Source organism: Cryptomeria japonica, chromosome 10 (assembly GCF_030272615.1).
Source record: "Cryptomeria japonica chromosome 10, Sugi_1.0, whole genome shotgun sequence".
NCBI lineage: Eukaryota > Viridiplantae > Streptophyta > Pinopsida > Cupressales > Cupressaceae > Cryptomeria > Cryptomeria japonica.
This window is the reverse complement of record NC_081414.1, coordinates 799,710,550-799,782,638: the sequence shown is the minus strand read 5'-3', so window position 1 is coordinate 799,782,638 and position 72,089 is coordinate 799,710,550. Positions and strand designations below refer to the sequence as shown.

The 72,089-nt window shown below is 34.5% G+C and overlaps 1 protein-coding gene across 2 annotated transcripts; it reads left to right on the top strand.

Moving 5' to 3' along the window:
* The first annotated feature begins 14,250 nt into the window (after window positions 1-14,250).
* On the top strand, window positions 14,251-35,980 carry LOC131855815 (uncharacterized). Of its 2 annotated transcripts, XM_059212028.1 has the most exons (5): window positions 14,251-14,343; window positions 14,476-14,622; window positions 34,881-34,973; window positions 35,105-35,364; window positions 35,723-35,980. In XM_059212028.1, exons 1-5 carry the CDS (start codon window positions 14,251-14,253, stop codon window positions 35,829-35,831), a joined length of 702 nt encoding a protein of 233 aa, XP_059068011.1. In that variant the 3' UTR covers window positions 35,832-35,980. The 2 variants fall into 2 exon arrangements, with proteins under 2 accessions (XP_059068011.1, XP_059068012.1); XM_059212029.1 differs by lacking the exons at window positions 34,881-34,973; window positions 35,105-35,364; window positions 35,723-35,980 and adding an exon at window positions 15,098-15,206 and having other exon boundaries at window positions 14,476-14,735.
* Window positions 35,981-72,089: the final 36,109 nt, after the last annotated feature.

The following is a 72,089-nucleotide window of genomic DNA, read 5'->3' as shown; positions in this document are numbered from 1 at the left end:
TTCTTTTTATTAAGTTTTGAAATTCAACTAATTGTAATTTAGATATAGGTGTATGTTTGAACACATATCTTGTTCTATATATATCAAAATTCAATTTTCTTTTTTTTTGGTTAGAAAGAAAACATCAATACCTAGTGCATAGATATTTTTCACAATTTTTTTGAGTTAGTTTACTATTTTTCTGAATGGATTGAACAGAGAAGTTCCTGTTCAGTGAAAAATCTACATTCATAAGAAATAAAATAAAAATATATTAATCAAATTAAATATATTAAAAGTTATACTATTTAGAAAACTTATAATAAGGACTCAATACTTAAAAAAAAAAACTTTTAAATGAATTAATTTCACCCCCCAAATTCTTATGTAAAATTGGTTTTTTATTAGCATTTGATAGATGCAAAGGAGACTCTATTGCAAGTATGATTTAGAAGTACAGAGGTTCTATCCAAGAAATTTTGATCTAAGAGCCTTTAATTTAACTCTCTTCAATTGGTTACTTCAAATGGGACCTCTTAAAGCTTAAATCATTATATTTTCTAAAAAATGTACGACTTCAGCAAAATTAGGGTGTACCAAAAAGTGGGAACCAGCTTTGTGAGTTCAGCTGGTGATAGATATTTCATGCTAATCATTGATGACTATTCTAGAATTATGTGGGCTACTTTTCTAAAGGAAAAATTTGAGGCATTTGAAAAGTTTAAAATAATTAAGGCTAAAGTGGAAACTGGGACACGATTAAAGATTAAATGTTTGAGGTTAAATCATGGTGGAGAAATCACATCTGGTGAGTTTAACAACTTTTGTGAGAAGTATTGTACAAGAAGATAATTTTTTGCTCCTGAAACACCTCAGAAGAATGGAGTTGTAAAAGGGAAGAACAAAACTATCTTGGATGTTGCTAGAATGATGATGATGAAAGCTAGTATATCTCATATCTACTGGAAAGAATTAGTGAGCACAACGATTTATATATTCAACATAGTACATATCAAAGGAAAAACCGGTAAGACACCTTATGAATTATGGTTGGGAAATACACCTATAGTTAAGTAGCTCAAAATGTTTGGTAGTAAATGCTATATCAGGAGAGATGATATAATTGCCAAATTTGATCCTAGATGTGATGAAGGTATATTTCTTGGTTATTCTAATGAAAGCAAAGCATGTAGATGTTATAACAATAGATTGCAGAGAATTTGGGAGAGTGCCAATGTCAAAGTAGATGAGCTGGACATAAGTCAAATCAAAGTTTATGAAAAGGAACTAGCAGTGGAAATGATCATATCTGAACTGGTAGCACCTTTACTAGAACAAAGAGATGAACAAGTTACTCTAGTAGTATCTGAAAATTTAACAGTAACAGAAGAACCAGGAAGAGGAACAAAGAGTCAGAGGATTCCTAGGTATGTGAGATTGAATCATTCAAAAGATCAGATCATTGGGGATAAGAATAATGAAGTAATAAAAAGAAGAAGATTGGAAATTTATGAGGTATGTTTAATTTCACAAGTTGAACTAGTATTAGTAATTGTGGCATATAAAGATGAATATTGGTTGAAAGCTATGGAAGAAGAATTGGACCAGATTGAGAAAAATAGCACATGGACTTTGGGTCCTTGGCCTAAAAATAAGAATGTTATTGGAACTAAATGAGTTTTTAGGAATAAATTGAATGAGGATGGTCAAGTTATAAGAAATAAGGCTAGATTGGTTTGTAAAGGATATTCTCAAAAGCAATGAATTAATTATGGAGAGAATTTTGCACCGGTAGCTAGGATTGAAGTTGTAAGATTATTTCTTGCCTATGTTGCTTATAAGAACTACAAGGTTTATCAGATGGATGTTAAGTGTGCACTTTTAAATGAGGATCTTGATAAGGAAGTTTATATTGAGCAATCTGATGTTTTTTCACTATCAGATGATACACACATGGTTTGAAAGTTAAGGAAAGCTTTATATGGATTGAAACAAGCACCTAGAGCTTGATATGCAAGGTTGGATAAATATCTTCTAAAGCTTGGTTTACTAAGGATAGTGCTAATAGAAATTTATATTATAAGATCACTGATGATGATATAATGATTATTGAAATATTTGTTGATGACATTATTTTTAGAGGTGAAGATAAGTTATGCATAGAATTTTTTAAGAATATGGAGAAATAATTTGAGATGTCTATGATTGGTGAGATGAAAATTTTTCTTAGGTTTTTCAGATTACTTAGACTGACAAAGGTATTTTTATCTATCAAACTAAGTATGCTAAGGATTTGCTGAAGAAATTGTGTATGGGATATTCTAAACCGGTAAGTACTCCTATTGTTACTAGTAAGAAATTGACAAGAAAAGATGTTTCTGCACCAGTAAATCCTACAAGATATAAATATATAGTTGGAAGTATACTTTATTTGACTCAGACTAGGCCTGAGATAATGATTGTTGTTTGTATTGTTTCACGATTTTAGAATGATCTTAGAGAAAATCACGAGAGTGCGGTGAAAAGGATTTTTTGATACTTGCAATGTACATATGAATGTGGTTTGTGGTACCCTAAGGATGATAACTTCACTTTATGTGCATATACAGATGTTGATTGGGTTGGAGATGTTGATGACTGGAAAATTACTTCCGGTGGAGCTTTCTTTCTTGGAAAGAAGTTCCTTTCATGGATCAACAAGAAACAATCATGTACTTCTTTATCTATTGTTGAAGCTGGGTATGTTGTTGGTGCTACTAACTATACATAGGTTTTTTCGATGAAGCAAATATTGAAGGATATAAAGGTGGATTGCGATACACCAGTAGTTATTCATTGTGATAACTCTACTACTATTGATATATCAAAGAGTCTGGTATTTCATTCTAAGAGAAAGCACATATCTATTAAGTATAACTTTTTGAAGGAAAAGGTGGAAGCAAATGAAGTTAGTCTGGTTTATCTGAACACTAAAGAGTAGATTGTAGATATTTTCACTAAACCTTTTCCCAAGGAATCATTTGAGTACCTGAGAGATAGATTGGGATTTTCTGCTCTTCCGGTAGAGACTTGATTGATGTGGTTTGACATCAGTGCATCAGTCCGGTATGCATTATCAGAGATACTATTCATTTCAGTACTGATGTGGGGATACTACTATTTTGGGGGAGTAGTCAGTTTTGTGATTTAGTGGTTTATGTTTTTTGCTTTGATATTTTTGTTAGATTTTTGGCATTGACATCAAAGGGGGAGAGATATTGATGTGAAAAAGGAAAAGAAAAGGGGAGAGATATTGATAGGGGGAGAGATTTAGAGCTTTATAGAGATATTATTCATAGGGGAGTTTGGTCTGTGTTTCAGAACCTCATTGCTATATCTTTGAGTGACAGATTGTTGAACGGTGTCTTCCATTGGGGAGACTTGTTTGGCATTTCTTGGTACTTAAATGTTTTTCACATCTAGTGTTGCAATAAATTCCAAAGGGGGAGATTGTTGTCTATTTGGAGGAATTGATTATGTGTTTCATTGATGTTTTGTCATTGATACCAACACTAGTTGTTTGGATGCTTTACCGGCACCCTTTTGGTCTCGGTAGGTTGAATGGTTTCTGGTTGGTTTGGATCCAACATGATCCAATAGCCTCTAGTATAGTTTGGTTATGGAATTGTCTTATTCATGATACTCATGCTCATATTCAGTAAGTTATTTTTGGTCTGGTGATCGGATGCTATCCCATTTGCTTGGAAGCTTAGCTTCTAGTTCTGACAAGGTTTTCACCGGTAGAGCTTTTGATGAATATCTTTGATGAATTGCATAAGTGGTGTTGGTGGAGTTTCTGGTGAAGTTTCAGGATGTTGATGGTAATCATGTTCTAGACTTGGTGGATGGAGATCACTATTGTAGCATCTGGACCTATACTGGGTCCCGGTTGATCTAGGTTATGGATCGACTTTAATGAAGTGTGTGGATTGGACCTCTCGATGTGTTTCCGGGATGTCTTATGTGTTGGATATTATTTTTTTGGTCTAAGACTGACATGTTTTGTAATTATTTTATTGGTTTATTATCTGGTGGCCGACCTGATTGTTTGTGGCCGAGGGTTTGTATATATAGATGTAAGATCTCATTGTAGATCATCATGGTTATGGGAAAGGGAAGTAATGTGCAAATAATTTAATATCATTCAGGAATAGGATTTGGTTGATCATTGGAGATCGAATTGGGTTTGTGTATGAGGATTTAGTCCTATGGAATTGAGCTTAGCCGAAACTATACTTAGGCATAGGAGATGCTATCTTTTGCAGTTCAACACTTCTCTGGATTGCAGTCTTGATTTCTCTATAGTCAATGAGACTCCTTTTGTGGTGAGTAGTGCGCTCTAGGCTTTTGGCCTTCCTAAAAGTGCATGCCCCTCAATTATAATTCACATACTTACCGCAAAAGTATTATTTGACTGTGGGTAGTCTTCCCACCGTGGTTTTTCTCTTTACTGGGTTTTTCACATACAAATCTTGGTGTCATGTGGATGACATTGATTCTATGATTATTGTTTATGCTTAATTGGTTATACTATTATTCTAGTATTAATATTTTGGGTTCCGATGTTAAATTTTTAATTGCTAATGGTTATGGTAATATGTGACAACTGATTCACCCCCCCTCTCTCAGTTGTCTTTCGGGTATTTGAATTGTTTAACAACAATAACATGATAAATCATAAGAAAATACACAATGAAGATATAATTGAAGATTTCCTATTGTATATTGATGGTCCTTATGGTCAAATCTATTATTGAATATGAATGTTTGCTCTTGAATTGAGAAGACGAGATAATGAGATGAACTAAGAATTATGTCTTATAGAGAGCTCTTAATGTACTTTATATTTTTTGCCAACTTACAATCATCGTATCCCAATTTCAGTACTAGATTTGTTCATGTTAAGGCCAACATATTATTCATATTCTTGAGTTATGGCGTAATTCTATTAGGAAAATGATGTCTCAACCTTTCATATATGTAAGGTTATTATTTTTAGTAAGTTTTGATTTGAGCATGGATTGGTCTTAATTTTTTCCCAATTGTTTGATTTAGATAGATAAGCATGATAGTAAATTTTGAGGGTCTTAGAGGCATTGAAACAACTCAAAAGTGTCCATAGTTGGGATATGAAATTAAAGCTTAATAAAGCATTCCATGATCTTTTTAGTTTTCTAAATGGTTTGTCAATTGGGCACATGGTTCAAAAGTTATGACCTTTGAAAGTTGGGTCTCCCAAAATAGGAAATATAAAAAATGTATTTGAGACGTAAATGAGTTTTAAAAGGGAGTTACACATGTTGGTGTATGTATTGACACATCATATATCATATCGTATTGGAGATATGATGGGTGCCACTCTTGTGTGGTTTTTAGCCCATGGTTTTGTAATACTGTTTGATGGTTTCATGTATTGAATCTCTTACATGTTAGGTATGTGAGATGGAGGTTCTGTGTAAGAGTTTACTAGTCAGTGATTTGTGTGTAGTATATTTTAATTTGTTGTTAATTTCTGAATAATATATTCAGTGGATTTTAGAGTGTGGTGTTTTTCTCCCCAAAGGGAAATTTCCCCACATAAATCACTATATTGTGGTATATAATCTATCTATGCTTATTTTTGTTAATTTTTTGTAACTATTGTAAAAATGTGCAATATTTTCGCATTACCCTCCTCTCAATATTAGTGTAGGAAGTTGTTCCACTACTTAACTTTCTTACTAGTTAGAGGCAAGAAATGGTCCTAAAATGATTAAGGGAATGGAAAACTAAAATGAGTTCTGAAGAGAGTGTGAAATTGGACTCATAATTAAAGGGGTATAATTTACAACATGTTCTACAAAGGTATACAACAACTTATCCCAACACCATCAAGTCAAAGTTCCTCATTAAGGATTATAATGCCATTAGACATTCAAGGATAATAAAATAAAGTAAAAATACAATGAACATGAGAATTAAATAAATATTTATCAAGATAGAAGTTAGCATATCTTGAAGGAAGGTGATGTGAAGGATATGTGTCCAAAGAATCAATGTGAGGTTTAGAGTAATAATAATTGTGTATGATATCAACATGGCTACATATGATGTGGATTTATTGAAATAATTTTATCTTGACATCTTCAATATATATATAATTACTAAGTATAATGGTTTCATGCAAAGGAGACTCACATTATAAACCCTTGCATACTATATGCTCATCACTATTACGAGGCATATGATAATCATGGAATGTGTGAACAAAGGAACTTAGAAGCTTCTCTAATAGAATAGGATAGGCTCACTAATTGACTCAATTGGCAATGAATGATGAAATAGGTGAAATATGATGGAGCAAAATATCCATAGAGAAGACACTCACATCCGTAGTATAAAATTATTTTTATATATCAATAATAAATGTATCATATGATATGAGAGATATGAACATGCCAAATGAAAATTAGTGAGGGAAAATTCTCTAATAATTGCCATAATGGTAGGATATAAAGGATAAATCGACATGCATTCTCGAACCCTAAGGGAAAGATATAAGCATATAAAAAATAAAAACCAAGACATACTAAATATGAATGAAAAATTAGAATTATATTAGACTTGGAAATATTTATCAGAAAACTTAAATGTAAGATAAGGTTGTGTAGGATCAATTGAGTTCTTCAAATGTAAATAACAAAAATATTTCTGAATTTTAGTCTAGGCAAATCCAAATAAAATGAGTAGGCATAAACATAGTTAACCCAAACTAATAAATGATGCTACTAGGCAGGGTTGATAATATAATAATTAATCAATAGAAGTGAATGTAAGATAAGTGTACATATCTCTAATAAATGAATACATAGATATATGTTAGGATCTAAAATTATAGATTTGGCATTGATAGTTACCTTAGAATAAAACATATTTGTTGAAAATATGTAGTGACATGTTTACGGATTAGGGAAAAATCGATCATTATGGATCGATGTTGTACTTTCAAATTTGTAGTATGTAATATGTAGACCACTTTTCTTCACTTTGCAACATGTGTCTTGTCTTTGTATATGGTTAATATATATGAGTTGTGAATATTTATAAATACCTTGAGGGGATGTTGTTATATCCCAAGGGGACATATTCTCCTTGGTCAATATGTACAAATAATTAAAAATGCCAATCTCCAATCATACACATGCTCTTATGATGCTTGTGTAGAACAAAAATAATTTTTGTTTGCATATTAAAAGAGTGTGAATGCAAATAATAATAAAATAATGCTTGAGATGTAGACATGATTCAAATGAATGTATTGAATTTCTTTAAATACAAGGACATGGTAGTACATTGTTCAAATTTGTGTTTAACTCATAAAAAAATTCAAGGTGAAAGTTAACTAAATTTGAGTTTGGCTAGGACAATTTTGTTATTTTGACAATGTCCCAATGACCACATATTTATCATAAAACATAAAAAAAGCTAAATAACAATGAATAACTCTATAAAAATATATATAATAAATAGATCAAAAGTATTAAAAATCAGATAATTTGGACCTAATAAAACTTTACTCATACCAACATTAGGCATTGGAAAATTGATTGTTAGGCATTGGAAAATTGATTGTTAAAGTTGTTGGTGATGAAGGAAGGTAGAATGCGAAGGAAGCAAATTCTCCAGTGATCCCCCCCTGCACTTTCCCAGCGGTTGGTGACTCTCCCTGGTGGTCCTACACATTCGTTTGATGACAGCAACCCATCTTGCAACCCACAGAATGTCTCCAAGTGGTGTTGTGGAGGAGGTTTCCCTCCTCCACGAGGTTTGAATTTCGCTTCCCTCTACATTTATTACTTTTCATTTAAGTTTTTATTTTCACTCGTGTTCTTCTACCTCTCTGTTTGTACTCCCCTTTAGCTCTTAAAGGAGCATGAATCTAATGGCACATTTATGGCTCCCCTAGGGCCGATCTAACTGCCCCTAACAATGACCTCCCTAACCCTATTCTAGCCATTAAACTTTCGTTTAGAGACGTTGTGGCTATGGCTTCTCAGAGAACTATGGATCATGGCAGATTTGTGGCTTCCTATGGTGACAAAGGAGGCCATAGTGAAGGTAAGGATCCTGATTCCGATCCTGCTACTATGCGCATTTCTCCTAATACCTCCATGATTAATGAAATCATGTTGGACAAAAATAGGCTTAAAGAGACTGTGATCTTCTTTTGTTTTATTGATATTGAAAAATGTCGCCCAAGGAAATTTATGGATGATTGGTTTCATAATTACTAGAATTTAAAGTTAGGCTTTAAAATTTCTTTCTGTCAACAAATTCAGAAAGGCTTGTTTGTTATCTATTTTGCTAATTATGAGATGCAATCTGAAGTTTTAAAAAAACAATACTGGGGGGTTGGGAAAAAATCCTTCCGTGCCCTTAGATGGACCCTTGAAGCTATTTGTGAAGGAGTCTTAGCACTTTCGTGCCCTAGGTGGGTTTTGCTCAAAAACATTCCACCCTTCCTCCGGAGATTTATCCTGCAGCTTATGGATCCCATTGGAAAGATTATCCGAATCGATGAGACCTCCCGACTCATCCCCCACCTTGATTCCCGTATCTTGATCTCGCTTAAGCCTGGTATAGACATCCCTAAAGTGTTAGACCTCAATATTGAGGGTGACATTTTTTCATGCCCTCTCGAAATACTTGGGGGTTTGAATGCTTGTTTCCTCTACAAAAGGGAAGGGCACCTCAGGAATAGCTGCCCTATCATCAGGAGAAACTCCAAAGCTAAGAGGAATGACTCGGCTCCTGTCATCCCCCCACCTCCCTCTGCTTCATCTGTCCCCCATGAAGCCCCTCTACTGGCCTCTGTTGCTAATAAGTTTAACTGCTCCCCCAACCACCTTGTCCCTTCCTCTGTGAACCTTGACCTCAACCCCCACTTTGGCAATTTTAACACTACCCCTCCTCCCCATTCCTCGATTGTCCAAGCCTTGGAGCATCTTGAATGTGAGCAGGATGAATTCCAAACGCTTATCCACAAATCAAAAAAATGTAGAAGGAAAAGTGTGCTAAAAGGCAACGTGCTCAAAACACCTGAGCTTAACAAGAATAAAAAGAATGACACCATCGTCGATCATGCTATGGTCACTCAATCATCGGTGAACAAATCTGGATCTATCTCTATGGTCAAAACCATCATTCAAGCCTTTGAAAATTTGGAACTGATTACTACTAATTCCATCACTATGGAAGGTTCAGCTAGACCTTCGAGTTGATCTCCTCTCCTAACGGTTGTGGAATCACGCTCAGAGTTCTCCTTGACCCCTTCCCTAGTGATGTAATCAATATTACTCAAAGATTGAACCCTATTTGTAATAGCCTTATTGAAATTGAACACGACTCTGACATTTATATTATTCCAACCACAAAGGAAGACCCTTCTCTGCTCTACTCACAAGTTCCTTACACACTGAACAAAGACCTCTCCCTTCCACATGCTGAAGCACAGATGGATCTTATGTGCGGAGAATATGGAGAAGACCCCCCTGAGGTTCTGGCCAAAAAGCTTGGATGACCAAGTGGATCCAAGAATAAGGGGCATCCTGCCACTAAGTAAGCCCTCCCCCCCCCCCCCCCTTTTTGTTGATTATGATGAAATACGTATCATGGAACGTTAGAGGTCTAGAAGCCCCAGACAGGAAATATATCATCAAACATTCTCTCAGATCGATTAAGAATATTGATTTTCTTATGCTGCAAGAGCTTAAAATTGCTAGTTTTAATCTTGAGATTTGTCTAGACTAAATTTGGAAAGATTCACTTAAAATCTGCTTAGATCACCCCAAAGGTAGAGGGGGCATTGGTCTTCTTACCAATAATAAATGGGCAAACACACCTTACCTTAAGTGATTTCTCCCCCTGTAATAGGGTTGTTTGGGCAACCTTCGCTCTTAATAATTTCTCCTTTGGGGTATGCGTTATGTACGCCCCTAATGACTATAAAGACAAGAATTTCTCTGAGACTATCTTGCTACTATCAATGACATTCCCTAGATTCTTGGTGGTGATTTCAATATGATTGAACATCAAGATGAAAAGTCCGGTGGTAACTCCTTTGAGTGGAAACCATTTGAAAAACCTCAATGGGATAGATTGATTCAACACAAGGACCTACTTGACCCACTGCTTGGTAACAAATACAACCATGGCAGTGTTTAGTACGCTTGGTGTAACTATCAGAAGGGAGCCAATAGAATCTACTCCAGGCTCGACTGCTTCTATATTAACAAGAATTACTTCACCCTTGTTCCTGATGAGCATGGTGCTTCGATTTCTGTCTGACCTGCTACTATCTCTGATCACTATCCTTTTGCTACCCTTATTAAGATCTCCAATTCCTCCCTTGCCCCTACTTGCTTGAGTAGGAAGTTCCTCCTCAAATCCTCCCTTCTTCAGGATCCAATGGTCCTCATAGCTATCTCCATGGTCAGATTCTTTAACTCAAATGATCATCGACTCCTTTCCCCCACTGCTAGATGGATTGATAACCTTTCTGCATGGCAGAAAATTCTCCAAACCTTTGGACAAAAGAAGGCTATCGATTCCAGACGCCTTGAGAACGCCCTTTCCTGCAATCTTTTTCATCTTGAGGCAAAACTGCAACTTTCTGCTGAGAACGAGGAGCTCCTTTCTCAGCTAACTAAAGCAAGGGATGCCCTAAGGTAGCACCAACAGGTTAAAATTAGAGCGGCCATGGTTAGAGCCCGCCATCACTGGCTTAAATTTGGCGATAAGGGTTCAAAATTCTTCTTCAACCTCCTGAAACATAAGAACGTTAGGGAGAGAGTGGATAGATTGGTTGTGGACAATAAAAAACTTGTGGATACCCTTGACATTGCTACTGCTTTTTTTTCATTTTTACAGAATCTTTTCACCTCTGAAGACTCTGTGGATGCGATGAGACTGAGACTCAAATGTAAAGAGATCATCCGTACTAGGATTTCCCATAATGAATCCCTTCTCCTAAAACAATGAATCTCCATTGGTGAGATTGAGAGAGCTATCCGCTCTCTCAGCGATGGTAAGTCCCCTGGCCTGGATGGCCTTCCTATTGAGTTATATAAAGCCAACATTGACTGGATCAGTAAAGAACTACTGGAACTCTTTAATGAGGCCATCACTAATGGATCTCTTGGTAGAGACATTAATCAGGGCATCATTAAGCTCATTCCTAAAGAGGGGGACAAATCTCTCATCAAGAATTGGAGACCTATCACTCTCCTCAATGTTTCCTACAAGATTCTCGCCAAAGTTCTTGCCTTCAGACTTGAGACTATCCTCCCCAGATTCATATGTTCTACTCAAATTGGCTTCATTAAGGGTGGGTATATTCTTGAAAACCTGATTACTAGCTAGGAGGCTATGGAATGGGCTAAAACCTCTAGGCAAAACTCTGCCATGTTCCTCCTTGATTATGAAAAGGCCTATGATAGAGTGGAATGGGACTTTATCCTCATGATGCTTGATGCCTTTGGCTTCCCTAAAGATCTTTGTGATATTGTTAAAGTTATCCTTAAGGGTGCATGTGCCCTTATTGAAGTTAATGGCTCACTCTCCTCCCCTATCATGCTCACCCGATCCATCCAGCAAGGCTGCCCCCTTGCCTCTGCTTTGTTTGTGATTGCTTCGGGTGCCCTTTTTTATCTGGTGAGGGATGACCAAATCTCCCGTAGCATAAACGCTTGAGACTCCCTGATGACACTGAACTCTTAAATATTCAATTTACTGATCATACCTCTCTCTTTCTTGATCTTTCCAAACATAACTTTGAAGCTGATAGTCAAAAAATAAGGCTCTTTTGTGACATCTCGGGAGCCCGGATCTCCCAGAATAAATCCATCCTACTTGGGTGGCAGGAAGAGCCTCTCGATTGGGCCTTGCACCTTGGCTACCAATGGGGTGGCCCTAACAAAATTGTTAGATACCTCGATATACCCTTCTCCCTATCTCCCTCCATCAGAGATATGTGGCTTTGGATTAGGGGAAAGATCAACAAAAAACTGAATAAGTAGAACAATAAATTCCTCATTCCTCTCCCTCGCTAGTCAGGTACAAGTCTGCAAAAAAACCTTTCCTCATAGACTATCTACTACTCCTCGGTCTGGATGTTTAGCAATTATCAGATCTTTGAAATACAAAAGGTTATCAGACGCTTCCTTTGGTCAGATGGAAAGGGGGGGAAAAAAAAACCATGCTATTAACTGGAAATGGTGCTCACTTGATAAGAAACTGGGTGGTCTCGGGCTTAAAGACCTCAGATTGCAAGGGATCTCCCTTGCTGCTAAGTGGATATTTCATGCGCTCGATGGCCAGGCACCCTGGAAGATCTTGATTAGGAACAATATTGAGAGGGTTGTTCCTAAGCATGCCAAATCCTAGAAATATCTCCCCTTCGCTGACATTGTTGCTAGCAAATTCCCTATCTCTATCCAAGGCTCCTCAGTGTTCAAATCCATATGGAAAGCTTGGGAACTTGTTAGGGGCTCCTTGACAAACACTGAATTTTTCTCCAAAGACCTTGTTCATGGTGAAAGATCTATATGGTGGAACCTACTTCACTATTCCAAACCTCTTGCTCTCACCAGGGGTTGCTCGGCTAGGCTTTGGGCCCAAAAAGGTATCACTTGCTTCATGGATATATTGAAGGAGGATCGTCTTATCTCCTGGGAGGAAATTAGTTGCATGTTCAACCTCCCCCACTCTCAAAAAATGACCTATAGACTTCTCCAGATGGCCTGTGCCGCTGTTGAACTTCCCAAGCCTTGTATGGTTGATTCCCATAGCTTCCTCACCTTTACCTGGCATGGTGGAACCCCTCTTCATAAAGTTAAAGCCCAAGATATCTACACTATCCTCAATTATGATGATTCTATAGTACACCACCTTAATCGCCTCTGGTACTATGACTTGGATGCCTCCTTTTGGCAATCTGCTCTTAACAGACTCTGGAAAGCTCTGGTTGCTCCAAAAATTAAGTGCTTTAATTGGCTGCTTTTACTTGATAGGCTGCCCTTGAGAAACTATAACGATACTGTTGATCTCTGCTCGATTTGTAATGTTCTTGACTCTTCCAAGCATATTTTCTTTGATTGTATTATTGCTAGAGATATTTGGTCTATCTTTGGTTTCTTAATTCCTTACATTGTTTCTATCATAGAGATTGTTATTGGCTTTATTCATAGCATTAAAAAGGATGCCAACCTTCTTTGGTCTATTTTATCTGCTAACATTCTTTGGTATATCTGGAAGATTAGGAATGAGGACAGGTATCAGGATCGAATAAGGACCGTTATTGAGGCTTTTAGAAGACTCACCTTTCATAACATTCTTGTGCAGGTCTTTGCTGTCATGGACGTCGAAAGAGACAAGGTTTTGCGGTTCCTACAAGATGGCTCTTCTACCATGTTTGTCTATGAGATGAGATGCGGGTATGAATGGATGCGGCATGCTAAGAACATCTCCCTATTTAAACAAGCCCTCAACAAGCTCACTAAAGAAATCAAGGACAATAGGGGTCCTTCCTATCACCGGATGGAAATGTTGATCCAATTACAGGAAAGAAAAAAAGTTGTTTGGATGGAAGGCCCGGCTGGCTGGACCACTTGGATGGAGGATCACAACTCCATCCTTCAGTAACTTCTGATATTTTGCTGCCCCTTTTTGTTGCTGGCTATATGCCCTTTGTATCCTGACTTCTTACTTAGTGTTTGTCTTTTTATGCTATGTACCTATAGCTGCTCGATCTGACAATCTGAACCTGCCAGGCTGAGGTTTCTCCTCCCTGATCTGATTGTAATATTTTGTTCTCTCTCCCCTCGATTTTAATATAAAATAATAAAATAAGATAATTTACATAAAATTATATCATTTGTCAATATATAAACCCTAGATTCTAAAAATAAACATAAATGAGAAACCACGTGGACATACAAACTATTTGAATATTTTTATAGATTATTTCCTAGTGATATGCGGGCACAATAAATCAAATGCCGATATCCGTCATCTGCACTTTATATCTTACATAGAACCTTTCACAAGCTTCTATTCAGTTGTCAGAATTAGTTTGGTTGGTTACTATCATGATAGTTCTTTTTCTTTCTTTTATATATATATATATATATAGTTCCTCTCATCATATCTGATGAACATATCTAATTGAGGAGGTTTAGAGAAAAAAAAGTAAAGATGCAGATATTCGTGAAGACCCTGACAGGAAAAACAATCACTCTCGAGGTCGAGAGCAGTGATACCATCGACAATGTCAAGGCAAAAATTCAAGTGAGTGTTATTCCTTGTACACATTTTATCCGATTAAGTTTTCTCGATTTCCTATCTCTTATCGAAGATGGGTTTTTAATTATAGTAGTGGATTTTGTATGTTGAGTGCTGTAATTGATTGTGATGTTCCAGGACAAGGAGGGTATCCCACCAGATCAGCAGCGGTTGATATTTGCTGGGAAACAGTTGGAAGATGGACGAACTCTTGCGGATTATAATATCCAGAAGGAATCAACGCTGCATCTGGTGTTGAGGTTAAGGGGAGGCCTTTCCATCAAGGTGAAAACCCTTACTGGAAAAGAGGTAGAGATCGATATCGAACCCACTGATACCATCGAGCGGATCAAAGAGTTGGTCGAGCAAAGGGAAGGAATACCGCCCCTACAGCAAAAGTAAGTAGTTATTCACGTTGTTTTTTAGATTTTATTGTACCCCTAGTTCGTGATTTGCTTTGATGTGTTGGGATAAAGATCTGTGGTATTCGTAGGGTTGTTTGAAACCTAATTGTTCCAATATTTTTGTTGAACCATCCTTTTTCCCTATATATATTTTATTTTTTTCAACAAGAAAGATTCATAATTCCACAAATATAACGCTTATCCAACCTCAAAATCATAAAAGAGTTACCCATCCTGATAATTGCAGCTTCCTGTACTGAGAGAATGGAAAGACCTAAGCCATATATATGCCTGTGTCAAGGTGTTGAAACAACAAAATCCTTTTACTGATTTCCATGATTAATATTGTCCTGCAGGCTCATCTATGGGGGAAAACAACTGAACGATGAAAAAACGGTCAAAGATTATGGTTTAGAGGGAGGTTCTGTTCTCCATCTTGTGCTGGCATTGCGCGGTGGCTGTTAATACATTTGTTTAGAGCTAAGCAGCAGTGATAGTTGTCATTCTTCTGTATGCAGCTGTCATTCTTCTATATTCCTGTTACTTGTTGAAAGAGAGCAAATATGAATAAAGGCATCTATGCCATTTTGCTCCATGTTTTTTTCCTGTCAACAATCTTATATCTACAAATTTTCCTTCCCGATGTTTGATTTCCATATCTGCTTGGCAATGAAGAGAAATTAATGAATATAAATATAAACATTCATTTTGTTCTTTATGATATTTTATTGAGATAGTACTGCATTATTCAAATTGGAGTTTGATTGTCATGTTTTATATGGTAGAATAAATATTTGCGTGAGCAAGCTGGCTGCTTGTCATGCTGTTGCAGTATGCATATATAACAAATGAAGTGGGATGTGTATATCAACTATCTCAATCTCCATTTACACATTGAAGTAAAATCCTGCTGAGCAGTATTGTAGTTATGTACAATATGCTGTAATGTACTAATAGTTCTGTGTCATATGCATACTTTTAAAAATAAATATGTCAATATTGTTAAATGGGTAGGGTACTTTCTGTTGTAAATTTCGAATAGTGTCGATATTAGGATAGAAAAAAGCTCTATATAGCCATCTCAATGTCACATTGAATTGGACGTATGGATCATATAATCTCATGCCCAAATGAACCTAGACAAGTAATTGTTCCACTGATTTTTGTTTTACCCATTGCAAGGGTCCTTTTTTTCTAAACTTTGTTTTTATTTTAGCTCAACACCATAAGTCCACACGGAGATTGCTTATCCATCCCCGAAACCATAAAAGAGGTATCCATTATCCTATAAACCATAGAGGAGGCATCCATCATCCTTAGTTTATAGGAGCTGTCCCCTTATTTTCTTCCTCATGCACATCCTCAACGATAGTAATGAAGTCAACAATTTTTAATTTTTTTGAGTTAATGTTGATGCATCCAAATGCCAAATTTGAAAGATGAAGGTAATTTGAGTTTGGAGCAACTTTTTTTTAATTCACAAGTACACAAAATTTACCACACAACAAACACCTCTTGAATTTTGTGATCAGATTTGTAACAAAGTATTCCCCTAAAGCACCAACAATAAACATAAAGATCTATTCACCTTAAAAGCTAAGAACCATTTAGAAGAGTTCATGAGTAGTCATTTGGATTGAAAAATGAAATTAAGAAAAGATTATTCACGTAATGACTACCTCAAATTGAACTCGTAGTTTCTTATTTTGAAGCACTCATCTTATGCTAGGACTGTTATTGCAAAATCTCCCAACAAGTGAGTTCTTAAACCAAATAGTCAATTTAGCAATAATAGAATTAAGGATAAGAAATTATATTAGCCTCTCCACCTTGGCTTGAGTATAGACAACAACTATGAACTATCATCAGTGAGAAACTCCTCACATGAAGTGGAAGAGTAGGGCTCATTTATAATAGTAAGAATAGGCACACACACCTCAATAGAAATATTGGAGCATTCACCCTTGCCAACACTTCTGACAACCACACGATAGTTATAAGTTTTCTACAAACTAGGACCACTTTAGTAGTTCAACTTGTAAGCCTTCATCACAATAAGACAATATTCCTTTGAAACCCTAGGAGCCTTAGAAAGAGTAGCAATAGGGGTCAAAGGGATAGTTACCCCTATCGACATTATACAATTTTATGGAGAAAAGTATAAATCATTTCTTGAGGACTTGCCAAAGGTCACTTGATTGAGAATTAGATAAGTTTGTCAATTTCACAAACTTTTTATGGACTCTACACATGCTCTTTCTCTTGTGTTTGCCTCTCCATGATCCTTTGCTCACGATTTCAAATTTGGTGGTAATAAATGTTAATGGGTTTAAAAGCCACAAATCTACACTATCACACCACAAGATCTTCCCCTAAAAATTTGATGTAAGGAATCTCAATTGTTAATGTGGTAGAGGGTTGATAGCTCTTAGGCATAAAGATTCACTATCACACCATAGGGTCTCCCTTTTTAAAAAAAAATATTTTTTAGTATAAAATGAAAAGATTTTTGGTTGATTTTAATAAAAAAGGACTAGGAGATTCAAAATTGACATTTTGTGTCATGTAACTCCAAAATTTATAACCCACACTAGCAAGAATTAGTAATTTTCCTTTAATAAATTATGTCTAGACTTTTTGGGTAATATAGTAAATTCATATTGATCATACCTTAACCTAAAGGTTCAACCTTATAAATATTGTCATCTTTGATGCAATTTTGATGTTTTACCTTGATCTCAAGTCAATATTTGAGAACATGACTGCACCTCTAAGTTGATAAAATAAGTCTTCTATTTAGGACAACAAATATTTGTTCTTAATAGTGATTTTATTAAGATTTCAATAATCAATACACATTCTTGGTGCACCCCAAGAATACACACTATATATTATTAGACACTTTCACTCAATTCCTTGAAGTAAACTTTTAATTAATGTAGGTCAACCAAATTTGTCTTTTTAGTTCTATATCATGAAATGCTTTAGAAAATACATCCTTGTTTTCTTATAAAGGTGGGTGATCATTATTGATGGACATTTTTTGTAGCTTCAAATCTACACATTTCAAAATATCTTTTAATTCACTCAATTTGTCTAGTTTAGATTATTGAAAACAATTTATTTCCAACATAACATAATAAATCCCAAGGTCATTGCCAAAATATTAATGAGATCTAGACCTCAAAAATTTAAAATAATTTTTTCAAGTAATAAATTTCTCAATTATAATTATAATATTAATATTTATTAAAAATATACATGATAAATCATAATGAATGAAATGTTTTTTCTTGGAAACTTGAATTACCAAAATACAATTATAAAATAGTATAGTATATTTAGAATTAGGTGTTGTACACCTTATATAATGTTTATAATGTTTAATTTATTATTATGTTTGTGGTGCACCTAACATGACCTAGAAGTATTTGAATCACTAGGAGTTAATATTCTTGGGGAACAATGCTATTGCTAATCATTTAACTATCAATGCTTTAGACTCTCATTATGTTGACTTCTCTCTTGAGGATGATGTCTTCTCTTGGGAGGAATTTGTGCCCCTCACTACTGTTGAAGCTTTTATTGATCCTTCTATTGTGGTCTCCTTTGTTGTTCTGCATTAGCCTCTTGTTGGTCTATTGAAACACTCTATTGACACTACTGATTGTAACCCTGCATGGTCCCTCCCAATTGATCTCTCTTTTGATGGTCCTAATGACAATATCGCCTGGACAATGGTTTCTCATAGGTGGAAGGGGAAGTATTCTCCCCTCCCCCGAATCCCCCTTTGTTTAGGTTTGGGTGTCTCTTCGCTTCCTTGATTGGGGTTTTGGGTATTTTCTAGTTTGAAGAGGTTTTATTTGCTTTGTTTGACCATGTGTTTTTTCACTACCTTCAGGCTATTGTTTTTCAGGCCAACATCCAGTATTTTGGTGCTATTTGTGTGATCTTGATATTATTTGGCTATGTTAAGGGTTAATGCCTTGGCTAACACCACTTGACTAATCAGAAACATTCTTGGGGCTACATTATATGTTGTATGTAACATTGTGAAATATTTAATGTCCATGAACTATCACATGGGTTCACTTGGGAGAGAGATGAAGTAGGCAAAGAAGCTTTTGAACAAGCTTTGGTGGCCCTCATGAGGCAATTGGATTGTAGACAAATGCATATGGAGATCATCCATGAGGAGGCCGATCTGATCACGGAGCGCACTTCCCATCCTCATAAGAAATAATTACTTGATGGCCAGGTGGAAGTATGGCAGGAAGGAGCTATGGGCTCGGTGGAATGGCTCCCACCTATGGGCAACAAAACTCACCAGATGCTGAAATCTTATTTCCTTAGTTGTTGACTAATATGTTATAATGTCAATTTTGTTTATAAATATGTACAATAGTTGTAATCCCTATTTTTATGGAGGTGCACGTTAATTGTGTATTTTGTATATGCACCTTCTATTGGTGCCCTGATGACTGCTGAACTCAGCCTTTTTGCTGAAGCTATGTAATGCTTTTTTAATATTTAATGTGGGATCTCACATTGAGAAAATAAATTTAATTTAGATATTGGATAAATATTAATAAAGTGATACAATTATGGGGTCACTTATTTTTTAATCTCATAATATTAGTCACATGGTCATATATAAGACCACTTGGTAGTTTTGTGTGAGCTTGTTCTTATAAAAATAAATATAAGGGTAGTTATCTAAGGTTGGCTAGTTGGTGTTTTGAATCATTTTTGAAAGAGTGCAAATGTGAAGCATAATATGGGATGTGTGTAGTCATGGTTGGACACATGGGGGATGCACTCAAGAGGTTTGATGTTTCAAAAGTGTTCATGGAGGCTTTGAATATATATTATAATTTTTACTTTAAATAATATATTTGAAGTGGATAATTTTTAAAGTTGAGTTTTTTCCTGTATGAGGGTTTTCCCTAGGTATATTTTATTGGCATTTGACTGAACTGAAAAATGATTGATTGGTGAATGTGATGAAGAGACTGAGATTTATGTTTGATGACTAAGTTTTGTGTTGTCATTAATGGAAAACATGTTTTTGTAGTCATCTAAGTCTTGGAATCCAACCAGTAAGGCTTAACCAGTACAAAAGATAGTTTAACAGAGAACCAGTAATTAGGACTTCAACTAGTAAACAGTGGATAGAGTTGAATTCTGACAACTGGTACAAGTGATTCATGAAGATTTAGATGATGCGATTTAAAAAAAATTATGGATATATGCATTTGGATCTATTTTAATGATCGCATTGGCAGATTCAACTAGATAAGTGAGATTTGATGAACACAACAGGCATTTTGATGAACAATTAACCAGTAGTAATAAACACACTTTAATCGGTAAACTAGTACAGGTATTGTCTTATTTTTTATTTCTTATGTTGGTGGCCGAAATAAGTAAGGTGTGTAATGTAAGAATGAATAGATTCATTGAACCTAGGAAATTGTTCCAAGGTTGCAGCTGACTAAGAGATATTTGCAAAAAAGTGTGATGAGGTATAAAGTTGGTGTGCATTTGTAAGAGTGAGAGATCATTAGAAAAGGATGCAAATTTGATTGTGCGGTGATTATTGAAGCTTTGTATTAATGTTTTGTTGAATTTTTGGGGATCTGAAGTATATCTTATCAGACACAGAGGTGTTACATGAAGATCATTTAAGTGTTGTTTTCCTAACAGTTTGCACCAATAAAATCCCCTAACCGAGTAGGTCCTAACATGGCTTAATTTGTAAATCCCCTAAAAGGGTAGCTCTATATAAGAGTCTTAAATCCTCTTGAGAGGTTGATCCTAATAGGTCAAAGCTCCTAATAGGGCTAATCATTTAAATTACTTAACTAGGTGACTCCTAACTGAGTCTTCTCCTAACAGGGCATATTTGTAAGACCTTAACCGGTAAAGATTTATATTCCACAGATAGTTAATCTTGTGGGTATTAACTCCCATCGTGGTTTTTCTCTTCTGGGTTTCCACGTATAAATATCTTGTATTATGTGTAATTTTTATTGGGCATTTGGTTATGTGGTGATATTTATCTTATGTTTGTTAAGTTTTAAGTTGTTTAAGTTGGTGATCAAATTGATATTGTTTATGCTTGCACTGATTCACCCTTGGTATGCTATAAGAATCAGAGGACCACTTGACATGGACAAATTGAGCTCAACTGAGTTGATGGAGATTTCCACTTCCATGCAATCTCAGGCCAAGAAAAAGAGTATTAAAGAACAACAGAAGGAGGCAGAAACAATAACGAGTATAGTTGAAATTTTGTCAAGTCTCCTACCAGAGATTGATATAGATAATTTTCTTACCCCTATTGATAAGATTGGACTCGTTGTTGATATCGAAGGTGGAAATATTGTAGAGAGCCTATAAATAATTTGAAGCTATCCTTGCAACACCAGAGATGAGCACAATTGACATTGTGGAGGAGCCTGTTGGATAGACAAAGACACATGTGGAGATAACCGACACTATTTTGGAGACATGGCATAATGATTTGAAACAATTACATTCTCATTTTAGTGATGCTTTTTTGAAGATTGCATTGTAAAGACAATTAAAATCTTAGATCTATATATACTGTGCAATTTTGAGGCAAATGTTGATGTAACATGTATTTATATTTCATTTATTTAGTTCTTTGTTTGGAATTGTTGTCAAAGGGGGACTAATAGTTGAAGAGTCTGTCAAAATTTTGTATGTAAAAGTAAAGGGGGAGTAGTAGTATAAGTCTTTTGTAAGTCTTTTATTTTTGTAATAGCATGAAATTTCTAAGGGGGAGTATATGTCATGAAGTCAATTTTTGTATTGCACACTTAGTTAACAAATTTTTTCTTAAGTGTAGCCATCAATGCCAAAGGGGGAGAATGTTGACATTTGACTGAACCAAAAAATGATTGATTGGTGAATGTGATGAAGAGATTGAGATTCATATTTGACGAGTAATTTATGTGTTGTCAGTGATGAAAATAATTTTTTTGTAGTCATCTATGTCTTGGAAGCCAACTGGTAATGCTTAACTGGTACATAAGATAATTTAATAGAGAATCGATAATTAGAACTTCAATGGGTAAACAATGAACAAAGTTTCATTTCGACAACCGGTACAAGTGATTCATGAAGAGTTGGATGATATGGTTTTAAAGAAATGACAGAGATAGGTATTTTGAGCTATATTCATAAATGCATTAGCATATTCAATTAGACAAGTGAGATTTCATGAACAGAGCAGGAATTTTGATGAACACTTAACAGGTAGTGATAAAGACACTTAAATTGGTAAAATGGTACAGGTTTTGTCTTATTTTTTATTTCTTATGCCAATGGCCAACATAAGTAAGGCATGTAATGTAAGAATGACTAGATTCATTGAACCTATGAATTTGTTCCAAGGTTGTAGCCGACTAAGAGATGTTTATAAAAAGTGTGACGAGGTATCAAATCGGTGTGTGTATGTAAGAGTGAAAGAGCATTAGAAAAGGATACAAATTTGATATGTGGAATTTTCATGTATAAATATATTGTGTTATGTGAAATTTGTTTTATTGGGTACTAGATTATGAGATGGGATTCCTCTTATGTTTGTTAATTTTTAATTTGTTTAAGTTGGTGATCAGATTTATATTGTTTATGCTTGCACTTATTCACCCCCTCTTAGTGCCTTATAAGTTCATCATATTTTATTTCATCTTTGATGTAATGTTGTCTATTCAATTGCATGTAAATTTTGAATACTTGTTTACATAGATCTCTCTTTTCGGTAATGTACAAATTTTCATTACATGGTTGCAAGTTTCCTTTTAGTTTGGTATTAAAAAATTGCATGGAAATAGTATAGATATGAAAATATATGAGAGTTTTTTAAAGGCATTTTAATACATATCTGAGTGTTTTGGATATTTTGTTATAATTGGTTGGCTATAGATTTATGGGTTTGAAAAATATTTAGTCAAAAGGGATCTTGAATGTACTTTCTTATTAGGATTTTGTCAATAAAGGTTTTCAGATAACACTCTGGGACAAAATAGACCTTACTATTGGATAGAGGCTGACCAAGAGATGAAATGATATAATATTTAATTCATTTCTAAAAAGGTTAAAGAAAGAAAATAATTGTTTCGTTCCTAGCCCAAGTTGTATTTTCCAAACCAAAGGTAGTCATTTGAAAAATAAATAAAAAAATATTTATGGTAGTTTTAAAATATTTGCTATTTGAAATAATGAAAAATAAATAAAAACTCTATATAAGGGTATAGATCAATATCAAAAAGTGGTAGGTACTATTCGTTTCTACCACCGTATTTAATCTACATCATTTTTCACCATAGGTCCTATCGGTCAATGGGTTTTGTGATTCCAACTCATAGTCTGATGGGGTCCCCTATCCCCCAAATACTATTCAACTTCTTAAAACAAAAAATATAAAATGTAAAGAATCACTAATTTAAATAAAATAAAAATAATTTTTTTATCAAAAAAATAGTAGTACTTAGCTATTAGTTTTCCATTGGTGCATAAACACTTCCAATTGTTCTACTTGGGGTTTAATTTTGTACACTCTATATAGGAAAATTGGCAATTTATTAAAATAGATATAACTTTCATCCAATTTTAATATTTTTAATATCTTATAGTCAATATAAATATCTCTTTGAGTACTATATAGCAGTACAAGTTTGGTTCCGTAATTTTATTATTCCAATTGGTTTCTGGGGTCTCAAATCCAAATGTTCTTGGGTACATAATCTTGAGTATACATAACCATTTTTAAAATCTCAAATAGGTGTTGAAGATAATAAGTAGTATTATTCATAACTTGATGTTGTTAGTTTCTTAGTTTGATGAGTAGAGATAGCCAAGAACTTGTTTGATCAATTGTAGGTGCCTAAGATTGAGGGTGTGATTGTGTGAGCATCCAGGTGAGTCAAGAAAAAAAAAATGAGGGCTTACTTTTTTTCTCATGACATTCATGGAAGTTCAACTGATTCTTAAATTTGGTACTAGATAGTAATTTTTTACAGGTGTTTTTGAGTTGGACTTTAATGGTGATAGATATACAGGTTGTCGTTGATGTTGAAGATATTATTGGACATGGATTTAGGAATATATTCTCATACGGGTGATGGTTGTTAGAAATTACACTTTTTAATTGGCATGACATAATCAAGTTTGTCTTGGTTTGGTGGTGATTTGGTTTGATGTTAGGAGGTTGTTTCTTATCTCTTGAATTCTTTATTGGTTCCTTCATTGTGGTGCTTGGATGGGGAGAGCTATTTGGAAAATCAGATCTAAGGTTGATTTGGTGTTTATATCATGTGGTCTATATGATTATTCTCTTAAATAATCTCATTTTATAGGCTACTAATTTGATGATAAGTTTTCATGTATCCGTATTTTGATATATGAATTATGTAGCTATGTGAGTAGGCATGTTGGTACACAACTAAAACAAAACATGAAGTCGGGACACAATACCATGTTGCCATCAATGACAACATAGTGAAACCAACCAATTGAGTGTCAATTAAAAACAATCTCCCCCTTTGGCATTGATGACAACGCTCATGTGAAAAATGGTCAAGGTTTCATCTGTCGGTTTCATCTTGCCTGCTCCCCCTGAGTTGAATATTCATTAATGCAAAATAATCCATACTCCATATCTCCCCCTAATGTATTAAAAATTTTCTATTATTTTTCACATCTATATCACTCCCCCTTTGACATCAATGCCATAAAAAAGTCTAAAAAGAATGTCAATGATTCAAAAATTTATACAATGAATATCCCAAAAATATCTTATCGAAGCTTAACATATTTTAAAATTTTCGGATAAGCCTTTCCCAATATCTCAAGATAAGTATCCCAACTAGTTTTTAAAGTACCTTAAATAGATACAAGTCCATTTAATATATGTTCAAAAGATTCTTTCTCATTTATCTCTATCGGTGTGGGCTTTCCCACCATATCCACACATTCTTTCTTATGTACACTGAGTGAATCCAACTAGGGACTCACTAAGCCTCTTAGAATTCTGGCTCTTCTTATAATTTTGTCTTTTTCCTTCTCAAGAGAAGAAATTTGGTTTTCCAAATTCAAAATTTGACCATCAATGGATGTAGTCAATGATGTCAATCTATCAAAAGAATTAGCTATATTTGTAATTTTCTCCTGAAGTTCTTTTATTTTCTTGTCCACATTGACTATAAGAATATCAATAATACAACAAATGCTATAAATATTTGTACTCTTCTTTATAGAATTATCTATCAGTTTTAGTTTTTCATCAATTTTCTTCTCAGATTGAATCAGCTAATCAAATGCAACTATCTTACCCTGAGAGAACCTCTCTAGTGCTTGCCGGTTTGAAATCTATTGTAAGGATTGAAAATCCTTTGAAACATGCTCAGTAATTATTTTAACTTTTCCAAATGGGCTCGCTTCATTGTCAATCTTGCATTCCGAGACTAGTTTGTGTAAAACAGTGATTGATCGATCAATAATCCCTTTATCCATAGATCCCTCCTTCATTAGTTTTTGTGTTACCATCATCATCAATTCAACAGGATTCATCTTTGTTATGTTTTTCTTTTCAACCTATGAGGTGTCAATTGATAACAATGATGGACCAACTACCGCTTCCCTGCCAGATTCCCCTTTCTTCTCATTTGATGATTTATCCTTTATAGCTTCCTCACTTACACCGGTGGCTTCGCCACTTGGTGGAGTCTCCGTAACTGCTGGTTTTTTCTGTAGGAATCATAAACTCAACCTGTACATTTGTATCCATAGGACTGATATCTCAATATAAGTATCTTGTACATAATCAGCCTTTTCACTCTTTGTATTAGCCAGTATCTTAATATTTTTCTATATACTAGAATCTACGGGGGGCTTGATTTCCAAGTTAGCTTAATATTTTTCAAAACTAAGGGTGAATTACCCATAATCCCCTTTCCTTTTCCTTCAATTGGGGTGTCTATAGTGTATGTATTTGATTATGATAAAGTAAAAAATCCCGTATTCTCTTCAAAGAACTTAACCCATGCCTTTTGAGTCCTTTATTATTTCATTTACCCTTCCTAGCATCAGACTAGTTATTATATGTTTTCAATTAATTTTGTTTTTTATCTTCCACCTCAAGTGTCCTTCCCATTTCCTCTAGGGCAATAGTAACACAAACAAAAAGTAACTCTTGAATTTTAATATGCTTATCTTCTTTCACAGTTGAGAGTCTTCTAGCATCTAACATATTATACAATTCAGTCGGTATTTGGTTTTCAATTTCTATTAAAGATTTCTTATAAATATCCAAATATAATAAGACTACTTCCTCTACCTCTCTTTTCTCATCATCCTCTAATTTTTCATAATAAAACTGTACATTCTTTAATATGCCATCCTTAGTGATTTCATCTATTAATTTTGCACAAGGTTTAGGTGGAACATTACCAGATTGAATAGCTATATCAGTTTCATTCTTCTCCTTTCTCTTTGTAGTACCAGATGCAGTTGAAGGTGTTGCCTTTGGTTCTTGCTTCTGTGTTATTATTTTGAGTGTAACCTTACTAACTAGTTTCCTTTTAGCTTCTACTTTTGTTTCCTCTATTTTCTTCCTAATAACCCTCTTGAATGCCAAGGGTGTGTCATCCTCAGATTCAAACTCTGTAGTAACAGATTCAATGTATACTTTTGGATTCTTCCTCTTCCCACCTTTCTCCGGGACAACATCAATTAATGCTTTGATGTCCAGTGAGACCTTCTCAGCAAATTTGCTTGCTTGTCCTTCCCGTTTCTCTCTCTTCTTTCAGTTGAACTCTGTTTCAACCTCACATGTTTTCTGTTGTGCAGTTCCATAGGGTATCTTTGCCTCATCAATAGGTGCATCAATCAACATTTTCTCATAAGCATCAAGAATCAATGAATCCACTTCATAGCCCATTTATTTAATCTAAACCTTCTAGGGCTTAGCATATGTTAGTTGAATATTTTTCTAGAATACGCTTAGGAACCCTTACCCTAGACTTTATAGATTTCTAGAATTCTTTTAAATATCCCTATACCTTATCATCTCTCTGACGTCCTAAACCAATAATTGAATAATTCAATTGTCTCCCTACCGGGATGTCAAATTTCCATTGTCTTTTACCAAAACTAGGTGTATCATTCACGAAAAACAACAATAAATAGACTATCAAGTTTTCATACTGAAAAGTTCCCTTCTTTTCTCCCTTAATGTTTTGTAGGTTTATTAATAACACATCTAACATCCAACCGCATAGATCCAATTTCATAATTTCTCTCATCATTTTGTATGCAACCAAAATGCATGAACTGGAAACAAAATTCTATCAATTTGACTGAGTTACCTTATACCTGATGATCATGCTATCGAATTTGACGTCCATGTCAGTAATAGTGCATACTCTCATAGATCTCCTGTCTGATGTCACACCGGTAATTTTGTTCATGAAATCATTTGAAACCTTCTTATCTAGATGTTTCCCAAGAGATGGTAAACTAGTAATTGCCCTGATGACTTCCTTGGTGATCTTGTTAGGTGTATCTAACTAGATAAATTCCCCATGTACTCTACTCAAAATATACCTAATCATCTCATCTTCAATGTGTTTGTATGCCAGTTTGATCTTTCCAAATTCTCCAATCAGCTCACTCATGTACATGCCCTTAATTTCTTATGTTCTTAAGTCCTCAATGTGACAACGTATGTATGTCCTAACATCTTCAACATACACAAATCCCTCTGGAACAGGAGAAAATGCTCCAACTGAATCTACCAGGGTAGCCACATCTGCATACCACTTGAAAATTAGCTTCGGGCGGTCCTTGATCTCTACTATAGTTGGGTTTACAACAAAGATAGGAATAGAAGATGATCCCACTTCCATGTTTAAAGATAAATACCTATTGATCATTTTTTATAAAAACCCTTAACAAATTCTTCCAATCATCAGTGAAATCACTCAAGTAGAAATCTAATTTCTCTTAAATGCCTTTGAGTGCTCTTAATTGCTCTTGATCACTCTGAAATTTATTTGAATGCAAGGTGATCAATAATGAAGTGAGTTAGACCTTTTAACCTCCATGAAAAACCCTAATCTTCCATTGACATAAATGACCGTCGTTTAAAGACATCCAATTTCGAATAGAATATATCCATGCCGGATAAACATCTCTAATGTTTGGAACATCTTCCAAAACCTCTTCCCGGGGTATATACAGCATCTTCATGAATTTTCCCTACCCCTAAGATATCTGCCTCAATTACTGGATGAGATATCTTCCGTTGCATAGGCAACCTCCTCTGTCGAATAAGTAACTAGGATATTTCTATCTGATGGTTATTATTTTGTTTTCCTAACCCATCTCTGAGTATGATCTTGCCAGATTTCACTAACCTTCTCTTTCCCTTTCTCATTTGATCCTCCATTACTAACCGGTAGATTTCTGCTTCTACAAAATTTTAGCTATATGTCCAACCTCATTACATGCATAACATGCAACACTGTTGCTTTGAATTGCCTTGCTAAAATTGGTTAAATTGCTTGACCTGCACTGATTAGCCATATTTCCAAACTTTCCACATGCATAACATTTGACATTCATTCTACAATCTTCTGTCTTATGACCATACTTATTGCATTTAGATCATTTACCTGGAGCAGAATCAAAGTTTTGATTTGCTCTGTTTTTACATTATCTAGCCATGTGACCAAATCTATTGCAAACAAAACATCTACCATTTAATTTAGAAGCATTAAATTGCCTTACCAGTGCCTTATGGTTTTGATCTTCATTAAGAGTTCCAAAACTCTTTCTTTGCTCAAATCCAAGTCCATTGGAATCTCCAATCTACCTTTGTCTCTTCAACAAATCATCTAGCTATGCTGAACTAATCTTGAATTTTTCTTTATACTCACATGCAATAGTTAAATATTCTCTCAGAATTATCATTTGTCTCTGAAGCTCTTGTTCATTGCTCTAGGATTGTACTAAATCAGTTCTCAACATATTATTCTCACGAACCAACCTCCCACATTCTTCAAATTTGTTCTTCAGGGATACAACAAGATTTTCTTCCTTTTTCTTCTAGTCCTCAATCTCCTTTGACATCCTCATAGTTATAACTTGCATTTCAGTTTTCATAACCATGTTCTCCTAACTTAATTTCTGACATTGTTCCTTAAATGCATCTTTCTCTTCATCATCCCAACTTTGCAAAAGTTCCTTTCTCTTAGCCTAAACAAATGATAACCTCTCTTGTAGGACAATAATGAATTATTTAGCAGAATTCAATTTATCTTGTAGCTTTAAATTCTTCAACCTTTCAGCATCATAATCTTCAAGTGCCATCTCAAGTTGCTTCTCTAAGGTCATGTCCATGGATTTCAAATTCATGATATTCCTCAAGTTGTTAAACTTCCTCTGAGGCACAAGGCTCTGATACCAATTGTTGGAATCTAATAACACTGAGAGGGGGAGTGAATCAGTGTTATACCAAAATGATCAATTTTAGCCTTATTAAAATATGCATACACCAACCGGTATACCGGTACATACAGAATTGAAAGAAGTAAAGAAACCAATAAGACAATCATAACACACATAATTATACATGAAAAACCTCAAACGGGAAAAAATATGGTGGCATTTGTGACCCACAATATCAATTCACTAGCCATATGAAGATATATTAAAAAATATGAGGGGCCTGCACCTGCAAGAAGGCTTACAACCTAGAGAACATTGCTCAATCACAAAAAGGAGTCTCACTAATTATATATAAATCTAGACTACAATTTAGAGAAGTGATGAATTATTAAGATAACATCTTCTATGCCTGAATACAGTTCCGGTTTAAGCTCTATCTGTTCCGGTCTGAAACCCTAAACCATTTACTGGAATAACCCTTACATAAATATCCACACATACATATAATCTCTTTGATATATTTCACATCATATTACATTCGCATATCCATAATCTCCTATATAAAAAATGATCTAGTCCAACTGACCTATATACCTTATGCAATTTTCATGCCTTATGTCATCTTACATAGATAATTATAATATTAAATTACATGTGGGCTAGATAACTTAAATACATGAATATCAATATCAATTATCGATGTTGGATCCAAAAGATTTCGACCTCCAATACTGATAACCATATTGTAAACCATGTCGGCCTCCAATACCAATAACCAAAGAAATACTTATGTCCTACTAGTGCCAGTGTCGGTGCCAGTGTAGTATCCATGAAATGCCTACCAGTACACAATTGAACCAAAACATGAAACCAGAACACAATACCATGTTTCCATCAATGACAACATAGTGAAACCAACCAATTGAGTGTCAATTGCCAACATTAACCTCTTAATTTTGTAAATTTTGTTTACAAATTGAATAAGACAATTAGGAAATTGAATTTGATAAACAAAACACTTTTTAGATCTAAGATAGCCGCTACAAGCAATTTTTACAAATTACAAGTTCAATTTTAATTTTAAAAGCTAGGGTTTTGAATGATTTAACCACTAATTTTGTAGAAATTTAAACTTGCAAATGAAAAATATACAAATTTGTTCAAAGGAAAGCATGCAAGATGTCAGGTTCACCAAAATGTAATGTGGTGAAATGTGAATGAGAGATCAAGAGGAAAGCTACCCTTTCCCTCCAAGGACAGATGAGATTTTCACTATAGATTTCTCCTCAAACACTTTTCACCTAGTTACATTCAGAAGAGGAGAGGAGAATTCACTAGATTCAACCTTCAATGATAAAGATTGAATTCTGAATGAAATGAGAATGATGAGTTGATCCTCTCTTCCTTATTTGAAACATAAAGATTGATTCAATTATGTAGTGCAAAAGTGAAAAAGAATTGATTATAACTTAAGATCAGAATATGGGATGAAGTTGTGCACCTGGATCTGGCAATAATATGTTGAGACAAAGTTGTCTTGCGAATTTGAGGAAAAGTTTCTCGGATCATGGCGAGAATGTACACGGTCCTCCAAAAAATTTGTGAAACAAAAAGGGTTTTTCTGCTCTGCTAATGGAGCCCAAATCCAAAAGTATAGTTGCGCACATGGAACCTACACACAAAAAATAGATTAAAATGGGTTGGGATTGGGGGTTTACCTTTAGGTCAAACCCTAGTTTTGGAATTAACCAAGTAATTAAAGAAAGTACTTGCAAGTAGATGTAAATGAAATACTGAATTGTAAATCACCGCAAGGGAGATTGTAGTAGCAATGTTGATGGAAATGCTTGTCTGGAATTGAATATTGGAATCGATCTACTCTTCAATGGTTGAATCCTTGACTTGAATACCACACCTAGTCTTGAAGGGAGACTTGAGATGTTGAATGCTTGGAAGGAATGCTTGAATTCTTGAATGCTTGATTGCTTATGCCACTTGATTAATTATTGCAACTTTTTCCAACTTATTGAGCTTATACAAATGAGAGGACAAATGCCCCTTTAATACATATTAATGAATTTGATTTTCATCATAGGTCGATGTCGAGGGAGTTTTATTTATCATTACTTGCATAGCCCACAATGCATTCTCTAAAAATGTCCTTCTCCAAAATAGGGTGAGGATAGGGACATGGCCATGCCTTTCATAGGTGGGACAGGGGCACCATGCCCCTGTCTTACCCCTTTCTCCAGGGCACAATGTGGAAATGGTGATGTAGAGGCCAAGGGAGACGCTGATTCCGATGGTTGAGTAGTCTCTGGTCTTTGTTTAGGCTAGAGAATTCGATCTCCCATGCATTAGGATCCTAATGTAGTTAAAAATTGCTAGGGCCGTAATTTTATGACACTACAACTTCTTTGAAAGAGAAAGAGAAGGAAATAAAGAACTCAAGTCTTGTGATGAGTTGCAGTGTTGAGAAGAAGGATGCAAAAGTTATACTGGATGATGACATGAATTTGAAGAAGGATCCTTTGGATGGGTTTATTAACAAAATGGTATTAGTTGGCAGTGAATTTAGATTTTTGGTGGCAGATAAGATGAGTTCTAGTGGAAGGAATAGATTAGATATGTAGAAGAAAGATGGTGGTAGTAAGAGACAATGTGTAGGTATGAAGTAATGAAAAAGGGGAGAAGAGGAAAAGAAGTTGGGGAATTCAACTGAGTTATTGAAAGGGGTAAAGAGGAAGAAATTTGTAGACAAAGATGGCATTTGGATCAGAAATGCGGATGGGGTCTATATTCTAAATCCTTTTCAATGTTCATGAGTTGCCTCTCATGGAAAATATTTTTCCACCTGGGGTGTCTGATGCAGGAACATCCCTAGTCGTGGAGCAATCTTGCATCAACCAAAAATATTTTTTCTTTTCAGTTGTTCTTGTTTTGTGTTACTTCCTGAATTTGCTAGTAGTTCTTCATTTTTCATTGAAGATCGGATTCTTGGCTTCCAGATGTGTTCCTATTTCTTTTTGTATATTTACTATTCATTTGGACTCTTTTCCAGCAAGTTATTGCTTTCAGATTGGTTGTTTCCTGGTTCTAGAGTAGTTTTGAGTTTAACAACTTGTTGAAGATTTTTTCTCTTGCAGAGCAATTTCTTGACTTGCGGATCTAAGTGGCATTGTGCACGATGTTCATAGACCCTTGGCCAACCTTCCTTGGTGGTCTTCACTTCTTTATTATCTTTGGTAGAAGTGATCTTTATTCTTTGTGTCCGACCTCTTTTACACATTTCATTTTTTTATTTTTGGAGAATGTGATCTCTTGTGGTCGACCTAGATGTGTTCCAGATTCTATTTATATTGTTGTAACTGATCCTTAGAGGAGCAATGAAATATTGTATGAGAACGATTTATATATTATGTTGTTTGGATACCTCTTTGAGGTTCCAATATATTGAAATATGAATTGTAAGTTGTTCTAGGACTGTAAGTCTACATATATAACGGATGTTCTCGAACATTTTATGATGAAACTATAATGTTGCAGATATTTGAATCAAAAATTTTCTCTATGTTTTGTTTTTTCTTCTGTTGTGTTAAACTTACAATTTATAACATGGTCTAAAAAGGTATACAATACCTTATCCCAACACCATCAAGTCAAAGTTCCTCAATAAGGCTTATATTATTGTTAGGCATTGAAGGATAAGAAAATAAATTATAAATACAATGAACATGAGAATCAAAAAATTATTTACCAAGATGCGAGTTAGAAACTCTTGAAGGATGGTGATGTGAAGGATATGTGTCCAAAGACTCAACATGAGTTTTAGAACAACAATAATTCTGTATGATATCAACATGCCTACAAATCATCCAGATTTAAAGAAATAATATTATCTTGAAATCTTCAATATATGTACTATTACTATGTATGTTGGTTTCATGTAGAGGTGATTCACATTATAAATCTTTTCTTACTATATGCTCGTCATTGTTACAAGGCATATGATCATCATGGAATGTGTGAATAAAGGAACTTAGAATCATATCTAATAGCATAGGATAGACACTAATCAAGTCAATGAATGATGGAAGAGATGAAATATGGCGGAGTGAAATCTCCATAGAGAAGACACTCACATCCATAGTATAAAATTATATTTGTATATGAACAATAGATGTATCATATGATATGAGAGATATGCCAAAATTTAAAATAAATTAATGCAACTTAGGGAGGGAAAAATATCTAATAAGTTCCATAATGATGGGATATTAAAGATAAATCACTATGAATTTGCTAACCCTAAGGGAAATATATAAGCATATAAAAATAAAAAACCTAGACATATCTAGATATTAATGAAAAATAGAATTCTATTAGACTTAGAAATATTTATTAGAAATATTAAAGGTAAAATAAGGTTGTGGAGGATCAATTGAGTTCTCCAAATGTAAAGAACAAGAAAATTTTCTTAAGTTTTATTTAGGCAAATCCAAATAAATGAATAGACAGAAACATAGTTTACCCAAACTAATAAATGATGCTACTAGGCAAGGTTGATAATCTAATAATTAATCAATAGAATTGAATATTAAATAAGTATACTTATCTCTAACAAATGAATACATAGATATATGTTAGGATCTGAAAAAATAGATTTGACATCAATAGTTCCCTTGAAAATAAAAAATATTTGTTGAAAATATGTAGTGACAAGTTTATGGATTAGGGACAAATCCATGATTATGGATCTATATTGCACTTTCAAACTTGTAGTATATAATATGTAGACCATTTTTCTTCACTTTACATCATGTTTCTTGTCTTTGTGTATGGTTAATATATATGAATTGTCAATATTTATAAATACCTTACCTATCTCAAGGGGACATGTTCTCCTTGGTCAATATGTATAAATAATTGAAAAAACCAATCTCTAATCCTACATATGGTCTTATGATGCTTGTGTAGAACAAAAGTCATTTTTGTATGTATATTAAAAAAGTGAGAATCCAAATAATAATCAGATAATGCTTTAGATGTGGAGATGATTGAAATGAATGCATCAAATTTCTCTAAATACAAGGACATAGTAGTAGACTGTTCAAATTTATGTTTAATTTAAAAAAATATTCAAGTTGACAATTAATTAAATTTGAATTTGGCTGGACAAGTTTTTTATTTTGACAATGTTCCAATGCTTACAAATTTGTTTTAAAATAAAATAAAAGTTAAATAAGAATGAATAATTCTATAAAAATATATGTAAAAGATAGATTGATCGTATAAAGAATGAGATGATTTAAAAAAAATATATCATTTAGAATTAAATGAGAAACGACGTGGACATACAAATTTCACGTTACAACTATTTGAATATTTTTATAGATTATTTCCCAGTGATATGCGGGCACAATAAATCGAACGCCGATATCCCTTACTCTATATCTTAGATAGAACCATATACATGTTCCCCTGATTTTATCTATGCTACCACCTTTCACAAGATTCTATTCATTTGTAAGAATTAGTTTGGTTGGTTACTATCATAGCAGTTCTTTATCTTTTATAGAACCATATATATATGTAAATATGTTCCGCTGATCATATCTGATGAACGTATCTTATTGGGTAGCTTTAGAGAAGAAACTAAAGATGCAGATATTCGTGAAGACCCTGACAGGAAAAACAATCACCCTTGAGGTTGAGAGCAGCGATACCATCGACAATGTCAAGGCAAAAATTCAAGTAGGTGTTATTTTGCGTGCACATTTATCGAATTAGGTTTTCTCAATTTCCTATCTCTTATCGAAGATGGGTTTTTTATTATAGTAATGGAATTTTTATGTTGAGTGCTGTAATTGATTGTGATGTTCCAGGACAAGGAGGGTATCCCACCAGATCAGCAGCGGTTGATATTTGCTGGGAAACAGTTGGAAGATGGACGAACTCTTGCGGATTATAATATCCAGAAGGAATCAACGCTGCATCTGGTGTTGAGGTTAAGGGGAGGCCTTTCCATCAAGGTGAAAACCCTTACTGGAAAAGAGGTAGAGATCGATATCGAACCCACTGATACCATCGAGCGGATCAAAGAGTTGGTCGAGCAAAGGGAAGGAATACCGCCCCTACAGCAAAAGTAAGTAGTTATTCACGTTGTTTTTTAGATTTTATTGTACCCCTAGTTCGTGATTTGCTTTGATGTGTTCGGATAAAGATCTGTGGTATTCGTAGGGTTGTTTGAAACCTAATTGTTCCAATATTTTTATCGAACCATCCTTTTTCCCTATATTTTATTTTTTTCAACAAGAAAGATTCATAATTCCACAAATATAACGCTTATCCAACCTCAAAATCATAAAAGAGTTATCCATCCTGATAATTGCAGCTTCCTGTACTGAGAGAATAGAAAGACGTAAGCCATATATATGCCTGTGTCAAGGTGTTGAAACAACAAAATACTTTTACTGATTTCCATGATTAATATTGTCCTGCAGGCTCATCTATGGGGGAAAACAACTGAACGATGAAAAAACGGTCGAAGATTATGGTTTAGAGGGAGGTTCTGTTCTCCATCTTGTGCTGGCATTGCGCGGCGGCTGTTAATACATTTGTTTAGAGCTAAGCAGCAGTGATAGTTGTCATTCTTCTGTAAGCAGCTGTTATTCTTCTATACTCCTGTTACTTGTTGAAAGAGAGCAAATATGAATAAAGGCATCTATGCCATTTTGCTCCATGATTTTTTCCTGTCAACAATCTTATATCTACAAATTTTCCCTCCCGATGTTTGATTTCCATATCTGCTTGGCAATGAAGAAATTGATGAATATAAATACAAACATTCGTTTTGTTCTTTATGATGTTTTATTGAGATAGTACTGCATTATTGTAAATGGAGTTTGATTGTCATGGTTTATATTATTATATGGGTAGGGTAGTTTATGTTGTAAATTTCGAATGGTTTCGATATTAGTTAGCAGGGTTAACAGAATACTGTAATTTTTGTTGATATACTGTTGAAAAAGTTGTGTAGAGAGGCTTTAAAACTAATAATCAGAGACTGGAGTTGATTCTATGATGCAGGGTAAGCGGAATACTGTAAATTTTTGTTGATATACTGATGAAAATAATTGTAGAGTAGGGTTCAAAGCTGAAAATCAGACTGTAATTGTATCGGTTTTTTCTATAATAATAGAATCTGAAATATTTACCGATAAAAAAAGCTCTATAGCCATCTTAATTTCACGTTGAATTGAAGTGTGGATCATATAATCTCATGCCCAAATAAATCCAGACCAAGTATGGTATACACTGAATGGAGATGCACTTAATAGAAACACTTAATCTAGGTGCACTACTGTTTTGGCATTAGTATTTATTGATGAATGTCTTTTGCACAAAAACATTATTTTCTCTATCGTTAGTACATTTTTTTTTTAACATAGAATGACTGCAATGCATTGCACAAAATGTTATTCACATTTTAGAATCACGACACTTGAAAGTTTATTTATATCTAAATAGAGATATTTTAGTAGAGACAACAACTATGAACCACTTTCAATGAGAAACTCCTCACATGAAGTGCAAGAGTAGGGCTCTTTTCTAATAGTAGCAATAGGCACACACCTCAATAGAGTTCTTAGAGAATTCACCGTTGCCAACACTTCCAACAACCACAACATTGTTCTAAGTTTTCTACAAACTAGGACGACTTCAGTACTTCAACTTGTAAGCTTTCATCACAATAAGACAATATTCCTTTGAAACCCTAGGAGCCTTACAAAGAGTATCAATCAGGGTCAAAGGGATAGTTACCCCTCTCGACATCATACAATTTTAGGCAGAGAAAAGTAGAAAAGTAGAAATCATCTCTTGAGGACTTGCCCAAGGTCACCCGATTGAGAATCAGATAAGTTTGTCAATGACATTCCTCTACACCTCCATCCACAACTCGAAGAGGAAAATTTCACTTTTCCACAACTCCAAGAGGAAAATTCCTCTTTTCAAAAACTAAATGCTTTCCTCTACCCCTCCAGCCATAGTTCCATGAAGGAATCATCCTCATCATCCACATACGGGCTACTTCATCGATCAATGGATTCTCCATTGTAATTTTTCCATATCCTTCATTCGTTGTATTCTCCCTCCCACTATATAGAAATTTCACAAACTTTTTATTGACTCTATACATGCTCTCTCTTGTGTTTGCCTCTCCATGATCCTCTGCTCACCGATTCAAATTTGGGGGTAATAAATTTCAAATTTTTACATCGTAGAGGGAACTCTTGAGGTTCTAACACACGTTGATAGCTCTTTGGCATAAAGCATCACTATTACACCATAGGGTCTCCTCTTTGTCTTTTTTCTGTTTCTGGTTTTGTATATTTTGTTTTTATTATTAAATGAAAATAATTTATATTGATTTTTATAAAAAGTCTAAGAGATTCAGCTTAGAATTCTACTCTAGATGTCCCTATTCAGAATTGAACTTGGGTCTTCATAATGAGAACCCAGTGTTTTAACCAGTTAAGCTCAACCCTTTGGACGTGATTTTCCTACTATTAAATTAGAGGGGTACTTGAAGAGATTTGAATAGGTAGGGGTGAAATTGATAGGCCTAAAATTGTCAAATGAAATGAATGGGAATTAGACAACATATTTAATGCAAAGCTTAACCATATATCTAAAATGTTCATATTTATCAATATGAAAATTAATGTCTTGTTCATCATCTAGATGATTGGCCAATTTCTTGTGTATCTACTAAATATATAATGTAAAATATAATATTCCTACATTTACAATTATATACATTTTTTTAATATGAAGCTCTAGCATTTGAAGGATAGTTTATTTTCTTTTGTAGTTTTTTTTATATTGCCAATCATTTAGAGACATAGACTTGGTAAATTGATAGAGTTTTTTTTCTCATATTGATATAGGTTTCCATGGTTCTTAATCACCATTTTAAGAGAATACTATATGTGAAAAATTTTCCACAATTTTTGTGTATTGATTAAAAATTCATTACTTTTGAGTAATGAATTTTTTAGAAGAAAGTAATTCAAATTTAATATTTGTTATTTTTTTGAGTTGAAATTGGAGAACCTATATTAGTTGATTTGATTTAGGAGTAACCCTAAAATCCATTCAATCATATGCTAAATGATTTGACATTTATCTAAGTTAAAAATGTTAATCAGTTATCCATAATTCTTTTAAGTGAAAATGCTCCTACGGTAAGAAAAATTTGTATTGAAATAAAGGCACATGATAATATTTGTTGCATGCATATTCATCAAAAACTAAAATAAAGTGCACTCTCTTTATTGAAAAGGTTATATCAAAATCATCTTCGATCAAACTTTCTTTAATAGAACCTCTCTACTCTTTAATCATGCCAGTAATGTAGTCCCACACCTATCAAAATGTTGGAAAAACCAAATTTATATTATGCTTTAGGGAGTCAAATGAATTCATTTATAATTTTTGTTTTATAAGTATGTAGTCCTTAGTATAAGATCAAATGTAGGTTTTTTATTGAACATTAAGGTCTTTTTTTCCCACATGTGGAAAAAATGGGAAAATAGAGGTATTGATCTATCCTCATTTCAACAAATAAAGGATAAGTTAATTCAAATACATGCAAAAAAATTTATGCATGTAATTATACACCTCTTCAAAATTATAATTACTTTAACTTAAATTAACTAAAAACATATATGCAACAAAAAATCATGAAAAAGTATCCATACACTTACTACTATATAGTACACTTCAAATTCTCTCTATAGATTATTCCAAGTTATAATCTTGCATAACTACAATACTACTATATAGTACACTTCAAATTATCTCTAACAATTATTCAAAGTTAAAAAAATGGTTCTATAAGAAAAAAATATGTGAATCAAACCTGTACTTTTACATATTGCTCAGAACTAGCTTTATAGCTAATTTAGCCTCTCTGAAGTTCAGGGGAACCCCACTTCAATTTCAAATGAATTAATTTTAATTAAAGAACTAGCATGAACTAGATTTATAATTAATTTACTCTAGTGAACCCCACTTCAATTTCAAATGGATTAATTTTAATTAAAGGTTTTCTAAAAAATTGGTACATATAATGATGGATGAAGACGATAGCAATTTCATTTTAATTGAAGTTTCATTTATTAAAGTTTAAGCTAGGCATTAAAAAAGTTTAAAGGTTTTTATTATATTACATTTCAAAGCACGCCTTCAAAACATACTTTTTGTGATTCCTTAAAAATAATTATTAGAAGTGGATTTATTAATATGTATGTTAGTGTAGGTACAATAGTTTTTTCACACATGCATGGAAGTACACGGTCGTGGGGGGTCTGTACACCACCCCACAAAAAGTCATTTTAAATTATTTTTAAATATTCAACAATCCATCTCTACACAATCATTTCTCTCTTTGTTTTCTAATAACATTTTGTAGAATCAATTTTTTAAAAGTGATGGGTGTGTTTTTTTTTTTTATTGTGAATGGTTGTATGGCTAGTCAAGGGCTAATTTTTTTTGCTTTTTTTTTTCAATTTCAGTCAAATATGATAAATTTTATGTCAAAATTTATCTCTCAGCCAACCTAAATCCAATGTTGAGGTTCATTTCATCTCAAGAGGTCATATAAAAAATTTCCCTTGTAAAATTCTCACATGAAAGCCCATTATAATTGACTTTTTTAATCCATTATTCTAGAAACAAAATCTAAAACAAGCCATCATATAAAAAAACCCAAAATCCTTAGATGTATTAAGATAAGTTACAAATATGTTTCGTACAGCCCAAGTTGGCCTAGTGGTGGAGAACTTGTGCTCTTGAAAGAGAGGTCACAAGTTCAAATCCCAATGGGGGTAGGGTATGTACACCTTATCGGCTTCGACCCTTTACCAATAAAAAAAAAACTTACAAGTATGTTCCATACCTTACAATGCCATAAATATTTCATGCATAGTCTTGGCTTCAACTTTGTACCTTGTCCATTCATGACATGGTTATAAATCAAAGTCCAACCATGAAAACATTGATACCAACCCACAAGATATACCATAGAAAACCCCTCATTAGGGAAACACCTACCCTCCAAAATCATCCATACTTCATCTATTTTTCAACAAATAAACAGTACATGTACTTACAGAGTTACAATAGATAATTTTGAAACATCAAGCATTTCAGTGAATTCTTCATGTGTCCAAGTATGAATCCACACATCCCATTCCATGCTTAATATATGCACCCCTCATAAAGACTCAATAATGATAGCCTAAACACCCAAAAAATCTAAACTACTAAACATATTTTTTCTTATATAAACTCAAGATCACACAAATAAAACCACATGGTAAAGTAAAACCATGTGATTCAAAATCATGAGTTAACAAAATTATTGAACCCACTCTAATATTCGATACTAAGTTTTCACTTCATTGAAATTATTCAAATATTAAATGAAATACATTTCCCCAACGTGAGAACCACATTAAATATATTTACCAATGTTATATACAACACATAAATTAGCCCCAAAAATGTTAACTCCTAGTGATGCACATCCATATAGGTCCTCCTAGGTACACCACACACATTAATAAAATAAATATTATAAATACTATGCAAGGTTGTGATATACAGAAATGAGCTTCACTAGTTTAAACATGCAAACTAGGAATCAAACCCAATTGCATCAATTACACTAGAGAACAACCAATAGGCCCAACTTCAAAACCTTGAGAGAGATGGACATGATTATTGATTGATTGTTCTCTTTTTTATTTTATTTTTCTTGGATAATGATTAAGATGGTAGAAAGAAAGAGCTAGGATAAATAGTGGAAAAGTGGCCATAATTAACATAAATAGACATATGCAAAACTGAAAGACAGTTGAAATATACAAATTTTGAGAAAAGATAGAAGAATTTATGTCTCGAATTTAATATCAAATTGATTGGACATTGTAGTTAGGTGCCCTAGTTCTAATAAAAAATTTCTATAGAACATGATTCAAATTGGTCTCAAAAATCTCCAAATTGGATTTCAATCAATTTTAAGGTCAAAACCCTAGGACTATGTTGGCATAAAACTAGGGAAATAGGGCACTAGGTACTATAGACCTACAGGACTAGGGCACCAATCATCATAGACCTAGATAACTAGGATACTAGACACCATAGACCCTACCCTTTCTACTAAAATTTGTCTCATTGCCTCTGTTTTAGTCTAATGATGCAATTCTCTTATGAGAATTCCTCTAGGTTTTGATGCAATAACATCATAAATCATAAGAAAATCCATCATGAAGATATAATTTAATATTGCTTATGTATTATTGATTCTCCTTGTACTCAAATATGTTATTGAAGATGAATATTTGCTTTTGAATTGAAAAGATGAGATAATGAGATGAATTAAGAATTATATCTTACATAGAGTTCTCAATGTATTTTACAGTTTTGGCCAACTTACAATGGTAATTTTACTGCAAACCAGTGTTGCCCTTTAAACAACAAACCGATTAATACACAAACAAGCCAAATAGAAAATAAAGCATTCACCCATAATAACACAATCACCATAACACAAGAGATTTTGACATGGAAACCCAAATGGGAAAAACCATGGTGAGTAAAACTCACAAGTCTACTATTTGCAGAATAGCAAACAGACCAGTTAAGGCCTTATAATGTTCTTCACTAGAACATATCTTGTTTGGAATCTAGATCTCTGTTAGGAGATAAGTCCTGTTAAAGACTACCCTATTAAAGGATTTAGGAGATAAGTCCTATTAAAGGCTACCCTGTTAAAGTATTTCAGATCCACAACTATGAACCACCTTGTTAGAGGATTTAGAATAGGCTTAACTGAGCCTACCTGGTTAAGGGTGTCTGAGTGGTCAAAGAGATTAGTAATCAACAAGTAAATGATCTACAAAGTAGCACAAAATGCTTCTTTATATCCTTGATTGCTCTCTATTAATGCACTGAAGCATTACTTTAGTCTTCTATCCTTCACTCGTTGAATCTTTGTCACAAGATACTTTTTGCAAAGACCTAATCTTACACAACAACTCACACTCAAAACCCTAGAAATGATACATCCTCATATAGGAATCTGATTTCATGTCGGTCCAATGAGATTAGATTATAATTTCCTAGGTACAATGCATCTAGACACAATTGTAACACAACATAGAATCACCGCATCGGTGTCGGTGGATGCTAACTCATCACACTTTACAAGTTTTCCAATTAACAAAAGAAAGTATACCGATTACTGGTTTACAAACAAAGACTAGTAAACTGGAACATAGTATTCCAATCTTAAAAAGATTGGCTACCACTTGGGGTCGTCGTATCGCTTGAGGTCCTTGGTCATGATTTGACCGGTAAGATCCTTTAGCAATCACCGACAGTCTTCTACAAACAAAGACTATGCATACATTGGCATATAATACCAGTTTAAACAATACATCACATACTACCAGTTGAGAATAACTCATATAGAAAATAGGTGTGTGTCCATCAATGACAATCACAACTAAGTACAAATATCATCAAAATGCCAACAATCTCCCCCTTTGGCATTGATGGCAACACTTAGGAAAATTTTATATCTAAGTGCTTACAAAACAAAAATGATGCCATAATCAAAATTACTCCCCCTAAGCATATACACTACTCCCTTTTCCAAAATTACAAGCATGTACTACTTCCATTTGCATAAAAGTTTCAATCAATACCACTCCCCCTTTGCTAATAATGACAAAGTAACACAAACATGCCGCAAAGAGTTACCAAAATTGTATTGCATAACATGAAAATAGAATATATGTTTATGAAAATAATGAGTAAAACTTATCAAAAATGGATTGAAAGTCTTTCAGAAAGTCCTTCATGTCTGTAGACCAAGTGTCTAGGAGTTAGGCAGAAATTTCACTCTGAGTATTCATCTGGAATGCTAACTCCTCCATGGCATCCACAATGCTCATTTCTTGAGTGACAATAATAGCTTCCATGTTCAGAAAGAACTTCTGAAGAATCTACAACTTAGGTAACAAAAGCAATTGAAGTTCCTACAGATCTCTGAATCAATCTTGGCAATCTATTGTCTGTGAGTCTGTACAGTCTACCCATACACTATGAAGGAATCATATGGCACTTTGGAGGTCTCCATGTACTGCTTTAATTTCAATTGGAGTTAAACTTTCTTCTTCATAGCATCATCACAAAATAGAATACATAAAGGACCGACATGAAGTAAGTATGAAGGAAAAAAACCTTTTAAATGTTTTGCATATCATAAGATTGGTCATTTTGCATCTAGATGTCCTAAAAGGAATGAAATATTTGAGGAAAGAGTTAAGAAATAATTCAAGGCTAATCAAAACAGATATAGATTCAAGAGAAACAAACAATGTTACATAGTGGATGAGGAAGGAGTAACTGATGACTCTGAGGATGAACCGCCAGAAGAATCTTCTAGTGGATTCGACAATGGAAAGGAATAGACATTCTATGCAGTAAAATAAGATGAATTGGAACCGGCTATTAAGAATGAAGAAAAGGCTCTTGCAACAAAATTTGAAGATAAAGATGAACAGGGAATTGATAGTGGATGCTTACATCATATGACTAGAAATAAAATAAAATTTTTGTCCCTGCATTAATACAATGATGGTCAAGTAAGATTTGGAGATGACAAAGCATGCATGATCAGAGGTAGAGGTACTATTTACTCTAGATGGTAAGCATAATACTGACAATGTCTATTATGTAGAAGGTTTAAATAATAATCCTTTTAGTGTTGGTCAATTGGTGGACAAGGGATTCCAACTTCAATTCAAGGATAAAAAATGCAAAATCATTAACAAGACTGGTTTGGAGATTTCTACCAGTACTCAGACTGGAGGCAATATCTTTCATCTAAACACTTGTAATAAGACATGTTTGATTTCTCATATTGATGAGAGTTGGTTATGTCATAAAATGTCATGTCATGTTAATTTTGATTGAATTGTCAAGATCAGTTCAACAAAAGAAGTTAGAGATATACCTAAGATTACGAAGCCTCATAATCTGGTATGTAAGGAATGTCAATTGGGAAAGCAAGTTAGAACTAATTTTAAGAGCATACAAGATAATCTAATGATTTTCTTGATTTGATTCATACTGACTTATGTAGACTAGCAAGGACTAGAAGCTCTCAAGGTGATAGGTACTTCATGATGATAATTGATGATTATTCTAGAATGATCTGGGTGACTTTTCTTAGGGAGAAGTCTGAAGCTTTTGAGAAATTCAAGATCTTTAAAGGAAAAGTAGAAACTAAAACTAGAGTAAAAATAAAATGTCTAAGATCAGATCAAGGCGGTGAGTTCACTTCAAATGAATTTAACAGTTATTGTGAGACAAATGGAATTAGGAGACAATTATCTTCTCCTCGGTCTCCTCATAAGAATGAAGTGGTGGAAAGAAAGAACATAACCATTTTGGATGCAGAAAGAACCATGATGATGGAAGCCCAATTACCTCACATCGACTAGAGAGAAGTAGTGAGTACAACAGTCTACACATTCAATAGAGTTCATATCAAAGGTGAAACTGGTAAGACTCCTTATGAATTATGGTTTGCACATACACCTACTGTTAAATATTTCATAATTTTTGGATGTAAACGTTATATCAAAAGGGATGATTCAATTGGGAAGTTTTATCCTAGATGTGATGAAGGAATATTTCTTGGTTATTCTAATCAAAACAAAGCATATAGATTCTATAACAAAAGTTTGCATAAAGTTGTGGAAAGTACAAATGTGAAAGTGGACGAGTAGTACAAAAATCATTCCATATCATATGATAGGGAACCGACAATGAAAAAGATCATAACTGAACTGATAATGCCTCAAACGGCACAAGACACTGAGACTGTTACATTAGTAAATTCAGAAAATTCAACTGTGACTGATGATCAGATCACTGAACCTGAAGTTTAGAAGACTCCAAGGTATGTAAGATTAAACTACTCTGAAGATCAAATCATTGGAGATAGGAACAAGGGAGTTATGACTAGAAGAAGACTGGAAAATGAAGAGGTATGTTTTATTTCTCAAGTTAAATCGACATCTATTATTAAAGCTTGTAAAGATAAACATTGGTCAAAGGCTATGGAAGATGAATTAGATCAGATAGAAAAGAATGAGACTTGGACTTTAGTTCCCCAACCTAAAAATAAGAATGTTATTGGAACTAAATGGGTTTTTAAAAGTAAACTAAATGAGAATGGTCAAGTTATAAGAAACAAGGCTAGATTGGTTTGTAAAAGATACTCTCAAAAAGAAGGAATTGATTATGGTGAGACTTTTGCACCTGTAGATAGAATTGAAGCTGTTAGACTATTTCTTGCTTATGCAACATATAAGAACTACAAGGTTTATCAAATGGATGTTAAATGTGCATTTTTGAATGGTGAAATTGAAGAAGAGGTATACATTGAGCAACCTGATGGTTTTTCACTGACAGATGATAAGGATATGGTTTGTAGGTTAAAGAAAGCATTGTATGGATTGAAACAAGCTCCCAGAGCTTGATATGTAAGGTTGGATAAATATCTTTTGAAGTTTGGTTTTACTAAAGGAAGTGTTGATACTAATTTATATAAAAGATCATTGATGATGATATTCTGATTATTGAAGTATTTGTTGATGATATCATTTTTGGAGGAGAAGATAAAATGAGCATGGAATTTGCTAACAATATGAAGAATGAATTTGAAATGTCCATGATTGGTGAAATGAAATTTTTCTTAGGTTTGGAGATTACTCAAACTAACAAAGGCATCTTTATCTGTCAAACAAAGTATCCAAGGGAATTGTTGAAGAAGTTTGGTATGGATAATTCCAAACTGGTAAGTACCCCTATGGTGACAAGTGAGAAATTATCTATCAAAGATACATTTGCACCGGTAAATTCAACAAGGTATAAGTCTATGATTAGTGGCTTCTTATATCAAACTTAGACTAGACCAAATATTATGAATATTGTGAGCATTGTTTCAAGATATCAAAGTAATCCTAAGGAAAATAATGAATGTAAAGTAAAGAGGATATTTTGGTATCTATAAGGAACAACTAAATATGGCATGCATTATCAAAGATACTATTCATTCCGACACTGATGAGTGGTGCTACTACTCAGGGAGAGTAGTCAGCTTTGAGATTCACAATATTTTGATATCTATGTCATATCTTTGGCATTGATGTCAAAGGGGGAGAGATATTGATGTGAAAAAGAAAACTCAAGAGCTATACAAAGATATTATTCAAAGGGAGAGACTTGTTTGGCATTTCTTGGTACTTACATGTTTTTCACATTTAGTGTTTCCATCAATGCCAAAGGGGGATATTGTTGGAAAAATGGAAGGATTGATTATGTGTTGCATTGATATTTTGTCATTGATGTCAACACTAGTTCTTATGACAGGTTACTGATAGACAGGTTTTGGTTACCGATAGAAGATCTAGTGTTACCGACAGTAGTGACTATCGTTTGGTTATATGTGGTACATGCTTCTGAAGAATGTCTTGGTCAGATAATATTGACTTGGTAATTGGATGCTACCATACACTATAGTAAACCCTTACTGACATAGGTTTAAGGTTTTACCAATAGAGCTTTTTATGAGAATCCTTGACAAGATACATAAGTCATTCTGGTGTGGTTTCTAGGATGCAGAAGATGTTCTCTGATCATGATTCAACCAAGTGGAGATATCTCTTTGGCATGGTGGACCGAGAATAGGTCTGGTCCCTATCTAGGTTGTGGACTAGTATCATGTTATCGTGTTCTCTACACGTTACCGAGATAATTTATGGATTGTTTAATGTTATTTTGGTTTAAAGATGACATGGCATATCATTGTAATATGGATTTATGTAATAAACTTATTGTAATATCTTTAGGTGGTTAACCTAATTGGTTTAGGCCTTAGGGTTGGTATAAATCAATGTAAGATCTCATTGTAGATCATATATATATGTGTGTGTGTGTGTCGAGATGAAAAAGGAAATGTACTATGTGAATATTGTAATATCATTTAGGCAGATGATTAGATCAACCATTTAAGATCAAATTGGGTTTATGTAAGAGGTCAAAGGCCTCCGACATTGAGCTTAACTAGGACTGTAATCAGGCATGGTAGATGCTATCTCTGATAGTTCATTCTACTAGATTGTTGTCCAAATATCTTGAGGTGGTTTTAACCTCTCTGTAGTCAATGAGACTCTTTTGTAATGGGCAGTGTGCCTTCCTACATGCGTAGGCCCCTCATTGTATCGCATAGTTTCTATAGAAGTATCATCTGACTGTTGGTAGGCTTCCCATTGTGGTTTTTCCCTTTATCAGTTTTTCCACGTACAAATCATGGTGTTATGTGGTATGGTTGCATTGTGTTGATTATCTATTTATTTGTTGAGCTGCATTGTTTATTGATATCTGTTTCTACCGATATCTATTTCTTCTATTTAGGTATTTAATGTTTAGGTACTCCGGTTTAAGTTTATATAGTGGACTAATTGTTATAATCTATTAACAAATGATTCACACCCCTCTCTTCGTTGTTCACCTGTTATACTAACAATTTCTAGCCCATTCCTTGGTGAGGAATTTGAAAAGGGCCCTGTAGTCATTGTCTTCCTTGCTTTTTCCTTTGGTAGAACGTTCCTACAGAAGACACAAAGTGGTTGCTGAGAAATGCATCATGTTCAATGCAAACCTAGAGACATCTTGCATCTTTATTTCCATGGCCTCCATTCTGCTGGTAATTTCCTGCAGATTATCAAATAAACTCTCCACTTTCTTACCCAAATCCACTAGGTTGTTGTCTTCTTCCTCCTTTATGCTGCTCACTTCCTGCACCACCATCATATTCTCAAATTTGAGAGTTGGGGAAGGATAATTTGTCTGGGATTTGGGGCCGGCCTCTGGACTCATAGAATTTTTAGGGATTTTCGAGGTATGGGTGGAGCTAACAGAGTGTGGGGTTAAGGTAGACTTAAACAGGGCCACATTATCAAAGGGGATGGAATTCCCAGTTCCATGGGAAGAGGAGGGGTCTCTTAGATATTTTTCAAGGGGTTTGGAGGCCGGGTTCTAACATCCTCAGGAGAGTGCTTTTTTTATTACTATAGGAGCCAATTTCAGGTAGCCAAGGAGGGCTTGTATCCAGTTTATCGGTAGCAATAGCTAGGGGACAGTTTTTAGCCACATTCTAGATGAAGATAGTGCGGTGTGGGCAAAGGGCTAGGTGGAAGTTGTAAAGGCGAAGGATGAGGCCTTCATGCAGAATGGGGAAGTCTTTTCCTTTTTTATTGGCCTCAACATTATCCTTAACATTTGAATCCAGGGAATCAAGCAAGAAAATCAGAATGGAGATGTAATCCGTATTTCTAAGGTGGTTAAGGAATGGGAGGTGGTAATAGTAAAAGATTCCATACCTTCCTTTTAGAGTGAAATATTTGATAATGATATAGAAGACCTCATCCCATGGTGGTGAAAGCTGCTCCCGATTGAAGCCGCCCACACTCTTCACTGAGTTCTCACCATCACAAAAAAATCGGTTCAAGCTGGTGGTATTCAAAATGCGGCTTGGTTTATTCCATTTCCTCCCCTCCATAGACAGTCCAGTCGCTTGGGCAATTACTTCTTCATTTATTTCAAAGGAGATACCCCCATGCTAACCCTTCTATCCTCCTAGGAAGCCATAAACTTATTAGATAATCTCTCGTCGTTCCCTTTCATGCTTTCCATAATTTGTCAATTCCACCTTCCGAACAGACAAACCACAACTTACCTTTTAAATCGTCAGTTTTGGTGGGTTCCAGTCTTAGCCTGTCACGCTCCATGGTTTTTTCTTCTAGCTTAGCAGAGAAGAGGAGAAATAGGGTAGCAAAAACACGAAGCCAAACCAGAGCAAAAGCAAAGTTGTGATAAAAACTTAGCCAATCTTGAGATAAAATCACGCAATAAATGGTGTGATTATTGTAAATTGTGCCTAAGTAGATATCATATTCATGAAATATACTATACTCATGCGAGCTCTCCATCCAACCAATTTGATTTGAAATATCCTAATTGTCACCTTTATTGCCACCAATTAACTTCGTCTAGGTGATAATTAGGAAATTACCATTCCTGATATGAGTACTATCATGATTATTGAACCCCTTTTGAATGTGATGACAAGGCCGTCCGTAGCTACGTGATAAATAAAAATGTTGATTGTGATGATTGAGTCAGTTTTGAAGAATAATTAACTTAATTATATAATTAAAAAATTATTTAATTAATTAGATGAATAATTGGTACATGATTAATGAGACATTTTTAGGCATCTACACTATTAATAAAAGCCATTTCTAATAAATATTTTTAAAGGAATCACTAAAAGTATGTTTGCAAGGTGTGCTTTAAAATTTAATATAATTAAAACCTTTAAACTAATTTAATGCCTAGATTAAACTTTTATAAATGAAAATTAAATAGAAATAAATTGCTATCGAGTTCATCCATCATTATATCTGCTAATTTTTTAGAAAAACTTTAAAATTAAAAATTAATTGATTTGAAATTGAAGTGGGGTTCACCTGAACTTGTTTAGGTAGGCTAAATTGGTTATTTTTTGAATGAGTATGTAACTTTTTTGGACCATATATATATTTATTTTTTTATACTCGTTGATGTAAAAGTACAAATTTGGTTCCCTAAATTTACCATTTTGACAAATTTTAGAAATCAGGCATTCGTATAGAATCATAATTTTTAGTTTGAATAGTCATTAGAGAGAATTTGAATTGTAGTATATAGTAATATTGTAATTATGCAAGAATCTATTGAGGAAATGAGATCTGATTATAATACCTTACTTTATTTGATGTATGGACTCCTTGATTCAATACTGATTCAGATTTACTCTAGTATGAATAAGTAAGTTTGATTTGAAATAATGAAGGATTGAAGAACTTGTAATGGAGAGATGACTGCACCTATAGTGTTACTAGTTTTTGTACGTTTTGTGTATTCCAAATGCATATTGAAAGAAATATAAATAGGTGAACGGAGAGGCATGTCCATATAGGGACATGTCTCTACTTGGACTAAGTCCATGTAGACTCATGCCTCTACATGAGACATGTCCATTCACTAATAACCACGATGGTATACCACTAATAACAATGATAATGTAACATTAGCAATGTTTGATTTAATCATGGTGATTAATATCGATTCCTTTAATCGACAATGATTATCGGGTTAATAAAGGTTTCAATGCATGGTTAATTAAACGTAATGATTTTTATTTTAATCCGATAGAAGCTATAACATTAACACTCCCTCTTAGCTAGGGAGGATTGTGGTATGATCAGTAAACTGTACTCTCAAGTTATGACAGAGGAAATGATCATCTTAATATTATAACGTAAAAATAAAGGATTGCAATATCTATTCATCATTTAAATGTTACTTTATGGTATCATTAAAGTATGATACATTTAAGAATATCAACCATAGGATATTCACCATATTTATATCTTCCTTGAATGTGCACTAGCATCAAGTCTCATGATGCCTCTCAAGGAGGATATCTGCACATGATGTCTCCATTGATACTAAATCTCATAGTATCCATCATACCATATCTTAGTAACTTAGATATGTACACTGTTATGATGTCCATAGACATTATTCATGTATAATATCCATCATGACAATAGGCTAAACTATTTATAAGATCATCATCTTACAATAGTAACCATAATTAGACATCAATGAAAGATCGTCACCTTCCATGATGTCTCTACAGAATCATGTAGTAACTCACATGAAAAAATAACATACATATCTTTTAACATTAAGACATTATTGATACTCAAACTCAGAAAATATAATTACATTTTTACCATACCAAGCTTACCTCTGAAGTGATTCACTTTTAATTTGGAGAGAGTCTTGGTTAAAATGTTTGTAGTTTGTAACATTTCTTTCCACCATATCCCTGATGTAATGGTAGGGGATCTCAATATGTTTTGATCTATTTTGAAATACTAGATTCACATAAAGCTTAATACAACTTTTATTATCACACCATATAATAGTAGGGGGCATGGATTGTCTAAACAATCATACAAGTAGTTTCCTCAACCATATTTCTTCTTGAGCTCCCATTGATGTGGCAATATACTCAGCTTCCGTGGAGCACTGAGCAACTGAAGGTTGCTTTCTGCTGAACCAGGATATCATGGTAGATCCTAAGCTAAAAAAACATCATGAAGAACTTTTACGATCAACAACACTACCAACCCAATTTGAGTCAGAATATCCATGAAGACATATTTCTACATTATCATATTTTAGTCCCAGTCTAATAGTTCCACCTAGGTACCTCATGATGTGTTTTCTTGCTACAAGGTGTATTTTATCGGGTTCACACATGAATTGACTGAGAGCGTTTGTTGCATAAAAATGTTTGGCCAGGTATTTACCAAGTACATCAATGATTGAATTATCTATCGATAGAGAGTAGGATCGACTAATTATGACTTAGAGGTTGCATCTTTTACTTTATGTAGATTTGTTTCAATGGGTGTTGACATGGGTTGCTGCCCATCATTCCAAATTTGTTTAGAATATCAATAGTGTATTTACCTTGATTTAGTATGATATAATTGTGTTCTTGCCATACTTCTAGTCCTAGAAAGTAATGTAGGAGACCCAAGTCTTTCATAACAAATTCATAAGCCAGATCTTGTTTGCAGTTTATGATTAGATGATCTCTACCTGTGATTAATAAATCACCAACATAAAGGACAAGAATTAAAATTTTACCATTTGTTAATTTGAAGTAGAGGTTAGGATCTGCTTCATTCTTGGAGAATCCTAACTTGTTGAGGTAATTATCTATTCTTTCATACCAGGCTCTAGGGGCTTGTTTGAGCCCATAGAGAGCCTTATTCAATTTCCAAACATGAGAAGCACTATTTATGAATAATGAAACCTTCAAGTTTCTCTAGGTATACTTCTTCTATGATACCATTCATAAATGCAATCTTTACATCCATCTGGTGTATTTTCCATCCTTTTGAGGTGGCAATAGCAATTATGGTCCTTACTGAAGTGTATTGAGCGACTAGAGTATATGTTTCTTCATATTCAATTCTGGCCTTTTGAGAGAACCCTCTAGCAACAAATATAGCTTTTTATTTTTTAATACTTCCATCTGCCACATGTTTGATTTTAAATAGCCATTTGGATGTAACAACTAATTTTCCTTTAGGTCTAGGCACAATTCAATCGTGGCATCCTTCCAAGCTTGATTTTTTAAGGCTTCTTTAACATTTTAAGGTTCGGATTTAATGAGTTCACTCATAAGAGAAACATTGTTTAAATAACCTCTTGGTTTCTTGCTTTCTCTAAATGTCCCCTTGGGTGCAACGTAGATCTCTACTTCTTCAATTGTTTTCCTTTCCCAGAGTGGTCTTTTTCTGTTAGTAGTAGGTTCAAGAGGTTTAGGAGTATAATTCATTAGTTCATTATCTGCTACAAGTATCTCCCTTTGAATCTCAGTGCCAAGATCCTTGGTCATATCTTGAGAAGACTCATCATCTGCTTCATTAGTTTTTTTAGAAATTTTGAGCAATGTCTTTTTCAAAAGTTACATCTCTGCTAAGCTCAATTATATTCTGATCAAGAACATATATCCTGTAGACTTTGGATTTTTTACTATAACCAACAAATATCCCTTTCTTTCCTCATGGCTCTAGTTTGGATCTTTTCTCCTTAGGAATGTGGATGTACACTGGACAACCAAATATTCTTAAGTGACTTAAGTTAGGCTTATCTCCTATGAATGCTTCTTCAAGAGTTATATTATCAAGAATAGAGTGAGGATATCCATTTTGTATATAAACAATGATGTTAGAGGCTTCAACCCAAAATGCGGTGTGAAGGTTTTATCATGCATCATAGCCTTGGATGCATCATAGGTTTTGATCATGCTTCATAGCCTTTTTTATGTTTTAGTTCTTAGGCCAGGTTAGAACCTTTCCATCCAAGAAGGTGATTTGATACCCTTTGTCTTCAAGGGCTGAGATAGAAACCATATTTGTTTTGATCCCTGGTACAAATAGTACTCCTGTTAGTTGAAGAGAAATTCTAGATTTTAGATGAACTATATAGGTCCCGATTCCTTTCACAGGGTATGTGGAGTTATCTCCTATGGTAACTTCCTCATTTGAGTTTTCTTTAAAACTATCTTGTTGTTCTATGAATCTCGTTATATGACGGGATGCTCCACTGTCAATGACTCAAGTATTCCTACTAGCTGTTAATTCACTTGATAAAGCTAAGAAGAATATCATTTTCTCTATATCTTTGTCTTTACTGATTTCAGCTAATGAGGCTTGATTCTTGAGTCTTTTTTGGCACTTCACGACAAGGTGTCCATATTGGTCACATGTATAGCATTTAACCTTAGACATGTCCTTCCTTCTTTTGAATGCATGCTTGTTGTTGTCTGTTCCCCTTTTCTATTTAAAGTTTCCTTTCTTCCCTTTCTTGTGAGAATTTGTGTTTAGTACTTGAATCTCTCCATTGGTATTGTTTAGCCCAATACCTCTAGTTGTTAGTCTAGACTCTTCCTGAATGTAGTCAATTTTTAGTCGATCAAACTTTGGAAGTTTGGATTGTGCGCTTATCCCTTGAATAAAAGCTTCCCAAGATGTAGGAAGTTCGTTGAGTGCCAACATTGTTAATTCTTTGTCATCAATTATATGTCCAATGTAGATAATTGATCCCTTAACTCACTTATTCTTATGAAATAAGATGTAATGGGTTGACCCTTGTTCATTTTTACATGATGTAATCATTGTTTTAGTGAGAGAGCTTGGTTGGTGTTGTTAATCTCATACATGTCTCCTAGGAAGGTAAACATGGCATGTGTAGTGTCCAACTTTGATATAGCAGGAACTATATGATCTTTTACTGCTTCTACTATGACCTTCATGGCTTTGTTGTTGCTCCTTTTCCATTAGATTTTATCATCTTCATCATCTAGTACAGATATGGTATTTTCCACAAAAGTATCTAATTCTTGTTCTCTAAGTGTCATCATTAATCTGAGTTTCCATGAGACAAAATTTGTGGCACCCTCGAGTCTGTCTTCAAATTCAACGTGGCTCTGATACCATGTTAAGGAAATGAGATTTGATTATAATACCTTACTTTATTTGATGTATGGACTCCTTGATTCTATACTGATTCAGATTTACTCTAGTATGAAGAAGTAAGTTTGATTTGAAATAATGAAGGATTGAAACACTTGTAAAAGAGAGATGACTGCACATGTAGTGGCACTAGTTTTTGTACGATCTATTTCCATTCGCTAATAACCATGATGGTATACCACCGATAACAACGATAATGTAACATTAGCAATGTTTGATTTAATTGCAGTGATTTTTATTTTAATCCGACACAAGCTATAACATTAACACTCCCTCTTAGCTAGAGAGGATTGTGGTATGATCCATCTCAATATTATAATGTAAAAATAAAGGATAGCAATATCTATTGATCATTTAAATGTTACCTTACATTATCATTAAAGTATGGTACATTTAAGAATATCAACAATAGGATATTCACCATACTTATATCTTCCTTGACATGTGCACTAGCATCAAGTCTCATGATGTCCATCAAGGAGGATATCTGCACATGATGTCTCCATTGATACTAAATCTCATAGTATCCTTCATGCCATATCTTAGTAACTCGGATATGTACACTATCATGATCTCCATAGACATTATTAATATATAATATCCATCATCCATTGATACTAAATCTCATAGTATCCATCATGCCATATCTTAGTGACTTGGATATGTACACTATCATGATCTCCATAGACATTATTAATATATAATATCCATCATGACAACAGGTTAAACTATTTATAAGATCGTCATCTTACAATAGTAACCATAATCATGTAGTAACTCACATGATTAGACAACATAGATATCTTTTAACATTAAGACATTATTAATACTCAACCTTAGAAAGTACAATTACATTTTTACCATACCAAGCTTACCTCTGAAGTGATTCACTTTTAATTTGGAGGGAGGGTTGGTTAATATTTCTATAGTTTGTTACATTTGGCCAAACTTGACCTAAAATCAAAATTGCGTTTTTTTATAAATGGTGATTAAGAACCATGGACACCTAAATCAATATGAGAAAAAAACCTATAGCATTTTACTAAGTCAATATCTCTAAATGATTGGCAATATAAAAAAATCTACAAAAGATAATAAACTATCCTTCAAATGCTAAAGCTTTATATTAAAAAAATGTATATAATTGTAAAGATAGTAAAATTATATTTTATATTTTGCATTTGCAAGATACACTAGAAATTGACCAGTCATCTAGAAGATGAACAAGACATTCATTTTCATATTGATAAATATAAACATTTTAGATATATGGTTAAGCTTTGTCTAATTCCTAGTCATTCCATTTGAAAATTTGTAGATATAAGATTGTTGACAGGAAAAAATCATGGAGCAAAATGGCATTGATGCGTTTATTCATATTTGCTCTCTTTCAACAAGTAACAGGAATATAGAAGAATGACAGTTGCATATAGAAGAATGACAAATATCACTGCTGCTTAGCTCTAAACAAATGTATTAACAGCCACCGCGCAATGCCAACACAAGATGGAGAACAGAACCTCCCTCTAAACCATAATCTTTGACCGTTTTTTCATCATTCAGTTGTTTTCCCCCATAGATGAGCCTGCAGGACAACATTAATCATGGAAATCAGGAATACTATTTTGTTGTTTCAACACCTTGCCACATGTAGTTGGCCGATATTTGCACGTGCATATATATGCTTTACCTCTTTCCATTCTCTAAATACAGGAAGCTGCAATTATCAGGATGGATAACTCTTTTATGATTTTGAGGTTGGATAAGCGTTATATTTGTGGAATTGTGAATTTTTCTTGTTGAAAAAAATAAAATATAGGGAAAAAGGATGGTTCAACAAAAATTATTGGAGACTTATCTTATATGTCTTGTTAAGCAGATTTGAGAGATCACATAGAATGGTGTCACACCTCATAATCTGACATTTGGAAATCCTCCTCTAGAAAACCTGGATAAGGAGCTTGAGAATGATTGTAGAGAAAGAGATGTCCTCTTGTGTGCACTTTCTAATCAACAAATAATGAGATTAACCGATAAATCATCTGGAAAGACTATATGGGATAAGTTGGAGACTCTTAATAAAGGTGACCTTATAGTGAGGATTGCTAAACTTGATGGCTACCAGTGAGATATGAAAACCTTAATATGGAAGAAGATGAAAAGATTACTGCATTCATGGAAAGGGTAAATGAGATTTTTATGTGAATTCAATGTTGTGGTGGAACTCTGAGTGAAGATAAAATTATTTTTAAAGTTTTAAGAGCCCTACCATGGGCTTCCAAGATGAAGTCTACTGTTATTAATGAGTTGAGAACAATGGCTAACATATCTGTCAACAAAGATACCTTGGTTGGGAAATTATCTGCTTTTGAGCTTGAAGAATTTGGACCTTCTGGAGCTGTGAAGACTGAACCTCCATCGTATGCATCTACATCTACAATCGGTAAGAAAGATTGAAAATTTTTATATGCAAAGGAATTGGAAGATATGAAGAGAGAATATGATGAGTTTGTGAAACTTGAAGCACTATTTGCTAGAAGAGTACCTAGAGGACTGGTAGGAAGTAAGTATGAAGGAATAGCACCTTTTAAATGTTTTGCATGTAATAAGATTGGTCTTTTTGCATCTAGATGTCTTGAAAGGAATTCAAGATTTGAAGAAAGAGTTTTAAAATATCATCTAAGCCTAACACTGGATATTAGAACAAGTATAAGCATAGGAAAAATAGAGACAAATATGCTACATAGCGGATGAGGAAGACATTACAGATTTTGATGATGAACTGACAGAAGAATCTGCTAGTGGTCTCGACAATGAGAAGGAATGGGGATTCCTGGTCATCAAGGAAGATGTTCTGACACTAGAAGAGAAAGTCCCTGAAGAGAAGGCACTTGCTGCTAAAATTGAGGACAAAGATGAATGGGTAATTGACAGTGGTGTTTCAAATCATTTGACTGGAGATAAAGGGAAGTTTCTAACTTTGCAAGAATTTGATGGTGGTCTAGTCAGATTTGGAGATGACAAAGCATGTATGATCAAAGGAAAAGGGACTATATCATTGGATGGTAAGAGAAATACTGACAAGTGTTTATTATGTTGAAGGTTTAAGGCATAATATTTTGAGTGTAGGACAAATAGTGGATAAGGGATTTCAATTGTAGTTCAGGAATGGAAAATGCAAAATCATTAATAGATCTGGTTTGGAGATTACAACCAGTACACAGACTAAAGGTAATATATTTCATTTGAACTCCAGTGAGAAGAGTTGTTTGATTACACAGATTGATGAGAGTTGGCTATGGTATAAAAGGCTGTGCCATGTGAGTTTTGATTGCATTGTGAAGATCAGCTCAACTAAGGCATTTAGAGATATACCTAAGATTATGAAGCTCTATAATTCGATATGTAAAGAATGTCAAATGGGGAAACATGCCAGAACCTCTTTTAGGAGTATACAAGATAAATCTAATGATATTATTGATCTTATTCATAATAATTTGTGCGGCCCTGCTAAGTTTTCAAGGTGGGGTGAACTCACAATGCTCGTTCCCACTTTTTGACTAGCTTTGACACTCAGTTGAATATTTTGAGAAAAAAGTTCACTTTCCAACACCTATAACTTTTAAACCGTTAAGAATTTGAAGATGATATAAACTAGTGCTTTTTAGCATCTTGTTTGTAGATTCTAAATATATTTTTTTCAAATTTGTTTGAATAAAGTTTTATTGATTTTCCATCTCCCTCAAAAAGTAAGTTTTTTTGCTCAAATAACATTTTTTAAAAGTGATGTGTATCTAGAAACGTATACTTTTTTTTTCTATAAATGATAAAAACTTAATTCTTTTAAATTTTGGTTTGTAACATCAATACCTAGGGCATGCAGTTGGTTTGATCGTGATATGTTGAATATTTTTCTTTTTATTAAGTTTTAAAATTTGACAAATTGTAATTTAGATATAGGTGTATGTTTGAACACATATCTTGTTCTATATATATCAAAATTCAATTTTCTTTTTTTTTGGTTAGAAAGAAAACATCAATACCTAGTGCATAGATATTTTTCACAATTTTTTTGAGTTAGTTTACTATTTTTCTGAATGGATTGAACAAAGAAGTTCCTGTTCAGTGAAAAATCTACATTCATAAGAAATAAAATAAAAATATATTAATCAAATTAAATATATTAAAAGTTATACTATTTAGAAAACTTATAATAAGGACTCAATACTTAAAAAAAAAAACTTTTAAATGAATTAATTTCACCCCCCAAATTCTTATGTAAAATTGGTTTTTTATTAGCATTTGATAGATGCAAAGGAGACTCTATTGCAAGTATGATTTAGAAGTACAGAGGTTCTATCCAAGAAATTTTGATCTAAGAGCCTTTAATTTAACTCTCTTCAATTGGTTACTTCAAATGGGACCTCTTAAAGCTTAAATCATTATATTTTCTAAAAAATATAGGACTTCAGCAAAATTAGGGTGTACCAAAAAGTGGGAACCAGCTTTGTGAGTTCAGCTAGTGATAGATATTTCATGCTAATCATTGATGACTATTCTAGAATTATGTGGGCTACTTTTCTAAAGGAAAAATTTGAGGCATTTGAAAACTTTAAAATAATTAAGGCTAAAGTGGAAACTGGGACACGATTAAAGATTAAATGTTTGAGGTTAGATCATGGTGGAGAAATCACATCTGGTGAGTTTAACAACTTTTGTGAGAAGTATTGTACAAGAAGATAATTTTTTGCTCCTGAAACACCTCAGAAGAATGGAGTTGTAAAAGGGAAGAACAAAACTATCTTGGATGTTGCTAGAATGATGATGATGAAAGCTAGTATATCTCATATCTACTGGAAAGAAGTAGTGAGCACAACGATTTATATATTCAACATAGTACATATCAAAGGAAAAACCGGTAAGACACCTTATGAATTATGGTTGGGAAATACACCTATAGTTAAGTAGCTCAAAATGTTTGGCAGTAAATGCTATATCAGGAGAGATGATATCATTGGAAAATTTGATCCTAGATGTGATGAAGGTATATTTCTTGGTTATTCTAATGAAAGCAAAGCATGTAGATGTTATAACAATAGATTGCAGAGAATTTGGGAGAGTGCCAATGTCAAAGTAGATGAGTTGGACATAAGTCAAATCAAAGTTTAAGAAAAGGAACTAGCAGTGGAAATGATCATATCTGAACTGGTAGCACCTTTACTAGAACAAAGAGATGAACAAGTTACTCTAGTAGTATCTGAAAATTTAATAGTAATAGAAGAACCAGGAAGAGGAACAAAGAGTCAGAGGATTCCTAGGTATGTGAGATTGAATCATTCAAAAGATCAGATCATTGGGGATAAGAATAATGAAGTAATAAAAAGAAGAAGATTGGAAATTTATGAGGTATGTTTAATTTCACAAGTTGAACCAGTATTAGTAATTGTGGCATATAAAGATGAATATTGGTTGAAAGCTATGGAAGAAGAATTGGACCAGATTGAGAAAAATAGCACATGGACTTTGGGTCCTTGGCCTAAAAATAAGAATGTTATTGGAACTAAATGAGTTTTTAGGAATAAATTGAATGAGGATGGTCAAGTTATAAGAAATAAGGCTAGATTGGTTTGTAAAGGATATTCTCAAAAGCAATGAATTAATTATGGAGAGAATTTTGCACCGGTAGCTAGGATTGAAGTTGTAAGATTATTTCTTGCCTATGTTGCTTATAAGAACTACAAGGTTTATCAGCTGGATGTTAAGTGTGCACTTTTAAATGAGGATCTTGATAACGAAGTTTATATTGAGCAATCTGATGTTTTTTCACTATCAGATGATACACACATGGTTTGAAAGTTAAGGAAAGCTTTATATGGATTGAAACAAGCACCTAGAGCTTGATATGCAAGGTTGGATAAATATCTTCTGAAGCTTGGTTTACTAAGGATAGTGCTAATAGAAATTTATATTATAAGATCACTGATGATGATATAATGATTATTGAAGTATTTGTTGATGACATTATTTTTAGAGGTGAAGATAAGTTATGCATAGAATTTTTTAAGAATATGGAGAAATAATTTGAGATGTCTATGATTGGTGAGATGAAAATTTTTCTTAGGTTTTTCAGATTACTTAGACTGACAAAGGTATTTTTATCTATCAAACTAAGTATGCTAAGGATTTGCTGAAGAAATTGTGTATGGGATATTCTAAACCGGTAAGTACTCCTATTGTTACTAGTAAGAAATTGACAAGAAAAGATGTTTCTGCACCAGTAAATCCTACAAGATATAAATATATAGTTGGAAGTATACTTTATTTGACTCAGACTAGGCCTGAGATAATGATTGTTGTTTGTATTGTTTCACGATTTTAGAGTGATCTTAGAGAAAATCACGAGAGTGCGGTGAAAAGGATTTTTTGATACTTGCAATGTACATATGAATATGGTTTGTGGTACCCTAAGGATGATAACTTCACTTTATGTGCATATACAGATGTTGATTGGGTTGGAGATGTTGATGACTGGAAAATTACTTCCGGTGGAGCTTTCTTTCTTGGAAAGAAGTTCCTTTCATGGATCAACAAGAAACAATCATGTACTTCTTTATCTATTGTTGAAGCTGAGTATGTTGTTGTTGCTACTAACTATACATAGGTTTTTTCGATGAAGCAAATATTGAAATATATAAAGGTGGATTGCGATACACCAGTAGTTATTCATTGTGATAACTCTACTACTATTGATATATCAAAGAGTCTGGTATTTCATTCTAAGAGAAAGCACATATCTATTAAGTATAACTTTTTGAAGGAAAAGGTGGAAGCAAATGAAGTTAGTCTGGTTTATCTGAACACTAAAGAGTAGATTGTAGATATTTTCACTAAACCTTTTCCCAAGGAATCATTTGAGTACCTGAGAGATAGATTGGGATTTTCTGCTCTTCCGGTAGAGACTTGATTGGTGTGGTTTGACATCAGTGCATCAGTCCGATATGCATTATCAGAGATACTATTCATTTCAGTACTGATGTGGGGATACTACTATTTTGGGGGAGTAGTCAGTTTTGTGATTTAGTGGTTTATGTTTTTTGCTTTGATATTTTTGTTAGATTTTTGGCATTGACATCAAAGGGGGAGAGATATTGATGTGGAAAAGAAAAAGAAAAGGGGAGAGATATTGATAGGGGGAGAGATTTAGAGCTTTATAGAGATATTATTCATAGGGGAGTTTGGTCTGTGTTTCAGAACCTCATTGCTATATCTTTGAGTGACAGATTGTTGAACGGTGTCTTCCATTGGGGAGACTTGTTTGGCATTTCTTGGTACTTAGATGTTTTTCACATCTAGTGTTGCCATAAATTCCAAAGGGGGAGATTGTTGTCTATTTGGAGGAATTGATTATGTGTTGCATTGATGTTTTGTCATTGATACCAACACTAGTTGTTTGGATGCTTTACCGGCACCCTTCTGGTCTCGGTAGGTTGAATGGTTTCTGGTTGGTTTGGATCCAACATGATCCAATAGCCTCCAGTATAGTTTGGTTATGGAATTGTCTTATTCATGATACTCATGCTCATATTCAGTAAGTTATTTTTGGTCTGGTGATCGGATGCTATCCCATTTCCTTGGAAGCTTGGCTTCTAGTTCTGACAAGGTTTTCACTGGTAGAGCTTTTGATGAATATCTTTGATGAATTGCATAAGTGGTGTTGGTGGAGTTTCTGGTGAAGTTTCAGGATGTTGATGGTAATCATGTTCTAGACTTGGTGGATGGAGATCACTATTGTAGCATCTGGACCTATACTGGGTCCCGGTTGATCTAGGTTATGGATCGACTTTAATGAAGTGTGTGGATTGGACCTCTCGATGTGTTTCCGGGATGTCTTATGTGTTGGATATTATTTGTTTGGTCTAAGGCTGACATGTTTTGTAACTATGTTATTGGTTTATTATCTGGTGGCCGACCTGATTGTTTGTGGCTGAGGGTTTGTATATATAGATGTAAGATCTCATTGTAGATCATCATGGTTATGGGAAAGGGAAGTAATGTGCAAATAATTTAATATCATTCAGAAATAGGATTTGGTTGATCATTGGAGATCGAATTGGGTTTGTGTATGAGGATTTAGTCCTATGGAATTGAGCTTAGCCGAAACTATACTTAGGCATAGGAGATGCTATCTTTTGCAGTTCAACACTTCTCTGGATTGCAGTCTTGATTTCTCTATAGTCAATGAGACTCCTTTTGTGTTGAGTAGTGCGCTCTAGGCTGTTGGCCTTCCTAAAAGTGTATGCCCCTCAATTATAATTCACATACTTACCGCAAAAGTATTATTTGACTGTGGGTAGTCTTCCCACCGTGGTTTTTCTCTTTACTGGGTTTTTCACATACAAATCTTGGTGTCATGTGGATGACATTTATTCTATGATTATTGTTTATGCTTAATTGGTTATACTATTATTCTAGTATTAATATTTTGGGTTCCGATGTTAAATTTTTAATTGCTAATGGTTATGGTAATATGTGACAACTGATTCACCCCCCCTCTCTTAGTTGTCTTTCAGGTATTTGAATTGTTTAACAACAATAACATGATAAATCATAAGAAAATACACAATGAAGATATAATTGAAGATTTCCTATTGTATATTGATGGTCCTTATGGTCAAATCTATTATTGAATATGAATGTTTGCTCTTGAATTGAAAAGACGAGATAATGAGATGAACTAAGAATTATGTCTTATAGAGAGCTCTTAATGTACTTTATATTTTTTGCCAACTTACAATCATCGTATCCCAATTTCAGTACTAGATTTGTTCATGTTAAGGCCAACATATTATTCATATTCTTGAGTTATGGCGTAATTCTATTAGGAAAATGATGTCTCAACCTTTCATATATGTAAGGTTATTATTTTTAGTAAGTTTTGATTTGAGCATGGATTGGTCTGAATTTTTTCCCAATTGTTTGATTTAGATAGATAAGCATGATATTAAATTTTGAGGGTCTTAGAGGCATTGAAACAACTCAAAAGTGTCCATAGTTGGGATATGAAATTAAAGCTTAATAAAGCATTCCATGATCTTTTTAGTTTTCTAAATGGTTTGTCAATTGGACACATGGTTCAAAAGTTATGACCTTTGAAAGTTGGGTCTCCCAAAATAGGAAATATAAAAAATGTATTTGACACGTAAATGAGTTTTAAAAGGGAGTTACACATGTTGGTGTATGTATTGACACATCATATATCATATCGTATTGGAGATATGATGGGTGCCACTCTTGTGTGGTTTTTAGCCCATGGTTTTGTAATACTGTTTGATGGTTTCATGTATTGAATCTCTTACATGTTAGGTATGTGAGATGGAGGTTCTGTGTAAGAGTTTACTAGTCATTGATTTGTGTGTAGTATATTTTAATTTGTTGTTAATTTCTGAATAATATATTCAGTGGATTTTAGAGTGTGGTGTTTTTCTCCCCAAAGGGAAATTTCCCCACATAAATCACTATATTGTGGTATATAATCTATCTATGCTTATTTTTGTTAATTTTTTGTAACTATTGTAAAAATGTGCAATATTTTCGCATTACCCTCCTCTCAATATTAGTGTAGGAAGTTGTTCCACTACTTAACTTTCTTACTAGTTAGAGGCAAGAAATGGTCCTAAAATGATTAAGGGAATGGAAAACTAAAATGAGTTCTGAAGAGAGTGTGAAATTGGACTCATAATTAAAGGGGTATAATTTACAACATGTTCTACAAAGGTATACAACAACTTATCCCAACACCATCAAGTCAAAGTTCCTCATTAAGGATTATAATGCCATTAGACATTCAAGGATAATAAAATAAAGTAAAAATACAATGAACATGAGAATTAAATAAATATTTATCAAGATAGAAGTTAGCATATCTTGAAGGAAGGTGATGTGAAGGATATGTGTCCAAAGAATCAATGTGAGGTTTAGAGTAATAATAATTGTGTATGATATCAACATGGCTACATATGATGTGGATTTATTGAAATAATTTTATCTTGACATCTTCAATATATATATAATTACTAAGTATAATGGTTTCATGCAAAGGAGACTCACATTATAAACCCTTGCATACTATATGCTCATCACTATTACGAGGCATATGATAATCATGGAATGTGTGAACAAAGGAACTTAGAAGCTTCTCTAATAGAATAGGATAGGCTCACTAATTGACTCAATTGGCAATGAATGATGAAATAGGTGAAATATGATGGAGCAAAATATCCATGGAGAAGACACTCACATCCGTAGTATAAAATTATTTTTATATATCAATAATAAATGTATCATATGATATGAGAGATATGAACGTGCCAAATGAAAATTAGTGAGGGAAAATTCTCTAATAATTGCCATAATGGTAGGATATAAAGGATAAATCGACATGCATTCTCGAACCCTAAGGGAAAGATATAAGCATATAAAAAATAAAAACCAAGACATACTAAATATGAATGAAAAATTAGAATTATATTAGACTTGGAAATATTTATCAGAAAACTTAAACGTAAGATAAGGTTGTGTAGGATCAATTGAGTTCTTCAAATGTAAATAACAATAATATTTCTGAAGTTTAGTCTAGGCAAATCCAAATAAAATGAGTAGGCATAAACATAGTTAACCCAAACTAATAAATGATGCTACTAGGCAGGGTTGATAATATAATAATTAATCAATAGAAGTGAATGTAAGATAAGTGTACATATCTCTAATAAATGAATACATAGATATATGTTAGGATCTAAAATTATAGATTTGGCATTGATAGTTACCTTAGAATAAAACATATTTGTTGAAAATATGTAGTGACAAGTTTACGGATTAGGGAAAAATCGATCATTATGGATCGATGTTGTACTTTCAAATTTGTAGTATGTAATATGTAGACCACTTTTCTTCACTTTGCAACATGTGTCTTGTCTTTGTATATGGTTAATATATATGAGTTGTGAATATTTATAAATACCTTGAGGGGATGCTGTTATATCCCAAGGGGACATATTCTCCTTGGTCAATATGTACAAATAATTAAAAATGCCAATCTCCAATCATACACATGCTCTTATGATGCTTGTCTAGAACAAAAATAATTTTTGTGTGCATATTAAAAGAGTGTGAATGCAAATAATAATAAAATAATGCTTGAGATGTAGACATGATTCAAATGAATGTATTGAATTTCTTTAAATACAAGGACATGGTAGTACATTGTTCAAATTTGTGTTTAACTCATAAAAAAATTCAAGGTGAAAGTTAACTAAATTTGAGTTTGGCTAGGACAATTTTGTTATTTTGACAATGTCCCAATGACCACATATTTATCATAAAACATAAAAAAAGCTAAATAACAATGAATAACTCTATAAAAATATATATAATAAATAGATCAAAAGTATTAAAAATCAGATAATTTGGACCTAATAAAACTTTACTCATACCAACATTAGGCATTGGAAAATTGATTGTTAGGCATTGGAAAATCGATTGTTAAAGTTGTTGGTGATGAAGGAAGGTAGAATGCGAAGGAAGCAAACTCTCCAGTGATCCCCCCCTGCACTTTCCCAGCGGTTGGTGACTCTCCCTGGTGGTCCTACACATTCGTTTGATGATAGCAACCCATCTCGCAACCCGCAGAATGTCTCCAAGTGGTGTTGTGGAGGAGGTTTCCCTCCTCCACGAGGTTTGAATTTCGCTTCCCTCTACATTTATTACTTTTCATTTAAGTTTTTATTTTCACTCGTGTTCTTCTACCTCTCTGTTTGTACTCCCCTTTAGCTCTTAAAGGAGCATGAATCTAATGGCACATTTATGGCTCCCCTAGGGCCGATCTAACTGCCCCTAACAATGACCTCCCTAACCCTATTCTAGCCATTAAACTTTCGTTTAGAGACGTTGTGGCTATGGCTTCTCAGAGAACTATGGATCATGGCAGATTTGTGGCTTCCTATGGTGACAAAGGAGGCCATAGTGAAGGTAAGGATCCTGATTCCGATCCTGCTACTATGCGCATTTCTCCTAATACCTCCATGATTAATGAAATCATGTTGGACAAAAATAGGCTTAAAGAGACTGTGATCTTCTTTTGTTTTATTGATATTGAAAAATGTCGCCCAAGGAAATTTATGGATGATTGGTTTCATAATTACTGGAATTTAAAGTTAGGCTTTAAAATTTCTTTCTATCAACAAATTCAGAAAGGCTTGTTTGTTATCTATTTTGCTAATTATGAGATGCAATCTGAAGTTTTAAAAAAACAATACTGGGGGGTTGGGAAAAAATCCTTTCGTGCCCTCGGATGGACCCTTGAAGCTATTTGTGAAGGAGTCTTAGCACTTTCATGCCCTAGGTGGGTTTTGCTCAAAAACATTCCACCCTTCCTCTGGAGATTTATCCTGTAGCTTATGGATCCCATTGGAAAGATTATCTGAATCGATGAGACCTCCCGACTCATCCCCCACCTTGATGCCTGTATCTTGATCTCGCTTAAGCCTGGTATAGACATCCCTAAAGTATTAGACCTCAATATTGAGGGTGACATTTTTTCATGCCCTCTCGAAATACTTGGGGGTTTGAATGCTTGTTTCCTCTACAAAAGGGAAGGGCACCTCAGGAATAGCTGCCCTATCATCAGGAGAAACTCCAAAGCTAAGAGGAATGACTCGGCTCCTGTCATCCCCCTGCCTCCCTCTGCTTCATCTGTCCCCCATGAAGCCCCTCTCCCGGCCTCTGTTGCTAATAAGTTTAACTGCTCCCCCAACCACCCTGTCCCTTCCTCTGTGAACCTTGACCTCAACCCCCACTTTGGCAATTTTAACACTGCCCCTCCTCCCCATTCCTTGATTGTCCAAGCCTTGGAGCATCTTGAATGTGAGTAGGATGAATTCCAAACGCTTATCCACAAATCAAAAAAATGTAGAAGGAAAAGTGTGCTAAAAGACAACGTGCTCAAAACACCTGAGCTTAACAAGAATAAAAAGAATGACACCATCGTCGATCATGCTATGGTCACTCAATCATCGGTGAACAAATCTGGATCTATCTCTATGGTCAAAACCATCATTCAAGCCTTTGAAAATTTGGAACTGATTACTACTAATTCCATCACTATGGAAGGTTCAGCTAGACCTTCGAGTTGATCTCCTCTCCTAATGGTTGTGGAATCACGCTCAGAGTTCTCCTTGACCCCTTCCCTAGTGATGTAATCAATATTACTCAAAGATTGAACCCTATTTGTAATAGCCTTATTGAAATTGAACATGACTCTGACATTTATATTATTCCAACCACAAAGGAAGACCCTTCTCTGCTCTACTCACAAGTTCCTTACACACTGAACAAAGACCTCTCCCTTCCACATGCTGAAGCACAGATGGATCTTATGTGCGGAGAATATGGAGAAGACCCCCCTGAGGTTCTGGCCAAAAAGCTTGGATGACCAAGTGGATCCAAGAATAAGGGGCATCCTGCCACTAAGTAAGCCCTCCCCCCCCCCCCCCTTTTTTGTTGATTATGATGAAATACGTATCATGGAACGTTAGAGGTCTAGAAGCCCCAGACAGGAAATATATCATCAAAGATTCTCTCAGATCGATTAAGAATATTGATTTTCTTATGCTGCAAGAGCTTAAAATTGCTAGTTTTAATCTTGAGATTTGTCTAGACTAAATTTGGAAAGATTCACTTAAAATCTGCTTAGATCACCCCAAAGGTAGAGGGGGCATTGGTCTTCTTACCAATAATAAATGGGCAAACACACCTTACCTTAAGTGGTTTCTCCCCCTGTAATAGGGTTGTTTGGGCAACCTTCGCTCTTAATAATTTCTCCTTTGGGGTATGCATTATGTACGCCCCTAATGACTATAAAGACAAGAATTTCTCTGAGACTATCTTGCTACTATCAATGACATTCCCTGGATTCTTGGTGGTGATTTCAATATGATTGAACATCAAGATGAAAAGTTCGGTGGTAACCCCTTTGAGTGGAAACCATTTGAAAAACCTCAATGGGATAGATTGATTCAACACAAGGACCTACTTGACCCGCTGCTTGGTAACAAATACAACCATGGCAGTGTTTAGTACGCTTGGTGTAACTATCAGAAGGGAGCCAATAGAATCTACTCCAGGCTCGACTGCTTCTATATTAACAAGAATTACTTCACCCTTGTGCCTGATGAGCATGGTGCTTCAATTTCTGTCTGACCTGCTACTATCTCTGATCACTATCCTTTTGCTACCCTTATTAAGATCTCCAATTCCTCCCCTGCCCCTACTTGCTTGAGTAGGAAGTTCCTCCTCAACACCTCCCTTCTTCAGGATCCAATGGTCCTCATAGCTATCTCCATGGTCAGATTCTTTAACTCAAATGATCATCGACTCCTTTCCCCCACTGCTAGATGGATTGATAACCTTTCTGCATGGCAGAAAATTCTCCAAACCTTTGGACAAAGGAAGGCTATCGATTCCAGACGCCTTGAGAACGCCCTTTCCTGCAATCTTTTTCATCTTGAGGCAAAACTGCAACTTTCTACTGAGAACGAGGAGCTCCTTTCTCAGCTAACTAAAGCAAGGGACGCCCTAAGGTAGCACCAACAGGTTAAAATTAGAGCGGCCATGGTTAGAGCCTGCCATCACTGGCTTAAATTTGGCGATAAGGGTTCAAAATTCTTCTTCAACCTCCTGAAACATAAGAATGTTAGGGAGAGAGTGGATAGATTGGTTGTGGACAATAAAAAACTTGTGGATACCCCTGACATTGCTACTGCTTTTTTTTCATTTTTTCAAAATCTTTTCACCTCTAAAGACTCTGTGGATGCGATGAGACTGAGGCTCAAATGTAAAGAGATCATCCGTACTAGGATTTCCCATACTGAATCCCTTCTCCTAAAACAATGAATCTCCATTGGTGAGATTGAGAGAGCTATCCACTCTCTCAGCGATGGTAAGTACCCTGGCCTGGATGGCCTTCCTATTGAGTTATATAAAGCCAACATTGACTGGATCAGTAAAGACCTACTGGAACTCTTTAATGAGGCCATCACTAATGGATCTCTTGGTAGAGACATTAATCAGGACATCATTAAGCTCATTCCTAAAGAGGGGGACAAATCTCTCATCAAGAATTGGAGACCTATCACTCTCCTCAATGTTTCCTACAAGATTCTCGCCAAAGTTCTTGCCTTCAGACTTGAGACTATCCTCCCCAAATTCATATGTTCTACTCAAATTGGCTTCATTAAGGGTGGGTATATTCTTGAAAACCTGATTACTAGCTAGGAGGCTATGGAATGGGCTAAAAAGTCTAGACAAAACTCTGCCATGTTCCTCCTTGATTATGAAAAGGCCTATGATAGAGTGGAATGGGACTTTATCCTCATGATGCTTGATGCCTTTGGCTTCCCTAAAGATCTTTGTGATATTGTTAAAGTTCTCCTTAAGGGTGCATGTGCCCTTATTGAAGTTAATAGCTCACTCTCCTCCCCTATCATGCTCACCCGATCCATCCAGCAAGGCTGCCCCCTTGCCTCTGCTTTGTTTGTGATTGCTTCGGGTGCCCTTTTTTATCTGGTGAGGGATGACCCAATCTCCCGTAGCATAAAGGCTTGAGACTCCCTGATGACACTGAACTCTTAAATATTTAATTTGCTGATCATACCTCTCTCTTTCTTGATCTTTCCAAACATAACTTTGAAGCTGATAGTCAAAAAATAAGGCTCTTTTGTGACATCTCGGGTGCCCGGATCTCCCAGAATAAATCCATCCTACTTGGGTGGCAGGAAGAGCCTCTCGATTGGGCCTTGCACCTTGGCTACCAATGGGGTGGCCCTAACAAAATTGTTAGATACCTCGATATACCCTTCTCCCTATCTCCCTCCATCAGAGATATGTGGCTTTGGATTAGGGGAAAGATCAACAAAAAATTGAATAAGTAGAACAATAAATTCCTCATTCCTCTCCCTCACTAGTCAGGTACAAGTCTGCAAAAAAACCTTTCCTCATAGAGTATCTACTACTCGTCGGTCTGGATGTTTAGCAATTATCAGATCTTTGAAATACAAAAGGTTATCAGATGCTTCTTTGATCAGATGGAAAGGGGGGGGAAAAAAACCATGCTGTTAACTGGAAATGGTGGTCACTTGATAAGAAACTGGGTGGTCTTAGGCTTAAAGACCTCAGATTGCAAGGTATGTCCCTTGCTACTAAGTGGATATTTCATGCACTCGATGGCCAAGCGCCCTGGAAGATCTTGATTAGAAACAATATTGAGAGGGTTGTTCCTAAGCATGCCAAATCCTGGAAATATCTCCACTTCGCTGACATTATTGCTAGCAAATTCCCTGTCTCTGTCCAAGGCTCCTCAGTGTTCAAATCCATATGGAAAGCTTGGGAACTTGTTAGGGGCTCCTTGACAAACACTGAATTTTTCTCCAAAGACCTTATTCATGGTGAAAGATCTATATGGTGGACCTACTTCAGTCTTCCAAACCTCTTGCTCTCACTAGGGGCTGCTTAGCTAGGCTTTGGGCCCAAAAAGGTATCACTTGCTTCATGGATATATTGAAGGAGGATGGTTATCTCCTGGGAGGAAATTAGTTGCATGTTCAACCTCCCCCACTCTCAAAAAATGACCTATAGACTTCTCCAGATGGCCTGTGCCGCCGTTGAACTTCCCAAGCCTTGTATGGTTGATTCCCATAGCTTCCTCACCTTTACCTGGCATGGTGGAACCCCTCTTCATAAAGTTAAAGCCCAAGATATCTACACTATCCTCAATTATGATTATTCTATAGTACACCACCTTAATCGCCTCTGGTTCTATGACTTGGATGCCTCCTTTTGGCAATCTGCTCTTAACAGACTCTGGAAAGCTCTGGTTGCTCCAAAAATTAAGTGCTTTAATTGGCTGCTTTTACTTGATAGGCTGCCCTTGAGAAACTATAACGATACTGTTGATCTCTGCTCGATTTGTAATGTTCTTGACTCTTCCAGGCATATTTTCTTTGATTGTATTATTGCTAGAGATATTTGGTCTATCTTTGGTTTCTTAATTCCTTACATTGTTTCTATCATAGAGATTGTTATTGGCTTTATTCATAGCATTAAAAAGGATGCCAACCTTCTTTGGTCTATTTTATCTGCTAACATTCTTTGGTATATCTGGAAGATTAGGAATGAGGACAGGTATCAGGATCGAATAAGGACCGTTACTGAGGCTTTTAGAAGACTCACCTTTCATAACATTCTTGTGCAGGTCTTTGCTGTCATGGACATCGAAAGAGACAAGGTTTTGCGGTTCCTACAAGATGGCTCTTCTACCATGTTTGTCTATGAGATGAGATGCGGGTATGAATGGATGCGGCATGCTAAGAACATCTCCCTATTTAAACAAGCCCTCAACAAGCTCACTAAAGAAATCAAGGACAATAGGGGTCCTTCCTATCACCGGATGGAAATGTTGATCCAATTACAGGAAAGAAAAAAAGTTGTTTGGATGGAAGGCCCG

What these genes read in the sequence shown, in the direction of transcription:
- LOC131855815 (XM_059212028.1), top strand. Translation starts at nt 14,251, where the DNA reads ATGCAGATATTCGTGAAGACCCTGACAGGAAAAACAATCACTCTCGAG. An exon ending in ATGTCAAGGCAAAAATTCAA is followed by an intron (nt 34,974 to 35,104) that starts GTAGGTGTTATT and finishes GTGATGTTCCAG; the next exon opens with GACAAGGAGGGTATCCCACC. An exon ending in ATACCGCCCCTACAGCAAAA is followed by an intron (nt 35,365 to 35,722) that starts GTAAGTAGTTAT and finishes ATTGTCCTGCAG; the next exon opens with GCTCATCTATGGGGGAAAAC.